The sequence below is a fragment of the Salvelinus alpinus genome, chromosome 26, assembly GCF_045679555.1.
Source record: "Salvelinus alpinus chromosome 26, SLU_Salpinus.1, whole genome shotgun sequence".
In the NCBI taxonomy this organism is placed as follows: Eukaryota; Metazoa; Chordata; class Actinopteri; order Salmoniformes; family Salmonidae; genus Salvelinus; species Salvelinus alpinus.
Genome location: NC_092111.1, coordinates 22,788,718 through 22,847,373, shown reverse-complemented (window position 1 = coordinate 22,847,373; position 58,656 = coordinate 22,788,718). Strand labels below are relative to the sequence as shown.

The 58,656-nt window shown below is 43.5% G+C and overlaps 5 protein-coding genes across 8 annotated transcripts; 3 read left to right on the top strand and 2 right to left on the bottom strand.

The window, feature by feature from the left end:
• Positions 1–3,858: 3,858 nt before the first annotated feature.
• agr2 (anterior gradient 2) lies at positions 3,859–6,617 on the top strand. 2 transcript variants are annotated; one of them, XM_071368277.1, is made up of 8 exons: positions 3,859–3,974; positions 4,406–4,542; positions 4,820–4,883; positions 5,078–5,130; positions 5,501–5,577; positions 5,758–5,821; positions 5,977–6,060; positions 6,303–6,617. In XM_071368277.1, the coding sequence occupies exons 2-8, from the start codon at positions 4,419–4,421 to the stop codon at positions 6,350–6,352; spliced, it is 516 nt and encodes a 171-aa protein (XP_071224378.1). In that variant the 5' UTR covers positions 3,859–3,974; positions 4,406–4,418; the 3' UTR covers positions 6,353–6,617. The 2 variants fall into 2 exon arrangements, with proteins under 2 accessions (XP_071224378.1, XP_071224379.1); XM_071368278.1 differs by having other exon boundaries at positions 3,896–3,974; positions 4,410–4,542.
• Positions 6,618–7,152: 535 nt separating this feature from the next.
• On the bottom strand, positions 7,153–12,929 carry tspan13b (tetraspanin 13b). The gene is made up of 6 exons (XM_071368265.1): positions 12,648–12,929; positions 11,520–11,687; positions 10,648–10,728; positions 10,089–10,202; positions 9,737–9,847; positions 7,153–9,470 (listed from the first exon to the last, which is right to left on the bottom strand). Exons 1-6 carry the CDS (start codon positions 12,708–12,710, stop codon positions 9,396–9,398), a joined length of 612 nt encoding a protein of 203 aa, XP_071224366.1. The 5' UTR covers positions 12,711–12,929; the 3' UTR covers positions 7,153–9,395.
• Positions 12,930–13,932: 1,003 nt separating this feature from the next.
• On the bottom strand, positions 13,933–37,702 carry bzw2 (basic leucine zipper and W2 domains 2). 3 transcript variants are annotated; one of them, XM_071368264.1, is made up of 13 exons: positions 37,614–37,693; positions 35,019–35,043; positions 26,452–26,522; positions 24,652–24,828; positions 22,526–22,629; positions 17,995–18,060; positions 17,694–17,829; positions 17,493–17,602; positions 17,047–17,217; positions 16,705–16,851; positions 16,405–16,543; positions 14,750–14,872; positions 13,933–14,531 (listed from the first exon to the last, which is right to left on the bottom strand). In XM_071368264.1, the coding sequence occupies exons 3-13, from the start codon at positions 26,513–26,515 to the stop codon at positions 14,503–14,505; spliced, it is 1,266 nt and encodes a 421-aa protein (XP_071224365.1). In that variant the 5' UTR covers positions 26,516–26,522; positions 35,019–35,043; positions 37,614–37,693; the 3' UTR covers positions 13,933–14,502. The 3 variants fall into 3 exon arrangements, with proteins under 3 accessions (XP_071224365.1, XP_071224364.1, XP_071224363.1); XM_071368263.1 differs by having other exon boundaries at positions 35,019–35,073; positions 37,614–37,679; XM_071368262.1 differs by lacking the exon at positions 35,019–35,043 and having other exon boundaries at positions 37,614–37,702.
• A 283-nt stretch (positions 37,703–37,985) lies between these two features.
• LOC139554951 (ankyrin repeat and MYND domain-containing protein 2-like) lies at positions 37,986–51,454 on the top strand. Its single transcript, XM_071368261.1, has 10 exons — positions 37,986–38,178; positions 38,947–39,011; positions 39,935–40,073; positions 40,273–40,371; positions 40,598–40,758; positions 42,467–42,681; positions 42,958–43,093; positions 49,671–49,799; positions 49,956–50,061; positions 50,290–51,454. The coding sequence occupies exons 1-10, from the start codon at positions 38,112–38,114 to the stop codon at positions 50,454–50,456; spliced, it is 1,284 nt and encodes a 427-aa protein (XP_071224362.1). The 5' UTR covers positions 37,986–38,111; the 3' UTR covers positions 50,457–51,454.
• A 3,592-nt stretch (positions 51,455–55,046) lies between these two features.
• LOC139554950 (sclerostin domain-containing protein 1-like) lies at positions 55,047–56,979 on the top strand. Its single transcript, XM_071368260.1, has 2 exons — positions 55,047–55,493; positions 55,912–56,979. The coding sequence occupies exons 1-2, from the start codon at positions 55,298–55,300 to the stop codon at positions 56,388–56,390; spliced, it is 675 nt and encodes a 224-aa protein (XP_071224361.1). The 5' UTR covers positions 55,047–55,297; the 3' UTR covers positions 56,391–56,979.
• The last annotated feature ends 1,677 nt before the right edge of the window (positions 56,980–58,656 follow it).

Below are 58,656 nucleotides of genomic sequence, written 5' to 3'. Positions count from 1 at the left end.
GCCTCAGGAGCTAAGGACAGCTCAGCATTCTGAGAGGGAAGTAAGGGAGAGAGGGTTAAGGACAGCTCAGCATTCTGAGAGGGAAGTAAGGGAGAGAGGGTTAAGGACAGCTCAGCATTCTGAGAGGGAAGTAAGGGAGAGAGGGTTAAGGACAGCTCAGCATTCTGAGAGGGAAGTAAGGGAGAGAGGGTTAAGGACACCTCAGCATTCTGAGAGGGAAGTAAGGGAGAGAGGGTTAAGGACACCTCAGCATTCTGAGAGGGAAGTAAGGGAGAGAGGGTTAAGGACACCTCAGCATTCTGAGAGGGAAGTAAGGGAGAGATGGTTAAGGACAGCTCAGCATTCTGAGAGGGAAGTAAGGGAGAGAGGGTTAAGGACAGCTCAGCACTCCGCTGCTCCAACTTCCACACTAGAATTCATGTCGGCCTGAGTTTGTCTGCTGCGATAAACGACATAGACCTATCCTTATGCATTTCACAGATTCTCTTATCCAGATCTATAGCTGCAAGTAAAACCCTCAAATTAGCAACTGTTTGAACAACAGGTAAACTGATTTGTGTCAAGAACTGCAACGCTGCTGGGTTTTTCACGCTCAACAGTTTCCTGTGTCTATCAAGAATGGTCCACCACCCAAAGGGCATCCAGCCAACCTGACACAACTGTGGTAAGAATTGGAGTCAACATGGGCCAGCACCCCTGTGGAACGCTTTTGACTCCTTGTAGAGTCCTTGCACCGATAAATTGAGGCTGTTCTGAGGGCAAAAGGGGGGTGCAACTCAATATTTGGAAAGTATCCTTAATGTTTGTACACTCAGTGTGTAAGTAAACCAATCATATCCATGTTAAAAAGACTGAGTGGATAAATCAATCTGAGGTGTAGTAGTAGTTGAAGAGGCCAGTCTGTCTGGATGGAGACTTGAACAAAGCCACCATTGATCCTGGTGCTTGGTGTTGGTCTGATCACATTACCTTTGGTCTGTGCATGGGGTCGGATGGAGGGGGGTTGTGCCATCAGAACACAAAGTGTGAGAGAGAGGGCTCAGTAAGGGCACCAGTATAACCACTCTCAATTCATAGGCATCATTGTCTAGGCACTTCCTGGTTCCTTAAACGAACCCAACCATTACTTAAGTAACCCTTTCCTGTAGTCAAATGACCTAGTGGCTTCATGAGTGTAATGTTATGTCAAACAGTTTCTATGTTAAACAGTTTTGTTATGTTGCAGTCTTCTGTAACATATATATATATATAGTGTTATATTGGGATGCAAACTCAAAATTGAATACATTTCAACTTTATATCTGACATGGTACAAGTGTCTTCTTTTTCTAAGCTCATAACCATGTGTGTGAGGTGTATACTTTTGTTTCAAAATAGATGTCATACACTCTGTGTGACCTTGATTTAGCCTACTGCAGTAAAAGTTTAATGAGACCAAAAGAGAGAATCAATGTGGCAGTTTGTTTCTTCACCCACTTTAATCTGTGTGTTCAGGGTGTTAGGCAATACAGCTGGAGAGTTATTTAGTAACTTAGCAGGAGAGAGTGAAAGCTGTAAGGGGTAATCAAACTGTAGTTCCTATGGTGTAGAGGCATGAATCCCCCCACCCCAAAAAATAGAAGTAAACAGGCCTCTGTGTAGAGGCAGTACAACGCACATTTCACAGCACAACGCTGATTTCTACATGTGTATGGCACCGTAAAGACAGAATATAGGATATATTTAGTTTGAGAAAGCAAGACTGACTCCAGAATATTATGTTACAAAGCCTTTCTATAATGACTACTGAACAAAACTATAAATGCACCACACAACAATTTCAAATATTTTACTGAGTTACAGTTCAACGTGATCAAGACAAAGGAGATGATTGTGGACTGCAGGAAAAGGAGGACCGAGCACGCCCCCATTCTCATCGACGGGGCTGCAGTGGAGCAGGTTGAGAGCTTCAAGTACCTTGGCATCCACATCACAAACAAACTAACATGGTCCAAGCACACCAAGACAGTCGTGAAGAGGGCACGACAAAACCTATTCCCCCTCAGGAGACTGAAAAGATTTGGCATGGGTCATCAGATCCTCAAAAGTAATCTGCACATCTTATCACTCCGGTGTTAATTGCTAAATTGTCATTATTTTGCCACTGCGGCCTATTTATTGCCTTACCTCTCTAATCTTACTACATTTGCACACACTGTATATATATTCTTCTATTGTGTTATTGACTGTACATTTGTTTATCCCATGTGTAACTCTGTGTTGTTGTTTTTGTCGCACTGCTTTGCTTTATCTTGGCCAGGTCGCAGTTGTAAATGAGAACTTCTAAACTTGCCTACCTGGTTAAATTATGGTGAAATAAAAAATAAAACAACGCCCTGGATTATTGACCTCTGCCTGCCCTGGCCCTGAGACTGCCTGCCGTTCTGTACCTTTTGACTCTGATCTGGATTACTGACCTCTGCCTGCCCTGGCCCTGAGACTGCCTGCCGTTCTGTACCTTTTGACTCTGATCTGGATTACTGACCTCTGCCTGCCCTGGCCCTGAGACTGCCTGCCGTTCTGTACCTTTTGACTCTGATCTGGATTACTGACCTCTGCCTGCCCTTGACCTGTCGTTTTGCATGCCCCTGTTCTAGTAATACACTTTCATTACTTCAACACTGTCTGCATCTGGGTCTTCCCTAAAACGTGATAAAAACATCATGTTGGTGCACAATGACCATAGCATCCCTTTACATCACTACAAACAGTTGATCCAATATTACACTAAAAGTATAAACACCAAAGGGGGAGTTCACACATTCACTCTTTCTGTGCTTGTTTTTTAAACTGTCATCACTTGACATTGACTACAATTAGTTTAGAAAATGTGTCTAAAACATATTCTTAAACACTCCACACCAACTCATATAACAACATAATCCCATTCTGAATGATGTCTCTGCACAATAAGAGGTTCCACTGTGCCCTAAATCCATGTTTGCATGATGGTTTTTACAACAAGATGCAAATATGGATTTATGGGACAGTAGACATTTTTTTCACAATTTGAGCAGAGACATCATTCAAAATGGGATTCGGATGTAATCAGATTCATATTACGTCCAATTCTTTTCCCCACTGTCCCATAAATCCATATTTGCATCATTCAAACATGGATTTATGGCACAGCAGAACATCTTTGAAAAATAAAATTGTGCAGAGACATCATTCAGAATGGGATTGTGATGTAATATGAGTTGGTGTGGAGTGTTTTAGAATGTTTTCTAATATGCTTTAGACACATTTTCATATTTTCCTACTGCATTATAGTTATAACAAAATATGACAGCCAATTTTATCTAACGAAACAAAATGGTTTGGAGGATCAACTACAAGCACAGAATGAGTGAAAATAAGGCCACGTAAAACCTATTAAATGTTTTTGTTTACTTTAGGAAAGTTAATTTATTGAGAATGATGTCAATCTCACGGATCTGACCTGAACCAATCATGAACTGACTAGTAGCCCCGATATCAGATTCCTCGATTTAATGCTGACTTGTCCTTGGATCTGAGCCAACTATTATGATTCAACAGTTCCGTTACACATTCTTTGTGTAAAACTCCAAGAAAACGTACATAACAACACTATCATATCCAACGTAGTGCAAACATTTTAACCAGGCTTAATATGTCTTTAAAAGCCTGTGTCCGATAGCGATGGAAGGGAGAGAAAGTGAAAGTTCTAGAATCCATTACGCTGCCTACCTCCACAGGCCACACACATTCAATCAGAGCTGCTTACCTCCACAGTAGACACACATTCAATCAGAGCTGTGGGAGGAGAGAGGGAGAGGTGAGGGTTGGTGGGAGGGGTCAGCATGAGAGCTTAGGGCCGGTGTATAAGAGCAGGTCCAGGTGAGAGAGAAGGGACACAGCAGAACGAGGAGCTGCAGAACACAGGAGACACACAAAGGTGCCACAGAGAACAGGTAGGAAATGGATCTCTCCCTCCACCACAATGGAAGCCTTATTCTCTAACCACATATCTCTCTTCACCATCCCTCATCCCTCCATCTGATCCTTTGTCTGGTAAATGTGCCTTGAAATGCTGTGAACTTTTTCAGTCTTTCAGTCTTCAACAACTTGAACAAATCTGAATAGATGTGCAATTATTTGTAATTCTGCATGGCACTTCTTCATATTGTTTTCCCTCAGCTATACTGTTGAGTTATAATAGTATGCAAATAGAAGTAGACTATCTGTGCAGTTTTGTGGCAGGCATGTGTTATCTGGGCCCATATTCACAATGATTCAGAATAGGAGTGAATAGGAATGATTAAAATGATATGGGCAGTGGGGACCTAATCCTAGATCACTCCTACCTACTCTGAGATGCTTATTGAACTGTGTTTCCTTCCAGAAAGGTGGTAATCATGATCCGAGGTCTGCTGTCGGTGTTGTTGGTCCTGGTGGCCATAGCCGTGTCTTCATCTCTGGCTAAGCCTGAGAAGAACATCGCCAAGAGGGGGAAGAGGATCCCTCAGACTCTCTCCAGAGGTAACACTCTCCACTTACTATTTCCAAAACCTATTACAGTGTATAGTGTTGTTAATGAATGAATTCATGAGTACACATTCTCCTTTTCCTCATTCTCAAAGCTCTGTAAGATCAGTGTGGTTGGAGATATCTAATGAAAAGAGCTGACATGCGATTCCTTATTCTACATGTCAGTAGAGGCATGTCTGTTCTAAACAATATATCTCTACCTGAATGTTCTTTAATGTTGTACTGAAACTGTTGCACTGACACTGTTCTTCCTGACTGTCTCCTATAGGCTGGGGTGATCAGCTAATCTGGGCTCAGACCTATGAGGAGGCTCTGTATTGGGCCAGGGCACAGTGAGTGCACAAACCTTTATGGCTACATACAAAATGGCACCCTACTTTTTATGAATTTCAAAATAGGGAATAAGGTGTTATTTCACATTGATGTAACAGATCTAGATGGCTGACAAATACACTTCAAAAACAAATACATTTCAAGGATTTATATTCCATTTTATTCTGTAACCAGAACTAATTTGTCTCCATAGGAACAAGCCTCTGATGGTCATCTTCCACCTGGAGGACTGTCCTCACAGTGCATGTAAGACCCTGACCTTTAACCTCTAACCCCTGACCTATAGCAAATAAACTGCCACTCTGTTGCACCTTCCTGAACAGACCACAGGTCAATGTCCCTCCCTTGGCTTTTATGAGTATTATTTGCGTCCTGGTATTCTCCCAAATCGTGATGCATCATTCAGTTGTATTAGATGCCAAGACTTGTTTAAACAACCATTATCAAACTCGTAGTAGAACAAACATGGCTCTGTTTGCCAAGGTGGTAGGTATACACCTCTTACATCCTGCTGCCGTGTATGGGAGAGGACAATAAAACCATTATGGAGATCTCTTAAGTTAAGTCAATGTAACACTTTTCAAAACGTCTTTCATGATGTCTTCCATGAATCCAGCCATGAAGAAGGTCTTCGCTGAAGACAAGGACATCCAGAAGGTGGCTGATGAAGACTTGATCGTCCTCAATCTGGTGGTGAGTTGTAAATGAAGTCTTTGGAAAACATTGTCAGAATCAATACCTAGATGACTTCTCTTTTGATCTATTAGATTTGATGATTATATGGTTTGATTTATATTAGTATTTTAGGGCACTGTTATTTATTTTTTGTTGACCTGACTTTATTGATATGTGTTTCTTTCCCTGTGTTGTCAGTATGAAACCACAGACAAGCATCTTTCCCCTGATGGCCAGTACGTCCCTAGAATCATCTTTGTCGGTGAGTGAAAATGCCACGTTTTCCCAGCAGCATTACATGAGAAGGAATGTCATTATTTTGTTTATGATGGCATCAAACAAAAGCAACAGATTTTAATCAATAGTTATCTCTCCCTCCCCCCCTCTCTCTCTTTCTCTTAATCGCTCTCTCCTCAGATCCCTCTATGACAGTGAGAGCTGACATCACAGGGCGCTACTCCAACCGTATGTACGCCTATGAGCCTTCTGACATCAAACTCTGTGAGTACAACTTGATCTTATCTCCCTTTTGACTGTTTGATTGCATACTAATGGTTTACATACTTTTAATAAATCTGTATTTAATAGATTGTAAATATTTAAGCATTTATACACATGTATACGTTTTTATTAATGTAAGGTATTACTAAGTGTATTCAGATTGTTTTATAATTAATTCAGAGATTAGAAAATGTTGCCTTTGTGAGAAACAACCTGCTCTTCATTTTCCCTTCTCCCTGTAGTACTGAGCAACATGCAGAAGGCCAAGAAGCTGCTGAAGACTGAGTTGTAAGCACTGACTCATGTGACCCCATGGCCTTTGGCCTGTGACTTCAGAGGTTCTCCGAACATTCTCTGAACGTTCTCTGGAGCCTAGGAGTCAGCCAGTGGCATACTGTCACCATGTAAACCTAAGCACTGGAAAGAACTAGTCTTCACTTTCACAAAACGCAATTCCATTTTTTAAATTCAGTTATTTTTCCTGAACTTCTCTGTCTTTGTAATGTATTGCTGTACATCTGAGATGTCTTTTTATTAAATATAGTGCAATTATGAAATGATTTGTGTCTCATTGGAAAATGTAATTCAGTCCTTTCACCCTTCATGACAATGACTCAGGTTAAAAGGGCTATTGAAATAAAAATACAGTGGGTGTGCATGAATCCGTGTGTTTGTGTATGAATCCGTGTGTTTGTGTAGCTAGGGAGTGAGTGCTGACATCCTGGTCACATCCTGAATGGGCGGGGCCAGTGAGGGAATGACACACCCACACATTATTCTTAGTAATGTCATGTAGTACTATAATATTGTAATGTAATAAGTTCATGGGAATCTAATATAACATTTAGCAAATAAAAGCATTATTTTGTCATTCCACTTCTGTAGAGATTTTAGAGTTTCTTGGAAAGGGTTAGGCTACTGCTGAGCTCTACATTTTGCAATGTCATTGAATGCCACTGGTTTCTATGGAAACAGAGCCCAACAAACCCAGTGAACTTTCAGGAAAAAAATTCTAATAGGTCAACTTGACTGGGCATTGGTGGGAATGGAGTTACTCATTGTTGAAATGAAAACCAAAGAACAGAAACAGTGTATGAAATATATATTTTTTTACTTTTCTATTTTATTGAGATTTCTTGTACAAAGGTATGTTGTAGTTCACAGAACCACCAGTGCGGTGCAAGCAGCAGTACACACTAGTAGAGGAGACATGCAAGGCACAAGCCAAGGTAACTGATACAACAGCACACAACAGACATACGAGCACGCTCACCTATGTACATGCACACACAATCGACTGTCAGGCTTTGTAACACTATCAGCAGAACAAAGCGCATCTCTTCTTTCACATGTCAGTCAGTCTTCCCAAGCATTTCATACTGATGATATTCAGACGGCATGAGCAATTGACTCTTAAAGGGATACTTTAGGAGTTTGGCAATGAGGCCTTCTATCTACTTCCCCAGAGTCAGATGAATTCATGGATACCCTTTTTATGTGTCTGCGTGCAGTTTGAAGGAAGTTGCTAACTAGCGCTAGCGCAATGACTGGAAGTCTATGGGTATCTGCTAGCATGCTAGTAGATACCCAAAGACTTCTAGTCGTTGCGCTAATGCTAGTTAGCAATGGCTCACAAAACAACCTCTAACTTCCTTCATAATGGACACAGAGACATAAAATGGTATCCACGTATTCATTTGAGTCTGGGGAAGTAGATAACAGGCATCATTGCCAAAATCCCTTTAAGTATCCCTTGTTTTTTCCCGATTTCAAATAATTAGGAATGTTTACACACAAATAAACATTCAGAACACAAAAAAATGCAAATGCTGTGTAACATAATGACTTAAAGTAAAGGCAACAACAAGCTGCTTAAATATTTGTAGTTATGTAGTTACAGCATACAATTGTCAACAGCACCCTAGTCCTTCAGTAATTGAGTGTATCAAATGTACAAATATTCAATGACATCTTCAGTCGTCATGCGCACAAAATAATGCTAACTGTTCTTCATCATGTCAGCTACCATCTGTAATACAGGTGTCATTCAGTAGTCACAACATCACAGTTTGCATGCTTTAATACAGGTCTGAGCATACTGAACGCTTGCCCATCAAGGGTGTATCAAATATCAAATGTGTTATCTGAAAATGTTAATTTCTTGAGATTTGTCACCAGAAGCAAAGCCTGAGCCTCTGTATATGAGAGGATAGACACGGAGTGTACAAACATTAAGGACACCTGCTCTTTCCATGACAAAGACTGACCAGGTGAATCCAGGTGAAAGCTTTGATCCGTTATTGAGATCACTTGTTAAATACACTTCAATCAGTGTAGATGATGGGTACAGAAGGGTTTTTAAGCCTTGAAACAATTGAGACATTGAGGGTGAATTTGCAAGACAAAAGATTGATGTGCCTTCCTTTGAACAGGTATGGTAGCAGGTGCCATGCGCACTGATTTGTGTCAAGAACTGCAACACTGCTGGGTTTTTCATGTTCAACACTTTCCCTTGTGTATCAAGAATCGTCCACCACCCAAAGGGCATCCAGCTAACTTGACACAACTGTGAGAAGTATTGAAGTCAACATAGGCCAGCATCCCTGTGGAACGCTTTCGACACCTTGTAGAGTCCATGCCCTGACGAATTGAGGCTGTTCTGAGGACAAAGGGGGGATGGGTTGCAACTCAATATTAGGAAGGTGTTCTTAATGTTTTGTACACTCAAGTGTATACAGGATACGGTTCTGATCGGGAGTGGTTTAAGGTGTCCTATTAGGGTAATAGGCTCATGCAGCATCTTTAATATACAGCAGGGTCGTGTTCATTAGGGCACACCACGGAAAACATTTTGCAACGGAAAGTGTAAAGGAGCGTTTCCTATTTGACAAGTGAAGCTAGATCCTCTTGTCTCTGTCAGTTTTCTTCCGTTTGGTGCTTAATGAACATGACCCAGTTATTTTCCAGACACACACCACATTCTGGAAAAACAATCACTTCATGTAACACCACACAAAGGGCTGCCGCTTTGCACAGCTGGTGAAAACACACACAAGTCACTCGCTTATTTACAAACACAGCCCCTAAAACAGGCGGCTAGCCCTCCTCCACCTGGAAATCTACTTGGTGTGCAGGCTTTTACTCCGGCCCTGCTTTAACTAACACAACTGATTCAGCTGAACAGGGTTCTGATGAGCAGCTAATTTGTTTAGAATCAGTTGTTTTAGTGTTACAGTTAGAGTAGGGCTGAAGCAAAAGCCTGCACAACCAGTAGCTCTCCAGGAGGAAAGTTGGCCATTCCAAGAGTGGGGTACAAAGCCAGCAGTTGCCAACGGTTACAGGAAGGCACTGGGATTCGCTCGAGGGTCCTTCTGGTTCCTGTACCGGTACGTTAGCCACACCCCCAGGATCTGAAGAAGGACGAATAAAACATTCATAGGTCAAAATAACAAGCATTACTGGGCCCAGTTTTATGCTACTGACCTACAAATAGATCACATACTGTATATAGCTACATTTTCATTACCTATTAGATTTCATGAACTGCACCTCAAAATAGGCTAGTTTACTGTAAAGAAAAAAGCACTATTTTAAAACACTATATAAGTTAAATTGATTGATTGCTTGATTGATACAGCAGAACATTCCTCTGACTGTATAAACAGGGCAATCTCACCTCAGTGAAGCTGAAGAAGAGGCCTATCCCGCCCACGAAGCGCAGCACCTCTCCTGCATGCTCCTGGATCTGCTCAGCACACGGTGAACAGGAGTGGTTGGGGAAACAGGCCTGTAGAGGGACACAGAAACACCACACAGACGGACCAGTTAGTTAGGAAAACTGCTTCACAACCACAATACTGAATATACAGCAACTAATATCATCAGAAACTGTATGCGTAAAAACTTGTTCTTTCATTGTAATTATACATCTTGGCATGCACAAACAGAGCTTGGGACATGTGAAGGAGAGGTCATAGACAACAGACAGTAGATTCAGTGCAACAGAGGGTTCACTTGGTAATGCTTACAGCATCGCAGGTTCCGTTGTTGTCTACGTAGTAGAAGCCACAGCAGTTGAGACTCTTCTCCACATCTCTCTGGGTGGTGTACGAGTTGTTCCATCCCACCTCCAACAGGTGTTCCTAAAACAGGGGTACAACAGCAGGCACTGACCACCATAGATGCAGTTATATCTGTGTGTATGAGTGTATTACAATGCCTGTTTGCACAGGACCAGACATCTCTATGGTAGTCAGCTGTTCTAGCACCAGATGGAGGTCAGTCTGAATAAAATAGTGATCTACTTCTAAAAATATACTCCATACTGCATGGAACCGGAACACACCACAGTGCAGAACACTAAGAAGCCTGAGAAGAGAGACGGGAGGTCCTCTAGCTCTAAGATTTTGCCACAAAATGCAGCTCACATCCTTATAGACACACTGTATCATGATTCAGGAGTACAGGTTGTCTTGTATCCATCTAGTATTTCATCACAAGGTTTCTGGGTTTTGTCTGAAAAGTGGGTTTTGTTCCTCTAGCACCTAGCAGAAGGTTGTTGTGATTGACAGCAGTTTGTGTTCCTACCTGCTGATCCTTGTTGATGGCCAGACAGGCGCTGGAGACAGAGAACTGGACGATGAACACCATGAAGAGGATGATCATATACTGGGCTCCACTGTCAAGGAATAACACTCCAATACACACATTCTCAACACAGAGCTTTTGTAGTTTTGAAACCAGTTGGTCACACTTCCAAAGGTAGAGGTTAATTATTTTCAACAGTCAATGGGCTCCAACTGTTTTATTTCTCTATCCTTCTATATTAGTAATATGGAATATTCTAGAGTGAAATACACTATTAACGACTGTGTAATATTGTAATAACGTAATGTAATAATATAATAATACTGCAATAACGTAATGTAATAATATAATAATAATACTGTAATAATGACAAAGACAGAAGCAGGGGTCAGGGGTCAGCAGTATCTATGCAGGCTGACTACAATGTGTAATACCATACTGGACCTGGTCTCATAGATATTATTGCGTGTGCATGCCATGCATGAATGGAAAACCTGCAGGAAATACCCCACAACATACAGAAGGGTAAGAGAACAGCACAACCTGGAAAACAGGTCATGGATAAACGACAAGGGGCTATGAGTCCTATTGAAATAAAGCACAATGGGTGAAGCACGGCGTGTAGAGGGTAGTCTCATTCAGACAATCTGCGGAAGCTATTTGAAAAGCTTCATTGAAACTTCAGTTCTCTTGGATTTAACACGGAGCCTACCCAAGGCCTCAATCTACTGGACTTGAAAACCAACCCCAAACCTATACTCAAGCCATAATTCAAATTCTAGACCCCAAATATGCTTGGGTCTAGGGTCAAGTCTGCCGTCAGGTCAAGTCTGCCGTCAGGTCAAGTCTGCCTTGGTGGAAGGTTAGGATACGAAGAAGAGTAGGACCTGGTGGTGCTTCACGGCCCCGATGAGGCCGACCAACGCCACCAAGAACAGGAACACCCCCACTCCGATGACTCCGCCCACCACCTGGAAGCTGGACACCAGGCCGAACCACTTCCCCCATGCAGCAATGCCGATCATCAGCAGACTCACCATCTAGAAATGGAGGGAAGGACGGACAGACAGTGAAAAATAGATAGGCATGCACAGACGCAGACAGACAGCCAAGACCCTAAGCAATAGATCTCTTTGGGTCATTATATGAAGTATGAACTCTCCACAGTCAAACATGGTCTGTGTGTGTGTGAGAGAGAGACAGAGAGAAAGAGGGAGAGAGTGGATGTTGACCACAAATCAGATAGGCTTATATAATAAAACAAAGTGAGTGATGTAATTTCAATGGTACAACCGGTCAGGAGGACATTGAAGCGCACACAGGCTACACCTCAGACTACACGCTTTTAGAGGCAGAAGAAGCGACAGTCAAAAGCGGAACATCATTTTCCACCATGACAGCATTTATTTGCCCGCAAACGTATATTCATCTTAAATCTAGGTCACCACTGTGGTCTGTTTTGATGCCACCATCACTCCTGTATTTCTCAGACTGCAAAACATTGGAGGCCCTATGTTGAGGATTTGGACAGGATGCTATGGAGTCTAAAGACACACTATGGCCTATACGTTGTTTTCAGTAACGATCACTTGATAAGATATATCAGGAATGGTTTGAGCTGAGCAAAGAAAGGATGAACACTTGCATTGGAAAGTGTCAGGACTCAGGAGAGATAGGAAATGAACAGGAAAGAATATAGGCTATTCTAAATATTAAGTAGCCTAAATACTGAATATAAATTATAATATTTTGACTTGTCGAGGTTGCCTTCGGCAAACTGGAGATTCCAGACAGCGGCTCAGTTTGAATAATTAATAACATGGGAGCCTGGTCTGACCCAATGTATTGTTTACAATAGGCTGCACGGCAAAAAAAAATCTTACACACCCGTACAGACCGCATAAAAAGCAGCATAGTCAGTCTACCCGACCCAAAAACCAAAACCTGTTACAGTGGAATAATAATGCTCCATATGGTAAATTCTTGAACCGTATACTCACAACATAGAGGATATTGAGCGCACAGAGGGAGTGCTTGGAGCAGGTGAATCCGGCGCAGCCCATCCTGGCGATTTTTTGGAATAGTCTAAACGAATAATAAGATAAAGTAATTCCTTGTAAAAACAAAATGAAAAAACCCTTAACGGTTACGAATTTCACCACTACAAAGTCTGGTCGCGAGATAACATGCCTAGAATGGATGTTGCTATGGAGCTTCCACTGTAAGCTGATTGGTTAAAGGAGAACGTTTGTCATTGATATGCAAATAATTGCGGAGAGATGTGGTGGCGGCGCGTTTCAGATCGTTCTGACCGCCAGACAGCTCCAGCAGGTGCAGGTTGAGTATGCGTTCCAGATAAATAGCCTACACAAAAATTACAAGATCATTGTATCATATTGATGAGGACACATGATACACTATATCCAAATATCCTTATGAGAACTGGAGCTGGCTAATTAGTTGAGGTTACCATTGAATGTGCATGTAAGACCAGCATCACATTACAGCCATAGGCAGGCCTAGTTCATGAATAATTAAGCATCCTCTGTGGGTCAGTGAAGCCCTGCATGGCTGGGATTTCCTTTGCCCACCTAAACCTAGACAGGAAAACGACAGGTTGGGGTAGGGGGAGACCCAGAGATCCTCAAATGAAAAAACGCACACGCAGGAACAAACACACAATATCTATGTCAGTGAAAGCTGTTCAGGCATTCATTTGACCTAAATGCACCAATTAACTGACAACCCCAAAGAGTGTGGACTCTCAGTCCCTGGATTGAAAAGGAAAAACATTCTGAAATCAGGTTATGGCTCTAGTGAATATTAGAGGCAACATACTGCTCTGAGAAACATAGACCTACAGTAGATGCAGCAGTATGGCACTGATGTAATTCTTTATCTACAGTGGAGGTCCCTGTTGCTCATTAACTCCCTAGATGTTGTCTAAAATGGCAACCTCTTCCCCATGGGCCCTGGTCAAAAGTAGTACACTAACTAGGGAATGGACAGAGGTCACAATAGTGTCAATGGCATTCCTTTACCTGGCCTGTTCAGGTGCAGAAGCAGGTGCATGAAGGTTAAGTTACACAATGACTGAGTGAACTTCACCTCTCATCTCCTCCCAATAATAGAATTCACAGTCATCCACTTTCTCGTTCAGCTCTGAGTACCTAACTAATCAGTTTGTTAAAACCAACTTCCTTGGCCTCTATCAGACACATGAACAGAACCCAGATTTACTAACCTACTGATTTAAGATCACAATACAGAAACAAAACAAGCGAATACATATAAAAACACTTTATTAATAAAAAGATAAAAGCATTGCCAAGTTGCATACAAAGTTGAGTATCCATAAAACAAGTATGACAATCTACTGCAGATTGAGGTCTGGACTTCCTCTCTATGCCTGAACAACGTTAGTGAAGGGAGTCTGCTCTGACTGATGTGTTCAACCTGTATTAAAGGCCCAATCTTTAATTTAAAATATCAGAGATATTGAAGTTGAGTTGGGAGGTCCGGGGGTTTATTGCTGGGGGTTGTGCTTTGATTGCCTGGAGCAGGAGGTTGAGTCTGACCCCTGGTCGGTCAGACATTATGGATAGGCGCGTTCCAGGTCGTCTTTATTGCAGTAATGTTGCACACATTCTCATACTTCTCACAATGCCTTATCTTGAATGTCTCAGGAACCCCACTAATATAATAAAGTCTAGCAAATCTTCTAAAATAGGTAGCATGAATGCTTTAAAGACAACCTGAAACATGTACTACGCAACATGGGGACTGACTGACATACAGGCCACAGGATGCAGCAGACTTCAGAGTTACAGACAAACTCCTTGCTGGGTCAGTCTTCTAGTCCTCCTCTCCCTCAGACTCAGACTCTACAGGGGAAAATAAACAAGGAGATATAACTAAACAGCTCCTCTTACTGGTGAAAACAGGAATTACAGTTTAGAGCACATTACAGCCCAACAGGAAGCCTATTGAATGTTAATAGTCCAGTTTCATTGATTCAACAATAATTCTCTGAAAATGCAATGGTTTTCTATTCAGTTATTGATTAGGTTACCTGTAACCTTTATTTAAATATAAACGTTACCTTCTTCTGCATTTTGCAGCCACTCAACAAACTTCTTCATCTGCTCGACAAAGACACCTTTCCCTTTGGTGGTGTGAGTGTCTTTGTACCACCTCAGAATGGCCTCCTCACTCAAAACGTCAGCTGGGTGGAGACGAGACAGAACAGGAACAATTAGCATAGCACCACAAGGAGAAGTTAGTGCATTAAAAATAAACTGAAATATCACATTTACATAAGTATTCAGACCCTTTACTCAGTATTTTGTTGAAGCAACCTTTGGCAGCGATTACAGCCTCGAGTCTTCTTGGGTATGACGCTACAAGCTTGGCACACCTATATTTGGGGAGTTTCTCCTATTCCTCTCTGCAGATCCTCTCAAGCTCTGTCAGGTTGGATGGGGAGTGTTGCTGCACAGCTATTTTCAGGTCTCTCCAGAGATGTTAGATTGGGTTCAAGTCCGGACTCTGGCTGGGACACAAGGACATTCAGAGACTTGTCCCAAAGCCACTCCTGCGTTGTCTTGGCTGTGTGCTTAGGGTCGTTGTCCTGTTGGAAGGTGAACCTTCGCCCCAGTCTGAGGTCCTGAGCACTCTGAAGTAGGTTTTCATCAAGGATCTCTGTACTTTCCATCCTAACTAGTCTCCCAGTCCCTGTCGTTGAAAAACATCCCCACAGCATGATGCCGCCACCACCATGCTTTACCGTAGGGATGGTTCCAGGTTTCCTCCAGACACTTGGCATTCAGGCCAAAGAGTTAAATGTCGGTTTCATCAGCCCAGAGAATCTTGTTTCAAATTCCAAGCGGGCTGTCATGTGCCTTTTACAGAGGGTTGCTTCCGCCTGTCCACTCAATCATGAAAACCTGATTGGTGGAGTGCCGCAGAGATGGGAGAATCTTCCAGAAGGACAACCATCTCCACAGAGGAACTCTAAAGCTCTGCCAGAGTGACCATTGGGTTCTTGGTCACCTCCCTGACCAAGGCACTTCTCCCCCGATTGCTCAGTTTGGCCGGGCGGCCAGCTCTAGGAAGAGTCTTGGTGGTTCCAAACTTCTTCCATTAAAGAATGATGGAGGCCACTGTTCTTTGGGACCTTCAACGCCGCAGAAATGTTTTGGTTCCCATCCCCAGAATTATGCCGACACTCCTGTCTCGGAGCTCTACGAACAATTCCTTTGACCTCATGGCTTGGTTTTTGCTCTGACATGCATTGTCAACTGTGGGACTTTATATAGACAGGTGTATGCCTTTCCAAATCAAGTCCAATCAATTGAATATATCACAGGTGGACTCTAATCAAGTTGTAGAAACATTTCAAGGATGATTAATGGAAACAGGATGCACCTGAACTCAATTTCGAGTCTCATAGCAAAGGGTCTGAATACATTTTTTTTTAATTTTATTCTACATTTGCAAAAATTTCTAAAAACCTGTTTTCACTGTCATTATGGGGTATTGTGTGTAGATTGATGAACAAAATCCAATTAATCAATTTTAGAATAAGGGTGTAACGTAACAAAATCTGAATGCGCTCTGTGATATTGAAATTTCAGTTTACTTCCTAAATTGAAATGCAATTGACTGCAACCTGACTACTAAGACAAATGAAAGAGACCCTTTATTTTTCTACAGAGACATTGTGTGAAACAGTGTTCTGTATAAGATAACGCTGACCTTTGTAGAAGAGAACCACTATCTTGGAGAATGACTTCATGAAGTGGATATGGTCATAGCAGTACTCCTGGATCCTCAGTAGCAGCACCAGCTCTGACTGGCCCTGGGTGCTGAACGCTGCTAGCAGGGGGGCATAATGCTGGAAGGGAGAGGATACACACCCCATAAACAAAGTCATTCATTCATGGTTGATGTTAGTGTTCGAGGTGTTTGAGAGCCTCCAGTGACCAGCTCTCATGTTGCTATAGAGTGGTTAGGTTAGGAATGATGTTATTAATGGTTGATGTTATGATAACATACTTTAAGGTGTTTGAGGGCTTGCTCGGTGACCAACTCCTCCTTCTTGTTCCACTCCACAGCATTCATGAGAATGTTCCACAGCAGACCAATCACAGCTTGCTCCTGGAGAGCACTCCTTTTCATCTCCTCCTTCACGTACACCACCATCTAGAACCACAGAATAATAACTCTTTACTGTCCATTATCTTGTGGAGAATGGAATGTATTATTTTTGCTTATATAACCCAACCCAGAGATAAACACACTCCAAGGAGGGGTTGGAAACACAGGGTGGGGCGCAATGCAGCTATATTGGTGCTTGTTCAAGAGTACAACGGCAGGACATGGCATCTGGTACTGTACCTCTCGTATGGGGCAGTCCTGAGAGAGGCGCTCCTGTAGTTCTTTCTGCAGCTCCTTGCGTGTTCCCTGAGACTGCTGCACACGCATGAAGTCTGAAAGCTCCTTCAGCCCCGCCTCATTGAAGTACTTGGAGAAATGCTCCACGTTCTGCTTGTTGGCAGGAAACAGCTCCTAGAGAAACAACAAGTCTAGGCTCAAACAACTTCCATTGATCTTCAACCCTAAAAATTGACACAACAGCTCTTTCTTGTGGCTGAAATAGAATAGGAGCACAATAAAAGAGGCTCTCTAACCTCTAGGCCAGTGGTTCCCAACCTTTTCCATTTCGGGGACTACCAAATCACTGTCAAACGCTCTTGTGGACCACCATTCGCAAAGTCCCCGAATTCTTTTAACATCAGGTTGGAAATTACTGCTCTCGGCTAACTGCCTAAAGGGTTTCTTACCAGGAGTTTCTTATCCAGGTTAGCCTTCCTCAGGGCTGAGGTGACTGCATTGGCATCTTTCTCAGATATCCATGCCTTGAACATCTTCACCGCAAAGGATGCAGAGATACCTGCAAGATACCAAGAATAAGAGAACTTGGAAGAAAACCAGAGCTATCAATATATGCCTCAAGAAATCAAACCCCTCCTACACACACTCACCTTCCTTGACAACATTGTCGCTGAAGAGGCTGGTGAGGATGGGCGGGGGCAGAGTGCCATTAGCCAATAGGATACCAGTCAACATAGCCAGTTTGGTTTGCTCTGATTCACTGAATGCCTTCAGGAACAGCAAAAGCTACACACGATAAAATCAATTAATCGAGACAATTATGTAAACTAAAGACAATACAAAATGTCTAAACACCTTAAGATATGACATCACCACAAGTACTTAGGAGAATGAAAAACTGAAGTAGATCAGTTAGGGACTTCACATGAGTATTTCCTATGAATAGTTTACCTTTTTGATTTCCTCCTCAAAGGCATTCTGCAGGTACTTGTACCTCCTGATAAGCTTGTTAAAAACCTAGAGAAACACAAAGACGCACAGAGGGACATGAGATTTAGTCACAGACAGAGGGCTGGGAGGGAGACAGCGAGAGAGCGAGGACAGCAACACAATTAGACCCAACAAATCATGAGAAAACAACAAGATAATTACTTGACAAATTGGAAAGAATTAACAAAAAGACAGAGCAAACTAGAATGCTATTTGGCCCTAAACAGAGAGAACAGTGGCAGAATACCTGACCACTGTGACTGACCCAAACTTAAGAAAAACGTTGACTATGTACCGACTCCATGAGCATAGCCTTGCTATTGAGAAAGGCCACCGTAGGCAGACCTGGCTCTCAAGAGAAGACAAGTTATGTGCACATTGCCCACAAAATGAGGTGGAAACTGAGCTGCACTTCCTAACCTCCTGCCAAATGTATGACTATAGAGACACATATTTCCCTCAGATTACACAGATCCACAAAGAATTCAAAACAAGCCCAATTTTGATAAACTCCCATATCTATTGGGTGAAATACCACAGTGTGCCATCACAGCAGCAAGATTTGTGACCTGTTGCTACAAGAAAAGGACAACCAGTGAAGAACAAACACCACTGTAAATACAACCCATATTTATGTTTATTTATTCACTTTTGTACTTTAACTATTTGCACATTGTTACAACACTGCATATAGTCATAATATGACATTTGAAATGTCTTTATTCTTTTGGAACTTCTGTGAGCGTAATGTTTAATGTACATTTTTATTTATTTCACTTCACTTGCTTTGGCAATGTTAACATATGTTTCCCATGCTAATAAAGCCCTTGAATTGAGAGAGAAAGAAAGACAGCGAGCGAGACGGCGGGCGGTCGAGAGAGAGACGGCGGGGGATGGCGAGCGAGGGGGCGAGCGCCGGCGCGAGAGAGCGAGACGGCGGGGAATGGCGAGCGAGATGGCGGGGGATGGCGAGCGCCGGCACGAGAGCGAGACGGCGGGGGATGGCGAGCGAGGGGGCGAGCGCCGGCGCGAGAGAGAGCGGGCGAGAGAGCGAGAGGAAGGGCGGGCCGTGCGAGAGAGAGGGTGGGCCGGGCGAGAGAGCGGGCGAGAGAGCGGGCGAGAGCGAGAGAGAGGGCGAGCGAGCGAGAAACTCTGAAACAGTATAAACAAACACTGAAACGCAAGAAATTGAATTATACCAACAAGACACTTGATGAAATTGAAAACGCAATTGACCAAAATCAGTTCTGGGACATTTGGAACAATTTAAGCACAACAAAGCCACAAGAATTAGCCATACAAGGTGTAGGAATTTGGAAAACTTATTATGATAATCTATACAAAAACATCCCAAGAAAAGACTTACAACAGAACCAATTAGAAATTAAAGAAAAATTGAACATCCTTGAATCAGTCATTAAAAACACCCAAAATCCATTATATTACCCAATAACCCAACAATAACTAAATGAAAAGCTCAAATCTATTAAATCAAAGAAGGCTTGTGGTCTAGACAACATCAGAAATGAAATGCTGAAAAACAGCACACCTGAGTGGCAAAATGCTGTGCATAAATTGTTCAACGTGGTTTTAACTTCTGGCTGCTTCCCTGATGTCTGGGACCAGGGGCTCATCTCCCCTATCCACAAAAGTGGACAAATCAGACCCCAATAATTACAGGTGAATTTGCGTAAACAGTAACTTGGGAAAGGTTTTCTGTAGCATTTTGAATTCAAGAATTCAAACCTTTCTTCAAGAAAAAAATGTAATAACTAAATGTCAAATTGGCTTTCTCCCTAACCATCGCACTACTGACCATATATACACCTTACACACACTAATTAATAAACACGTCCTCCCAAAAAAAAGAGAGCAAAATCTTTGCTTGCTTTATTGACTTTAAAAAAGCATTTGATTCTATTTGGCACGAAGGGCTATTCTACAAAATTCTCCAAAGTGGGCTTGGTGGTAAGGTGTATGACTTAATAAAATGTATGTACACAGAAAACAAGTGTGCAATAAAAATCAAAAACCAAAGAACAGAATTATTTTCACAATGTCGAGGTGTGAGACAAGGCTGCAGTTTGAGTCCAAATCTTTTCAACATTTATATCAATGAATTAGCAGACATGTTGGACCATTCTCCAGCCCCAGGACTCACACTATTTGACACAAGAGGTGAAATACCTGCTATATGCTGATGACTTGGTACTTCTATCACCAACCAAAGAAGGTCTTCAACAGAACATTAATATTCTAGAGCAATATTTCCAAAATTGGGCCCTTGCAGTAAATTTCCAAAAAACGAAAATCATGATTTCCCCCCCAAAAAACAGATGTCAGAAACACAAATATAAATTCACCCTGAACAACACCATAATTGAACACACTACAAATTACACCTACCTTGGTCTGACCGTATCTGCATCGGGAAACTTTAATATGGCAGTGAATGCACTCAAAGAAAAAGCCCGCAGAGCATTGTTTGCAATAAAAATGAAATTATTCAAAATACACATCCCAATTAGAATTTGGACCAAAATATTTGGCAGTGTAATCCTACCAATAGCTCTTTACGGAAGTGAGGTTTGGGGGCCACTCAATAAACTGGACTTTAAAATGTGGGACAAACATCCAATTGAAGCCTTACATGCAGAATTCTGTCGGAAAATCCTACAAGTCCAGAGAAATACACCAACTAATGCATGTAGGGCAGAATTGGAACGCTTTCCAGTAATAATGAAAATACAGAAAAGATCATAAACATTTTGGCTACATCTAAATTCAAGTCCAAATTCAAGTCTGCAATTTAAAGCACTTCAAACCCAAGAGCTGAGCCCAGAAACGAGCCCTCTCAGTCAGCTAGTGTTGGACCTAACCAACCAAGCTGACACCAGCACTGCTTCAAAAGAAAGAATTCCAATAAATAAAATCATGAACCAATCAAAGGACTCATATATACAACAATGGAAAAACGAAACAAAATCCCAAAGCCGACTAAATTGCTATCTGACCCTAAACAGAGAATATGAATTGGCTGATTATCTCTACTCTGTCAGAGATACGAAGCAGAGACAGATCCTTACCAAGTACAGGCTGAGTGAACACCGATTGGCAATAGAAACCGGCAAACATAAGACATGGCTACCCAAAGAGGAGCGTGTATGTGGTCACTGCACGACAGGGGAGGTAGAAACAGAGATGCACTTTCTCCTTTACTGTGATAAATATTCCTCACCAAGAGATTAATTATTCACAGAAATTATTACATTTATTCCAAATTTTAACTCATTAAACCCAGAGGAAAAACAAAAAATACTCATGGGCGAAGGAGCAATGGCTCCTCTTGCAGCCAAATATGTATTTGCCTGCCATAGCCTGAGGGACACTGAATAATAACATCTGCATAGTAAGCAGTAACTTACTTATTATTACTGTTATTGTTATTACTATTATTATTGTTGTTTATCATTCCAAATAGTAGTGGTATGGGTGGTAATGGTAATGATAGCAGTTTAGTGATGGTGGTGGTGGTAGTAGTGGTAATGATGATGGTAGTTGTAGTAATGATGTAATGGTGAAGATGACCGTTATTTAGTTATAAGTTAGTTAGTTTAATTTTCCATATTTATATATTTTACATTACATTCTACTATTAACTGTTACCATTTTATTGTTATTATTTTTGTATTTAATTTTGTATTATTATTTACTGCCATTTTATATTATTATTTGTTATTGTTTATAATTTTATTACAATGTATATTGTATACATTGTTGCTTTGGCAATATTGACAATGTTTTTCATGCCAATAAAGCAGCTTGAATTTGAGAGAGACGGCGAGAGAGAGAGAGACAGACGGCGAGAGAGAGAGAGACAGACGGCGAGAGAGAGAGAGACAGACGGCGAGAGAGAGAGAGACAGACGGCGAGAGAGAGAGACGGCGAGAGAGACAGACGGCGAGAGAGACAGACGGCGAGAGAGACAGACGGCGAGAGAGACAGACGGCGAGAGAGACAGACGGCGAGAGAGACAGACGGCGAGAGAGACAGACGGCGAGAGAGACAGACGGCGAGAGAGACAGACGGCGAGAGAGAGACGGCGAGAGAGACAGACGGCGAGAGAGAGACGGCGAGAGAGAGACGGCGAGAGAGAGACGGCGAGAGAGAGACGGCGAGAGAGAGACGGCGAGAGAGAAAAAGAAAGACAGACAAGCAGATGGTGCAGGAGTGAGTGAGTTTAATTGAGGAGGATTATATTAAAAGGATGTCGTGGAGTGTTGACAAACTGGATACTCCCAGGGGTTTGGTGGGTATTAGCAGGTCTAATACCACTTTACTACAGGTGTCTCAAGCCCAAAATCCCCTCCACCCCCAGGCCTTGGTAGGAAATGTTGGCTAACGTTTGAGGATGTGACAAAGTCAATGGTGAGACAGAGAGAGAGAGAGTGTGTGTGTGTGTGTGGTGTGGTGTGGTGTGGTGTGTACCAACCTGAGCATAGCGGCGGAGGTTGGCATGGTTCTCCTCGGTGGTAAACACACAATGTTCTGTCACCTTGGCCTTGTCCCCCTCATCAATACGCGTACCACCGGGAGCTGAGACAGACAAAAAGGGAAAGCCACAAGGGTTAAAGGTTAAATCCTGTTTACATGGGCCTTTCCCCATCTCTGGTCTTAACGGCTAGCTTTTACTTGTAATGATTGTGTAAGGTGGTTTTTACCTAGTTTAGTTGAATACACTGATTGTAAGTCGCTCTGTATAAGAGCGTCTGCTAAATCTGACTAAAACATCATGTATGTATAACATGTCTGTCATCTAGTTGTAAAATGGATGGCTCTTGATGCAGAGCCAATGTTCTAATCCGTTCTTGTTTGAGGATACAGTATCTGAGGGCTTAGAGTCCAAACTGCAACCTGTATCTAATGCTTTAACAATCATTGTTGACTTTGAATCCATTTTTAAGGACTGTTGTGGATTAAGAATACAATCAAACTAAACTGTTTTGTGTGCGTCTGAATTCCTGAATGCGTTGCCTTCACGAGTGCATGTGTGTGAAGTGTGAACCAGGAGCTGATCCTCCATGCTAAACTAAAGGCTAATCTGGTTCCCTGAGAGGATGGTTTATTTTGGTGGATTACCAGGTACAGCTGTAGGATCTTAATCTGATCACTCCTTTTTGCTGAGAATTTTTCTACATCGCAGGAAATACAGATGAGCTTTGTGATTAATTTATTGAAAACCCACACTAACAGTTATATTAACAGTGTTCCACTTTTCTTGTAGCCTCTTTTGGCCAGCTAATAGCCTTAGAACCGATCAAGCAACATTACCGATCAAGCAATAAACGGTCAAATCCTGTTGCTGCAGGATTATTTAGCTGTTACGAAATAAGTCAAATTAAGAGCCTACATCTGTATCCCTGGTCTCCCTCTGTGCTGCTCGGTCTCTCCCTGCCAGGGTCTTATTATAGGACTATAGGACCAGGGTAAACCTGTTATCTCTAATGGGGATTGACATGCAGACTGACACAGGCCTGGCAGAGAGTCCTGCGTGTGTTTGCATGCGTGTGCACGTGTGTATGAGCTGGACAGAGACAGACAGCAACTAATTCTACACAGATTAAACATGTCAGGATGTGAATGAGCGTGTGTGAATGTGTGTGTGTAAGAAAGATAGCGTGTATTTGGACATGAATTACATTTCTAAAGCCTAGCATAGAGTACAATTTTCCTTTCCTGCCTTATGTTCTGGGTCTCCCGGGTGGCGCAGTGGTCTAGGGCACTGCATCGCAGTGCTAGCTGCGCCACCAGAGTCTCTGGGTTCGCGCCCAGGCTGGGCTGGGTTCGCGCCCAGGCTCTGTCGCAGCCGGCCGCAACCGGGAGATCCGTGGGGCGACGCACAATTGGCATAGCGTCGTCCGGGTTAGGGAGGGTTTGGCCGGTAGGGATATCCTTGTCTCAGTATGTAAAAAAAATTATTTAAAAAAATGTAATAAAATGTATGCACTCTACTGTAAGTCGCTCTGGATAAGAGCGTCTGCTCTTGGCCGGTAGGGATATCCTTGTCTCAGTATGTAAAAATGTAATAAAATGTATGCACTCTACTGTAAGTCGCTCTGGATAAGAGCGTCTGCTAAATGACTAAAATGTAAATGTAAATGTTCTAACAAACGTTCTCCTTTCTGATCCAGCGATATGGTACCCACTAGGGTTCATGCAGGTGCCTGCCTTCTGCAGTCTACTGAAGAACAGTCTCTCCCGGATGTCTTTGATAATGGGAAATGACCCTGATAATCTGACAAAGCCAGCTGTGATCGGTTTGTAAGTTTGTCCTTGCCTGAATGGACAGCCCGGTTACTGCGATCAGCTGGTTCATGGATGGACACTGGGGGACAGTAACACTGTGCACAGTACTGATACAAAGGACCACGATGTTCCACCACTGAGCTGACACCGTGCAGATAACCATAACACTGTAGCTACCTTAATATAACACCTAGCGACATCATCAAGCGGTGCAGACCTCTTAATGGCTAAGAAGATGGACTGACAGTCCTGGGACCTGGGTTTGAGTCCCGGTTGCGCTGCCTGCTAAATTCACTACACTCCTCCACTCACCGAGCATGCTCCCTGCGATGAGGATGTCGAAGAGGGTGTCGGCATAGCGACGGTAGTCGAGTCGGGAACCGGTAACGTCCAGGAACTTAGCTACAGCATCGAGGTCTCCTCCTGCTTCGTTGAGGCCCAGAACGATTGTGTCTCTGAAAACTGTGGGCTCAAACTTCTCCTTTTCATCTGGGTGGGGAGGGACAAGGCAGAGGAGGACAGTGTTGTACTGTAGGTACACTAATGTCTATCAAACCCTAACACAGATAACATCAGAAAATAAGGCATGGTAAACCATGCATAATATATACCGTATGTCAGGGATCCTCAACTAGATTCAGCTGCGGGCGGATAGTTTAGAGTTTAGAGCTGATGGTCAGGGGACCGGAACATAATTACAGATAATTTGTAGATTGCAAATTGACCGTAAGAAGCCCAAACAGATATAATATTTGACTAAATCATGTCAAACCTTGTTTACATTTGTATACGATCTATTATGCGTGGGAATACTTTGGAACAAATTTCCAAAATTGAAATAACTTGGAGCAGATTTGCTGGTGTTTTTACAGTCTTTTATGTCCAACAATAAAAAAATAAAAATAAAAGTACTTGCTTCATTTATTTTTGCTCAGAAAGCTTGGGGTCCAAATAAAATGGCCCGCGGACCGCCAGTTGGGAAACGCTGCCGTATGCATGTTAGTGAATGATCTCTAGGGCTAAAAGTCAATACATATTGTATAGCTACAGCGGTACATTTGGAAGCATCACAGACAGCTCTTCATTTCCCCAGTCAAGGTGGGATGAAGACAAGGGACACTGCCTTGATGGGACACTAGCTGCTACTTGGCCTGGGGGAGGGTTAGCCTCCCTGATTAATCCTCTGTGTTTTTCACAAAGAACACATTGTCCAAACGATGTCCTCTTCATTAATAGCTCTCTGGGTATCAACACACGGATCAAGAGAATCAACAAGGGGCCTCACAGAGTATGAACAAAATGTTCCTACAACACTACATGTCCTTCTGCTCTGTGAGTAATGTTCATAACGACACCCACTGTACTGGGAGGAAGTTCAGCTATAGCCTGGTCCTAGATCTGTTTGTGATGTCATGTTGCCAAGTTGCCAAGACACCACAAACAGATCTGGGACCAGGCTAGTTCAGCTCTGCCTTGTGTCCTTCCACTGCTGTCAGCGACAGTGACATGCTCCACTTACACCGATGCTGTGACATTCTAGAAACTTCGACATCTTAATGACTGGGAGCCAGTCTGGGGCCAGGCTGGATTACAGTAGGTGTTGTGTAAGAGGGAATGTCAAGCCACAACAGCAATATATTGCTGTAACAGAAATGAAACAGAACCCTAGAAGCGAAGAGTGTTTATAGTCTGTGTTTATGTGTGGAGAAGAAGAGAGAAGACAGGAGAAGAGGAGAGAAGACAGGAGAAGAGGAGAGAAGACAGGAGAAGAAGAGGAACGTAGAGGAGAACCCTGCTATCTCTTTGCTGGTCCCTTACCAAGAAGCAGATCTTAATAGGAGAAATATGAGCTACAATTGTGCATTGACAATTTGGTTGTCGGTGAGACTTTAAAGATAATCAAGACATTTTACACAGTCTCAAAGAGGCAGTTGATTTAAGAAACAGTTTCAATTATCTGGTATTGCAACTTAACACGGTCTGTTGTCTTGCCAACATATTGGTATTGCAATTTATCACCATGCATGTTGTCTTGCCAACATATTGTACGTGGTAAACATTAGGCATTGACATCGCACGTAGACAGCCGTCTGTGGTCGTAACGCAACTCACCCCTTTTCCTGGTCTTGAACCGCTGGCCTGTTAGCACTGGCTTCTGCTGCTTACCGGTATTCATAAAAGTCCTGAGGAAAACAAATACAGAAATCGGAAATGAGCAGACCATATACAACATGGTCAACACACAACACTACCATCCGTTTAATGACAGAATGTCTTGGTTTCTGTCAACATGCCATATTTAACGGTCTGCAAGATCATTTCTAGGCTATATCTTAATAAATATGTTGTACATATGGTAAAATTATTTATACATATGTTAATATGCCCAAAAATGTACTGTGACAGTTTACTAATAGCTAACAAACAAATTAAATAATAGTTAAGTGCTTCATTAAATCTCAAACCAGCAAATCTTCAGGATGTCAGTTGAAAGCTCTATGCTTACCAGCTGTGAGCCCCTCTTAGCAGTGACAGTGAGTTAGAGAAACAATTCACTTAATGCTCTGTGACTGGCTGAAACTTGTCCGGTCTGTCAACCTTGTGCCCTGTACTATACACCTGTCAAAAGTTTGGACACTAAAATGCATTTCAAATTAACAGGGGTGCCTTGTTAAAAGTTAATTTGTGGAATTTATTTTCTTCTTGTGTTTGAGCCAATCAGTTGTGTTGTGACAAGGTAGGGGGGTATACAGAAGATAGCCCTATTTGGTAAAATACCAAGTCTGTCACGATCGTGTGGAAGAGATTCGGACCAAAACGCAGCATGAGGAAAATAAGCCATCTTCTTTTAATTAAATGAACGAAGATGAACATGAAACGAAAACACTATACAAACAAACAAAACAACAAATGATCGTGAAGCTAAATAACGCAAGTGCACAGACAAGCAACAGACGTTAAACAAGACAACTACCCACAAAAGCCTACTGCCTATGGCTACCTTAAATATGGCTCCCAATCAGAGACAAATGAATGACAGCTGTCTCTGATTGAGACCCAATCTAGGCAGCCATAGACATGACTAGACAACCTAACAATACTCTATCCCATACACATACAACACCCATAGACTAACCAAAACACACACAACATACAATGCCCACCCCAACTCACGCCCTGACCAACTAAACATAATCAAAATAACATAAAAATAGGTCAGGAACGTGACATAACCCCCCCCTCAAGGTGATTACTCCGAACGCACCACCAAAAGTCTAGGGGAGGGTCTGGGTGGGCATCTGTCCACGGTGGTGGCTCCGGCTCTGGACGCTGTCCCCACACCATCATAGTCACTCCCCGCTTCCGTATCCCCCCCCCAATGACCACCCTCCAACTAAACCCACCTAACTGAAGGGGCAGCATCGGGATAAGGGGCAACACCGGGATGAGGGACGGCAGCTCCGGGCTGAGGGACGGCAGCTCCGGGCTGAGGGACGGCAGCTCCGGGCTGAGGGACGGCAGCTCCGGGCTGAGGGACGGCAGCTCCGGGCTGGCTGGCGGATCCTGGCTGGCTGGCTGGTCATGGCTGGCTGACGGCTCTGGCTGGTCATGGCTGGCTGACGGCTCTGGCTGGTCATGGCTCGCTGACGGCTCTGGCTGGTCATGGCTCGCTGACGGCTCTGGCTGGTCATGGCTCGCTGACGGCTCTGGCTGGTCATGGCTCGCTGACGGCTCTGGCTGGTCATGGCTCGCTGACGGCTCTGGCTGATCCGGTCTGGCGGAAGGCTCTGGCTGATCCGGTCTGGCGGAAGGCTCTGGCTGATCCGGTCTGGCGGAAGGCTCTGGCTGATCCGGTCTGGCGGAAGGCTCTGGCTGATCCGGTCTGGCGGAAGGCTCTGGCTGATCCGGTCTGGCGGAAGGCTCTGGCTGATCCGGTCTGGCGGAAGGCTCTGGCGGCTCCTGTCTGGCGGACGGCTCTAGCGGCTCCTGTCTGGCGGACGGCTCTAGTAGGCTCATGGCAGGCGGGCGGCTCTGCAGGCTCATGGCAGACGGGCGGCTTTGCAGGCTCATGGCAGACGGACAGTTCAGACGGCGTAGGGCAGACGGGCAGTTCAGACGCCGCTGGGCAGACGGGCAGTTCAGGCGCCGCTGGGCAGACGGGCAGTCCAGGCGCCGCTGGGCAGACGGGCAGTTCAGGCGCCGCTGGGCAGACGGGCAGTTCAGGCGCCGCTGGGCAGACGGGCAGTTCAGGCGCCGCTGGGCAGACGGCAGACTCTGGCCGGCTGAGACGCACTGTAGGCCTGGTGCGTGGTACCGGAACTGGAGGTACCGGGCTAAGGACACGCACCTTCAGGCTAGTGCGGGGAACAACAACAGGGCACACTGGACTCTCGTGGCGCACTCTAGGCCTGGTGCGTGGTACCGGAACTGGAGGTACCGGGCTGAGGGCACGCACCTCAGGGCGAGTGCGGGGAGAAGGAACAGTGCGTACAGGGCTCTGGAGACGCACAGGAGGCTTGGTGCGTGGTGCCAGAACTGGAGGCACTGGGCTGGAGACACGCACCATAGGGAGAGTGCGTGGAGGAGGAACAGGGCTCTGGAGATGCACTGGAAGCCTGGTGCGTGGTGTAGGCACTGGTGGTACTGAGCTGGGGTGGGAAGGTGGCGCCGGATATACCGGACCGTGAAGGAGGACACGTGCTCTTGAGCACCGAGCCTCCCCAACCTTACCAGGTTGAATGGTCCCCGTAGCCCTGCCAGTGCGGCGAGGTGGAATAGCCCGCACTGGGCTATGCAGGCGAACCGGGGACACCACCTGTAAGGCTGGTGCCATGTACGCCGGCCCGAGGAGACGTACTGGAGACCAGATACGTTGGGCCGGCTTCATGGCACTCGGCTCGATGCCCAACCTAGCCCTCCCAGTGCGGCAAGGTGGAATAGCCCGCACTGGGCTAAGCACGCGTACTGGGGACACCGTGCGCTTTACCGCATAACACGGTGTCTGACCAGTACGACGCACTCTCACTCCACGGCAAGCCCGGGGAGTTGGCTCAGGTATCCAACCCGGCTTCGCCACACTCCCCTTTAGCCCCCCCCCCCCCAAGAAATTTTTGGGTGTTACTCACGGGCTTTTCAGGCTTCCGTGCAAGACGCGTCCCCTCATAACTCCAGTTCTTCACTCCGGTAGCCTCTGCTCTCCTCAGTGCCTCCAGCTGTTCCCATGGGAGGCGATCCCTTCCAGCCAGGATCTCCTCCCATGTGTAGCAACCTTTACCGTCCAAAACATCCTCCCATGTCCATGAGTCCTGTTTACTTTGCCGCTGTTGTTGGTTCCGCTCACGCTGCTTGATCCTGTTGTGGTGGGTAGTTCTGTCACGATCGTGTGGAAGAGATTCGGACCAAAACGCAGCATGAGGAAAATAAGCCATCTTCTTTTAATTAAATGAACGAAGATGAACATGAAACGAAAACACTATACAAACAAAACAACAAATGATCGTGAAGCTAAATAACGCAAGTGCACAGACAAGCAACAGACGTTAAACAAGACAACTACCCACAAAAGCCTACTGCCTATGGCTACCTTAAATATGGCTCCCAATCAGAGACAAATGAATGACAGCTGTCTCTGATTGAGACCCAATCTAGGCAGCCATAGACATGACTAGACAACCTAACAATACTCTATCCCATACACATACAACACCCATAGACTAACCAAAACACACACAACATACAATGCCCACCCCAACTCACGCCCTGACCAACTAAACATAATCAAAATAACATAAAAATAGGTCAGGAACGTGACAAAGTCCATATTATGGCAAGAACAGGGCAAATAAGCTAAGAAAAATAACACTCAATCATTACTTTAAGACGTGAAGTTCAGTCAATCCGGTAAATTTCCAGAACTTTTAAAGTTTCTTCAAGTGCAGACGCAAACACCATCAAGCGCTATGAAACTGGCAATCATGAGGACCACCACAGGAAAGAAAGACCCAGAGTTAACTCTGCTGCAGAGGATAAGTTCATTAGAGCTATCAGCTTCAGAAATCGACAAATCTGTCCTTTGGTCTGATGAGTCCAAATGTGAGATTTTTGCTTCCAACCTCCGTGTTTTTGTGAGACGCAGAGTAGGTGAACGGATGATATCCGCATGTGTGGTTCCCACCGTGAAGCATGGAGGAGGTGTGATGGTGCTTTGCTGGTGACACTGTTGGTGATTTATTTAGAATTCATGACCCACTTAACCAGCATGGCTACCACAGCATTCTGCAGCGATACGCCATCCCATCTGGTTTGCGCTTAGTGGGACTATCACTTATTTTCCAACAGGACAATGACCAAAAACACACCTCCAGGCTGTGTAAGGGCTATTTGACCAAGAAGGAGAGTGATGGACTGCTCCATCAGATGACCTGGCCTCCACAATCACCCGACCTCAACCCAATTGACATGGTTTGGGATGAGTTGGACCACAGCGTGAAGGAAAAACAGCCAACAAGTGCTCAGCATATGTGGGAACTCCTTCAAGACCATTGGAAAAGCATTCCTCAAGAATCTGGTTGAGAGAATGCCAAGAGCTGTCATCAAGGCTAATTTTAGTTTAACACCTTTTTGGTTATTACATGATTTCATATAATTTATTTCATAGTTGATGTCTTCACTATTATTCTACAATGTAGAAAATAGTAAAAATAAAGGAAAATCCTTGAATGAGTAGGTGTTCTAAAACTTGACAGGTTGTATGCACACTCACTTGTCCACGTCCACACAGCACAAACTAGTCTCCCTCTCTCTCAATACAAAAAGGACATGTCTGATCACAGGGAGACACATGCACGGTTGGTACAAGCTAACTGCATCTGATCCAATGAGAGAGACTAACAATTGGACGCCGAAGGGTCTTTTGAGTGTCCCTCCTTGGGACAGACAGTGAGACAGGCCAGTACTAGAGGGTCAAAGGGATTAAGGAATCTTATAATCTACTGTACCACACCAAAACATGTTGTCTGGAGGAGATTCCAAAGAGCATACTGTAGTAACCTGGTCCTAGATCCAGATGTTCTTTAGCTAACTTCTGACTATGGTTGACATGCCATTAGGGATGTCCCCTTGGTCAACAGAGTTGTCTGTTCTTTTCGACCAATCGATTAGTCTAAATTTTTAAACTTGTATTTTAACACCATATGTTTGAATAAAATCAACTATATGTAGGCTACTGAGCTTGCCTGATGCTTTAAGCACTGCGATTAAAAATGAAGACAAATTACTAAAGAGGGAGCCAGATATCAATATAGCCTAACCAGAAGAAAAAAACCTGTTCCAACCTCCTCCTCCCGCTGCAGCTGGCCTTCACAGATTCTGCCATTAAGCTCTTGAAGTTGCCGGTATAGGCTACACCAGCGGTCGGCAACCTTTTTCATTTGTAGTGCCAAGTTATCGTACCATTTCTACTGATCTGCGTGCCAGTTATGATACTCATATGCACATTTTCGTGGAACAGTTTCATTGCTTTTGAGACATGAAGACTTATAAATGAAATGTCATGTGGTTAATCAAAATGTCATCTAAATTAAAATGATACAAATCTAGTAACTTCTATTGCCATTACCAATATGTAAAAGTAGCCTACATAAAGCCAACAAATATAAACTCTGCAGGCCACAGGTAGAAAATATCCTGATTCCAAATTCTAAAGGCACTCACATCTGAGCTATCTTTGTTGGAGGTGCATGGTAACAGTTGAATAACATGACTCGCTAGCTGACGTTACGTGTATGATCTTATTATTCGTATCTCAGAGCCATTTACTTTGCTAGTTATAGCCTAATGTTACATAGCTAACCTGGATGGTTAGCTACATGCAGATTCATGCAGGGTAGTAACATCATGAGTTGGGATTATGGTTTAGCTAACGATAACTAACAAACTTTTGTACTTGACAGTGTTCTGTACATGTGACCTTATTTTAACACCACAAAAAAGTAATACTTCCAGGTCAACTGTAATATGAATACCATTGTAAAGTACAATTTCTCCACTTTCCAGCAAAAATCAATGACAGACTTTCATGCTACCTGTCTCTGCATGATTGAAGAGGGCAATGGAGCTCCACCTGGTCTTTTTAAAAATGGCAGAAGGGGAAGCGAAGGCTACTGAGTAATAGTGAAAGGGGAGATATGTTGTGTAGGGAATCCGCTTTTTTCACCCAACTTGTCATCTCAAATTTTAATAAAACACTATAAAGAGTTTATATAATGTGTCTTTACATACTTATTTGAAGGTTTGTGTCAAATTTGACTAGGGTTTTTAGGGCAGCGCTACAGTTATCTTCACAAGTAAACTGCAGCTGTCGCGGATTTTGAGAGTCATGATGGCTGGCAGTGATGACGCAAAACATTTTACAATTGACAAGGGTATTCTCCTTTCCCGTTCTCTTTCTTGTTTTTAATCTGAGAGAGAAGCGCTACCCCTGGCAGACGGATTCTGTACGGCACACATGTGTTACGTTGTGATACATCACAAATTATCGTACAGCGTCAGAGGGGTCCGTTTCTCCCAACTTTTCTCGAATATTATTGTCCATTACCATGTCAATCAACGCTTGAATAGAAACAGTTTACACCCCGGATTTTGATGCCAACACTGTCGCTACAGTCCCATTCGTTTTCGTCACAGCCTTGTTTGAATGCCGCGGTACGCATAATGTGTACCTACCGAACAGTGTTAGCTACCATTAGCTAGCTAGCTACATAGCTTAAAAGACTCCACTATGCAAGTATCCATTTCAATATAATGTCACTGCAACAACTGCTGATAGCCAGATCAAATTTACCAGCTACGTCTATCTACTCCGATTTCAGCTACATTTTCAGATATTACACGTTTCAAATTTTAACAGAAAGTAAATTTCATTTCAAGTTAAAGTGTACTGTTAGCTAGATAACTAACGCTATCTGGCTGGCTTGCTAGCTAACTTTGCATGTATGATATTATTCGTATCTCAGAGCCATTTGCTTTGCTAGTTATAGCCTAATGTTAACTAGCTAACATTGAACTTGGTTGGTTAGCTACCTGCAGATTCATGCAGGGTAGTAGTGTCATGAGTTGGGATTATCGTTCATTGTTTACCTAGCTAGCGACATGTCTTAACAAAATAATCCATTAAACCATTTCAATAGAATGTCACTGCGACAACTGTTGATAGACATGTGGTAAATTCGCTTTGGCTATCTACGCCGATTTCAGAGTACTCTCGTGTGCCAGAGCGCAGAATAACTGACAAAATCTTGACCACTCAACACCCGTTGAATATGGCCGGTGTCAAATGCTGGCAATTTAAAAAAATTGTTGCCAGGAGCACAGTAGCAGTCACCAACGCTCTGGATAACATAAAAACAGCCTAACGAGTTCTGCTAGGGCGAGTAAAATGGTCAGTGAGCCGTTCTCTCATTTGTGTCTGGAAGTAGCTAGCAAGCTAGCCAACCAACATTAGCCGGTTAGCTTGGGTGCTTGACTTTGTTAGGACAGAACGCTCAGATCAACCCTTAAAGAGATGGGTGTGGCTGAAGCTTAAGAGGGTGTGAACGATGCTGAATGGGTGTAGACAAAGGGATCTCCAGTAGGTACCAATACATATAAAGGCCATTTTCTCAAAAGTGAGGTTACAAGTTGATCAACTTTCAAAGCAGAATTTCTTTCCCATTGTTCCTCAAATGCAGTGTATGATATACAATTTGTAGCCCTGAGTCTCTACTTTTATCCAATGTAAAAAAAACAATTTCAAATTTTGCTACATAAGACCGAATCAAGGCGGTCGGTCACATTTGACAAGTCATGCCCCCCTCCGTCCTTGACTTTTTCTACATCTATTTAACACACGTATGTTGTTAGAATTTTGATATGATGAACATAATTTGTATATTAAGCAGTTTAAGAGGACTTTTTTCCCTGGAGTGCAAAAAAAGTGACTTTCAAGTCCTTTTACAAAGTCACTTTTTTATTTTGTTATTTAACTAGGCAAGTCAGTTAAGAACAAAGTCTTATTTACAATGACGGCCTACCGGGGAACTGTGGGTTAACTGCCTTGTTCAGGGGCAAAACGACAGATTTTTACATTGTCAGCTCGGGGATTAAATTTAGCAACCTTTCGGTTACTGGCCCAACGCTCTAACCACTAGGATTTCTATATTGTATCATAAAGAGACAATTATGAGGTTTCCAAAACACTTACTATTTTTCTGACAGCATATAAAATGTATTTATTAGACTTAGAATGTTGCAGTCAAAATGGCTTCTCATTGGCGCAAAAAGGGCGGAAGCAAGGCCCGGCAGCTTAAGTGTTAAGACATTATAAAGGCTCATACATGCTTATTATAATCTATAAAGCATTATTTTAGCTGTAGGTGCAAGTGTTACCAACAAATCATATTTGGTGGTTAGGGTTAGTTAGGTTAGAGTGAGCCTCTTGTCTCCCTATAGCTCTGTGCACACTGTGTACTCTGTACCTCTAAGACCTCTAAAGAGCACCTGACAATACCCACAGTTTTAGTCTTTTTGCCCCCGGAGAGAGCACAGTGAGCTGGGCTAAGCACCAGTAGTCTGCCCTGGGGGATGATGGTAGTGATCCCACAGCAATTATCAGTGTATTAGATGTTGTAAACAGGACTCACCTGATTTTAACCTCCACGTAGACCTCTGCAAGGAGGAGATAGAGTTATGCATCACCTTCGAGGTAAAATTGTGAAAAGGAGAAGAAAATCTGACATTTTCTGTGATGAGACAATCAATCTGAATAATGTTCCTTTTCACAACCAGGTTGTCTGTGAAAAGGCTTATTACACTATTACATTTCTTATTACACAAGAAAATGGGGAAAATCAACCCCCTTTTCACAATATTACTAACTCTTCATTTAGGCACCTAGAGCCAAATCTCAGCATAATGGTTGGTCACGAGAGACTCTTCCTCTGTCAGTGGACTTCTTCTGACTTCCATAGACTCCATGACAGAGAACCAATTTGATGTGGAAGGCTGCACTTGTGTAACATCTCTGACCAGTTTCATAACCACAGCTTTATATGGTCAGTCACAATCAGTATTCTCAACAACAACTCCCCTTATGATTTCACATGTCAAGCCATGTGCATTGTCACATACCAGTGCCATGTTACACAGACCCCTTCCCCCGCCACCAACACACACAAACACACACAAACACAGCAGGCTGCCTGTCACCAACACGCACGGACGCACAAACACAGGCTTTGTAGGTCTGTCCAACTGACATTCAATGCCCAAAATAAATACAATTCCTGGAAGCAGGCAACAGTGGCCAGAGAATGGTGACGGGGAGACTCAACAGCCTCGGTGGAGCTCAGTCTGTCTGATATGAATTACAGAAAGTGTGTGCTCGTACTAGAGGGTGATAACAAAACGCGACTAGTTTCAAGTTTCAAGACTACAGTATAAAAGAACGCACCTCTTTTTGTGTGAGTGAAAGAGACTTCACTTCCATGAATGAATGAATGCCTGCGCCCTATCTGGCCATCGGCTCTCATTATAGTGGACAACAATACAGATGTAGGATCTTAATTTGATCACCTTGTTGCAGGAGAACTTTCCTGCAACGCAGTAAATTTAAAACTTGTAGTGTAAAACGTATAATTTCCACTTTGAAATTTAAAGGCCATGAACAGTCCACATTTCATGAAAAACATGATTTTATGATATTTGGATGAAACCAGATCAAAGTATGATGACCAAAGGATGAAAAATTACTATTGCTTTCACATGGATAAAGTTTGATCATAAAGTTACTGGTCTCCTACCCCATGTCAAACACTTGTATTCAGGAGGCATAATTATTAAGGGGATAGGGTGACATCACCCCAACTCTCATTTTAATACATCAATGGAAACATGATATTATCGTACCTAATTTAAATATGTACAGCCTTGTAACCAATAATGGAGAATGCGTGTTTGCAGAGGGGTGTGATTTATTTAACTAGATCGCTACTCTACTGGTGCAAAAATGTGACTGTAGGGTGTCAGCAATTATAATAGAAAGTTTACACTATTCATCTATGGCAAATATACTGTACTTATGTCTCCACTTTTATCTGTATCAGGTGTTAACAAGTTACTGGCTAGCTAGGACTTCAGGCAGCATGGAACAAAAGGCGCGGAAGGGTCGCTCAAAACTCTGATGCAGTTCTCATGTCAACACATCCGTCAGTGCTGCTTAGAACCGTATCACAAGAGATGTATAAAAAAAAAAAAATTGACATCATTAATGCCTCATTTTCTATGTCCATCACCAAATTTGCTTTAGATGATTTGACTGCAACACTGCATTTACGTTTCTTGACATAAAGCTTTTTGAAAAGCCTTAGTCAAGGCGAGCTCATGAACTGTCTTTTCAAATTTCCTGGTAGTTAGCCTTAAGAAAAAAATGAAATTTTACTACAAAAAAATCGCATTTCTATCCCCAAAAATATTATGGGTGATATTTTAGTCACTCAAAATACTAACGTTCTATATATTTTTAAGACTTGATTTTTCCTTAAGAAACATGTATCAACTACATAAATGTTCATTAATCATAAACCACATAATAATTCACATTTCCCGTTGCTGCAGGATTATTTTGCTGCTGTAGCAAACTGGCTCAAATGAAGATCCTCTCCTATAGCCGCTTTAATGCCCTCCAAAGAGTTCAGCGGCAGCGGGTGCTGAGAGGTCACCTCGATCGTTATTCTTGGATCACTGATAATCTGTGCACGTGCAGACAGAACTGCGTGTTATGACAGACTATCGAATTCCAAATATACCCAAATATGCCAGTCTCGTTCTCCAGTTGGCTATTATGTCTTTGGAGGACTGTGGACACTATCATGTCACAAATAATGTTTATAAAGCGGTTTTAAATGATGCATAGCTAGTGGCTACATTATACAGTAGCCCATGGCGGTTGGCATCTCCAAAACCGGCCAACCCATGCGAGCACCGCGCACCTGTAACACACCGCACCGTGGGCAGAACCAGCTTGGCATTGGCAATTACAGCTATTCACGTCGTTACTTTAGCCAATGTTAATATATATTTGTCAAAAATGTACTTATGTAAATCATTTCTTACGCCAAACAACAAACAATTTAAGAGAACTAGGGCTAAACTTGTCACCAAATCTAGCCAAGCTCATAAAGTTGAACATTTAGGCCTAAATATTACATTTCATAATGTGAAATATTTGAGGGATTTACCTTGCAGTGGATGACTCTACAACAAGTTGAGATGAACAAACGACAAACAAGAACAGTCACTTATCAAAACGCCTTAGAGTGGCCAGACACTTGAAATACAGCCGGATTAAACCAAAGATGTCAGTATAGGGGGAATCCAGACATAATTAAATATACCAAACTATAACATTAATATATAGGATATTTCTCGTCCAAATACATTTATTACAAGCTATTCAAATTGTAAAGAGGAATAAGAACACATTTATGCATTTTAAGTTAGTGAGTGGACAATCTGTCACCTCTTTTCTTCACATAGTGGTGTGGTCCAATGATGGTTTAACTTCCCTTCAATTACATATTATATATTTGGTCAAGTCCATCACCTTTTACTGTCGTCACGCCTGTGCCTGCCAAGTGGTGTAACGATTTAGGGATAAACACACATCCACAGCAAGATATTGTTCGTCAACACTTGTGAATTGAGAAAATATAAATACAATTTTAACAACAGAGAGAATGGCTGCTCCCAAGAAAGGAGATCTTTCAGCAGCTGAGCGAGAAATATTACAGGTTATTGCTGCAGGTAAGTTTCTAATTAATGTTTTTGGCTGACTTTGTAAACACTTTTCTGTTATTTTCCTTTGTTCTGTGCATTTTGTTACAGTACTGTCTTCCGTTGTCACACAAATATTACTTGTTGTATTACTTTTTTATGTTACTTTAAAAAAATACAATTGTTATAGTTTTAATTTCACTCAATGGTCATGCTCCCGTTATGGTCATTCCACTTCACTCCCTCAACATTCTGCCTCCACCCCAATGGACATTTATTTAGTCATCACTGCCACAGTTGTTTTTATGTATATAGTGCTATTTCTATTTACAGTGTTGTTTTTCATGACCATTTTCATTATTTTAGTCCTGCATGTTGGAGCTCGAAGCCTAAGACTTTTACTGTACCCTGCAATCACACCTGCAACCCTGTACATGTGAAAATTAAACACTCTGAATCTTAAAATATGATCAAACAAATTCTCCACAGGCATTAATGCATTATCAGTCGGCTACATTTTTGATGTAATAATGTTATAGTAATAATTCCAATAATTCCAATACTTCCCATACATCACCAACACACATTATGACAAATTAAATCATTTTATATCAAACTGCTGTAGTGCACCTGTTTTTCACATTCACAGTGTCTTGCAGAAACCTCATTGTAGAGTATACCTATGAGGAGATAAAGTGAGATTGCACAGATCATTTATACATATTGTATGATATATTGTTAATAAGAGGTATTGCATGTTTCATTTTATATCTAAAATCTCTATTCTGTGTGAACCAGGCGATGTGCAGGAGGTTGCACGGCTGCTGGGGTCCAAGGACGTCAGAGTCAACTGTCTGGATGAGGTACTGTATGGATGGGGGCTAGGGAGTCTTGTTGTTGAAAACTCTGACAAAGTTACCTGTGTTGTTTGTGTCATTAGTCAATGCTAAGATGAGATTTGTCATTCTCTTCCACAATATATCCGTGTACAAGTTAGCTTACAGCAATTCATACACTAGCCACAATATCCCTGAGATGTTTAGAACAGTAAAACACATAAATGTCACTTAAAAGTCTATTTCACAAAAATCCTCTACGCATGACCACTAATAGTTTTGACATAGTCTGACAAACCTATAGGGCATTAGTGACACAAAGTAAATAGTGATGTTATTGGGATGGTGTAGCCATGGAGACATATATAACATTCTGTGGGTGAAGGCCTGCAGCATATGTTTTCCATTGTTATGTAGACATATGGCTGAGACTCTTGAGTGCAGGACGTAGTACTCCAGCCACTAGATGTAACCCACAGACTACTTCAGACCACGTCTGTGTGTATATTTGTGTATGTGTATATATGTGTGTGTATGTGTGTGTGTGTGGGAGCAGGATGTAAAAAAAAAAGAAAGAAAAGGTGGCACAAGTGTGTCCAGTCTGTCAAAATCAGATGGAGCAGCAGATCTTGACAGTATATGCGCACTCAGTCTCAGCCTGGCCTTATAACTCTATACAGTATAGCTCTGACATAATTGTCACGTTTGAGTATTGTGTGGATAAACATGTAACAGTAAGTTTCTCTTCCTGCCTTACTTCCATAGCACTTTATTTTACAGTGCAAAAAGTACCAGGTATTTACTATGGTAATTAAACAGTCATAACCAATGATTTACTTGTTTGTTTCTTTAGTATTCATTAAAAGAAGCTGTTACAAGTAGGCTACCAGGTGAATACCAGTAGAATCAGTACCCTAAAGGATAGTATGATCCTTTCTGTCTCTCCTCAGTATGGAATGACTCCCCTAATGCACGCAGCATACAAGGGCCAGGCAGACATGTGCAGTCTGCTGCTACAGCACGGGGCAGACGTCAACTGTAATGAACATGATTATGGATACACAGCCCTCATGTTTGCTGGACTCTCAGGTTAGTCCAGGGCAGGCATCCTTTTTCATACAGCATATACTGTAATTTAGCCAATATTTTGATATTGGTAATATTTTATTTGAAGGGTACCTACAAAAGGACTTCACAACACATTCATAATCCATAAATAACTAATTCATAAGCACCATATAATAATTTAATAAACAATTACACTTTGCCATAACTTGCCCTATCCCAGGAAAGACAGACATAACCTCCATGATGCTGGATGCGGGTGCAGAGACAGACCTGGTCAATTCAGTAGGTCGCACGGCTGCTCAGATGGCTGCTTTCGTGGGTAAAGAAGTGATCGCCTTAAACTTCTTTCACACAGGTCTTTTCCTGCAAATACCCAGCTTTTTTGTGACTTTTTCTGAATAGGCTGAATTGAAAACCAAATTAACCACAGCCCTGATATAAGTCCCCTTGTCCCAAACTTTTGGGTTTATTATGATGATTATGCAAATTAAGATGATGATGATGGTGATGATCATTTTGATGATGATGATTGTCCCACCTCTCAGGCCAGCATGACTGTGTGACAGTGATCAACAACTTCTTCTCTCGAGCGCGGCTGGAGTACTACACTAGACCCCAGGGGCTGGAGCGAGAAGCCAAACTGCCTCCCAAACTGGCTGGACCTCTTCACAAGATCATCATGACCTCCAACCTCAACCCTGTCAAGGTGAAGATGTTATATTCTACATTGAATTCTAAATGGTTCCTATCTAACTTTTTAAAAACAATCCTTTCCTTAAACCTCTGTGCACTGCACACTCTACGAGATTGCTTTTAGTGCAAGTGTTTATGTAAAATAGAGAATAAAATGCATTAAAGAGACCAGAGTCATATGAACTCATGGATAATATTTGTATGTCTCTGCGTGCAGTTGGAAGGAAGTTGAAGATAGTTTCTGAAGCCATTTCTAACTAGCGTTAGCGCAATGACTTGAAGTCTACAGGAGCAGCTAGTAGAAACTACCATCAACTTCCTTCAAACTACCCCAGAGACATACAAATGGTATGTATATGTTAGATCATCTGACTCTGGGGAAGTGGAGTGGCTTGATCGTTTTGTTAAGGCACTTTAGATGGCCAGTATAGTTTCCAGGAACCCAATAGGCTTTGGTTTACTCAGTTTCCAATAGGCTTTGGTTTACTCAGTTTCTCCAGTAGTCTAAGGCTGCTTCCCTGAAATGGCACCATATCCCCTATTTAGTGCACATTGATATCTTTGGCAATTATAAAAGTGGGGATGGGGGCACACTTGATATTAGCATTTTGTTGGGGGTAGGATGGAAGGCTGATTTGTTATGGGCTACCCAGCTGCCACCACCTTCCCCCCCCAAGTCCCCCTATTATTTTGTAATTCAACTATGGCTTGGATAGCCTAGTGTCCTTTTGAATTCCATTCTCTGCATGATCAACCCTCACCCGCTGCAGGCTGCAGTCACACGCCCGTGGTGCCGCTGCCCGCTTTAGATCTGTCTAAATATATCTATCTGTCTGGACGTGAACGCAGGACACCGAGAGAGGTGCCACTGTAACACTCTCAGACCTCTGCTATATTAGCCTGTTGACTAAAGTCATGGTTAATGTTTGAAGTTTTATTAGTCGTATGTACAGGATATACATGGCATACACCGTCCAACGAAATGCTTACTTAAAGTCATGTTACGGTCGGGGCAGTGCACCAATGTACAAGAAAAGTCCGAACTGTTTTGGCTGTCTAACCAACTGCACACACCTTGTGGCTGTCATACGTCGGTTAGATGAGATTGCAACTTAGTTATTACCAAGTGTTTTTCCGAGACAGTTATGAAGTCATAGGAGCTTGTGTTTATTCAGTAGCATTGCAAAGTGACCAGTCAGTACTTAATCTATGGTTTCTGCCACTGTGTCTCTGTGATGGATACTGATTCTTTACATCATAAGACTTCAGTTTGTTGAAACATGGCATTGGAAAGTGTCCTTTTGTTTGATGTGTGGAATCTCTTCTCTAGAACATGAGCTGTGACATTCATATCCCCTATCCCTCATGGCCCCGGTCTCACAGAGTAGCCTTCGCTATGGGAGTTCAGCAGGATACATAGTGTTATAGTGTTACAGTATATAATGAACAGCAAACTAGGAATACTGGGATATGATGGAATGGCGCGTGTGGTGAGGAGCAACCAGGCCCCTCTCTTTCTTCCTTATTTTCAAATTGTGGGGTCATTAGATATTAGCGTTGTACTCTTCTTCTTCCTCTCTCTCTCTTTCTCTCTCTCCCTCTCTATTTCTAACTCTATCTCTCTCTCTTTCTAAATCTCTCTTTCTTTCTAACTCTTTCTCCGTCTCTCTCTTTCTAATATTCTCTCTAACACTTTCCTCCACACCTCCCCCCTTTCTTAGCTGGTGATGCTGGTCAGGGAGAACCCTCTGCTGGTGGACGTGGGAGCATTAGAGAAGTGTTACCATGTCATGGACCTGCTGTGTGAGCAGTGTGTGAAGCAGCAGGATATGAATGAAGTCCTGGCCATGAAGATGCACTACATTAGCTATGTGCTGCAGAAATGCATGGCCTTCCTTCTGGACCGTGATGACAAGCTAGATGTGCTCATCAAGAGGTGTGTGTGTGTGTTGTGTGTGTGTCACTCCCAGTGCATCATCTTGTTTCTCTTGACAGTGGTTGGTGTGATTGATTGATTGCATTGCTGGTATTCTAACCTGTAACTATCCAATACATTTTTATGTTATTGCACAAAATTCCAAGACTAACCATTGGGTACTAATTGTTATGTGTTTCATAGTTTATTTTTAGTGCTGTATATTGCATGAATATTGTATGTAAACTGTATAGACAGTTCTTTACATTGTTTTAATGTGTATATCTCTTCTCTCAGCCTGTTGAAGGGGAGGGATGGAGATGGTTTTCCTCAGTACCAGGAGAAGTTCATTAGAGACTGCATCAGGAAGTTTCCCTACTGTGAAGCCGCACTTCTACAGCAGCTGGTCAGGAGCATCGCACCAGTGGAGATTGTGAGTGAGCTTCCTGTCATTCATTGATTCGAACTTTCCTTTGACTTAGGTCTTATCCAATGTAAAGCTCCTCCTATGGACTCAGTTATGGACTCACTTAATTAGTCCTCTCGGGAAATTAACAAATTGAAGATTGATTGGATTGCGCAAATTTTTTCAAATGTTACATTTACATATTAAAGGGGCAGTGCAGTCCAAAAGGTGATTTACCTGTGTTTTATATACTGTACATTTCCACACTATGAGGTTGGAATAATACTGTGAATTTTTGAAAATTACGATAATACCCTTTTAGTGTAAGAGCTGTTTGAAAAGACCGCCTGAAAGTTCAGCACGTTTTGCATGGGTGGAGTTTTGGCCTGCATGGTGACATCACCAGGTGGCATAAGTTAAAGTTAGCCTTGCAAAGTCACCTGATCCCACAAGCTTCCATTAAAACGCTAAGGTAAAGTAACTGTCCAGTGAAAATCTCACTTTTAAAAGTTCAGATTCTGTTAACTCATACACAAATAATGTTGTTGACTAATCCTGTACTCGTATTTGTGGCCAAAGCATGAATAGGATTTTAAAAAACACTTCAAAAAAATCCACCTCAAACTTGTATCTCAAACAGACCGTCTCAAAATTGATTGAGAATATATCAATGAGCTGGCCAATCAGTGGTCTACTCGCATTAATATTTTTAATGACCGGTATACGCCCACACCATTCCAACACAGAAAAGCTGATTTTTAACATACTTAATTATCATTTTTTGTATGGAAAACTATTTCACTTATATTAAAATTAATTATAGGTCATATTTCATAGAAATCTGGAAACACTGGACAGTTACTTCAATAGACCAACAACAAATAAAGTTTCAAACCTCTCTGCCAATAACAGCTAGTTTGAAGGTTACATACAGTGCCTTCGTAAAGTATTCAGACCCCTTGACTTTTTCCACATTTTGTTAGGTTACAGCCTTATTCTAAAATTGATTAAATAGTTTTTCCCCCTCATCAATCCACACACAATTTTTGCTAATTTATTAAAAATAATAAACTGCAATATCACATTTACATAAGTATTCAGACCCTTTACTCAGTATTTTGTTGAAGCACCTTTGGCAGCGATTACAGCCTCGAGTCTTCTTGGGTATGACGCTACAAGCTTGGCACACCTGTATTTGGGGAGTTTCTCCCAGTCTTCTCTGCAGATCCTCTCAAGCTCTGTCAGGTTGGATGGGGAGTGTTGCTGCACACATATTTTCAGGTCTCTCCAGAGATGTTCGATCAGGTTTAAGTCCGGGCTCTGGTTGTACCACTCAAGGACCTTAAAGAGACGTGTCCCGAAGCCACTCCTGCGTTGTCTTGGCTGTGTGCTTAGGATTGTTGTCCTGTTGGAAGGTCAACCTTTGTCACAGTCTGAGGTCCTGGGAGCTCTGGAGCAGGTTTTCATCAAGGATCTCTCTGTACTTTGCTCCATTCATCTTTGCCTCGATCCTGACTAGTCTCCCAGTCCCTGAGCTGAAAAACATCCCCACAGCATGATGCTGCCACCACTATGCTTCACCGTAGGGATGGTGCCAGGTTTCCTCCAGACGTGACACTTGGCATTCAGGCCAAGGAGTTCAATCTTGGTTTCATCAGACTAGAGAATCTTGTTTCTCGTGGTCTGAGTGCGTTTCCAAATCATGTCCAATCAATTGAATTTACCACAGGGGGACTCCAATCAAGTTGTAGAAACATCTCAAGGATGATCAATGGAAACAGGATGCACCTGAGCTCAATTTCGAGTCTCATAGCAAAGGGTCTGAATACTTATGTATATATGGTATTTCTGTTTTGAAAAATATATACATTTGCAAAAATGTATATATTCGACCGCCGAACGCTGCCCGAACAAGGAGAGGGATCGACTTCGGCGGAAGTCGTGACAGTACCCCCCCTTGACGCAGGGCTCCAGCAGCGCGTCGACACCAACCTCGGGAACGACCCGGAGGACGAAGCGAAGGGCGATCCGGATGGAGACGGTGGAACTCCCGCAGCAACGAAGGGTCCAAAACGTCCTCCATCGGCACCCAGCATCTCTCCTCCGGACCGTACCCCTCCCACTCCACGAGGTACTGAAGGCCCCTCGCCCGACGCCTCGAGTCCAGTATGGCTCGAACAGCATACGCCGGGGCCCCCTCGATGTCCAGAGGGGGCGGAGAAACCTCCCGCATCTCAGACTCCTGGAGTGGACCAGCCACCACCGGCCTGAGGAGAGACACATGGAACTAGGGGTTAATACGGCAATCGGGGGGAAGCTGTAACCTGTAGCAAACCTCGTTCAGTCTCCTCAGGACTTTGAATGGCCCCACAAACCGCAGGCCCAGCATCCGGCAGGGCAGGCGGAGGGGCAGGTTTCGGGTCGAGAGCCAGACCCGGTCCCCCGGTGACTGTGGTGGCGGTCGGTGCTCACCTTCTGACGCCTCACGGCCCATTGCAGGTGCACATTTGCGGCGTCCCAGGTCTCCTCCGAGCGCTTAAACCATTCGTCCACCGCAGGAGCCTCGATCTGGCTCTGATGCCAAGGTGCCAGAACCGGCTGATACCCCAGTACGCACTGGAAGGGAAAGAGGTTAGTGGAGTTAGTGGAGGCCTATATCGAATCTTCCATTCCTCTCAAAAATTTTAGAAAAAGCTGTTGCACAGCAACTCACTGCCTTCCTGAAGACAAACAATGTATACGAGATGCTTCAGTCTAATTTTAGACCCCATCATAGCACTGAGACTGCACTTGTGAAGGTGGTAAATTACCTTTTAATGGCGTCAGACCGAGGCTCTGCATCTGTCCTCGTGCTACTAGACCTTAGTGCTGCCTTTGATACCATCGATCACCACATTCTTTTGGAGAGATTGGAAACCCAAATTGGTCTACACGGACAAGTTCTGGCCTGGTTTAGATCTTATCTGTCGGAAAGATATCAGTTTGTCTCTGTGAATGGTTTGTCCTCTGACAAATCAACTGTACATTTCAGTGTTCCTCAAGGTTCCGTTTTAGGACCACTACTGTTTTCACTATATATTTTACCTCTTGGGGATGTCATTCGAAAACATAATGTTAACTTTCACTGCTATGCGGATGACACACAGCTGTACATTTCAATGAAACATGGTGAAGCCCCAAAATTGCCCTCGCTAGAAGCCTGTGTTTCAGCCATAAGGAAGTGGATGGCTGAAAACATTCTACTTTTAAACTCGGAAAAACAGAGATGCTTGTTCTAGGTCCCAAGAAACAAAGAGATCTTCTGTTAAATCTGACAATTAATCTTGATGGTTGTAAAGTCGTCTCAAATAAAACTGTGAAGGACCTCGGCGTTACTCTGGACCCTGATCTCTCTTTTGACGAACATATCAAGACTCGTTTCAAGGACAGCTTTTTTCCATCTCCGTAACATTGCAAAAATCAGAAATCTTCTGTCCAAAAATGATGCAGAAAAATGAATCCATGCTTTTGTTACTTTTAGGTTAGACTACTGCAATGCTCTACTTTCCGGCTACCCGGATAAAGCACAAAATAAACTTCAGTTAGTGCTAAATACGGCTGCTAGAATCCTGACTAGACCCCCAAAATTTTATCATATTACTCCAGTGCTAGCCTCCCTACACTGGCTTCCTGTTAAGGCAAGGGCTGATTTCAAGGTTTTACTGTTAACCTACAAAGCGTTACATGGGCTTGCTCCTACCTATCTTTCCGAGTTGGTCCTGCCGTACATACCTACACGTACGCTACGGTCACAAGACGCAGGCCTCCTAATTGTCCCTAGAATTTCTAAGCAAACAGCTGGAGGCAGGGCTTTCTCCTATAGATCTCCATTTTTATGGAATGGTCTGCCTACCCATGTGAGAGACGCAGACTCAGTCTCAACCTTTAAGTCTTTATTGAAGACTCATCTCTTCAGTAGGTCCTATGATTGAGTGTAGTCTGGCCCAGGAGTGTGAAGGTGAACGGAAAGGCTCTGGAGCAACGAACCGCCCTTGCTGTCTCTGCCTGGCCGGTTCCCCTCTCTCCACTGGGATTCTCTGCCTCTAACCCTATTACAGGGGCTGAGTCACTGGCTCACTGGTGCTCTTTCATGCCGTCCCTAGGAGGGGTGCGTCACTTGAGTGGGTGGAGTCACTGACGTGATCTTCCTGTCTGGGTTGGCGCCCCCCCTTGGGTTGTGCCGTGGCGGAGATCTTTGTGGGCTATACTCGGCCTTGTCTCAGGATGGTAAGACGGTGGTTGAAGATATCCCTCTAGTGGTGTGGGGGCTGTGCCTTGGCAAAGTGGGTGGGGTTATATCCTTCCTGTTTGGCCCTGTCCGGGGGTATCATCGGATGGGGCCACAGTGTCTCCAGACCCCTCCTGTCTCAGCCTCCAGTATTTATGCTGCATTAGTTTATGTGTCGGGGGGCTAGGGTCAGTTTGTTATATCTGGAGTACTTCTGTCTTATCCGGTGTCCTGTGTGAATTTAAGTATGCTCTCTCTAATTCTCTCTTTCTTTCTCTATCTTGGAGGACCTGAGCCCTAGGACCATGCCTCAGGACGACCTGACATGATGACTCCTTGCTGTCCCCAGTCCACCTGGCCGTGCTGCTGCTCCAGTTTCAATTGTTCTGCCTGCGGCTATGGAACCTGTTCACCGGACGTGCTACCTGTCCCAGACCTGCTGTTTTCAACTCTCTAGAGACCGCAGGAGCGGTAGAGATACTCTTAACGATCGGCTATGAAAAGCCAACTGACATTTACTCCTGAGGTGCTGCACCCTCGACAACTACTGTGATTATTATTATTTGACCATGCTGGTCATTTATGAACATTTGAACATCTTGGCCATGTTCTGTTATAATCTCCACCCGGCACAGCCAGAAGAGGACTGGCCACCCCTCATAGCCTGGTTCCTCTCTAGGTTTCTTCCTAGGTTTTGGCCTTTCTAGGGAGTTTTTCCTAGCCACCGTGCTTCTACACCTGCATTGCTTGCTGTTTGGGGTTTTAGGCTGGGTTTCTGTACAGCACTTTGAGATATCAGCTGATGTACGAAGGGCTATATAAATACATTTGATTTGATTTTGATTTGGAGGAGTGGCGGAGCGAGTTTTGGGCCATCTCTGCCCAGGATATGAACGCCGTCCATTCCCCCGGCCGGTCCTGGCAATAAGCGCAGAAACCTACCCACATCCTGGTTTACTCTCTCCACCTGCCCGTTACTCTCGGGGTGAAAACCTGAGGTAAGGCTGACCGAGACCCCCAGACGTTCCATGAACGCCCTCCAGACCCTTGACGTGAACTGGGGACCTCGATCAGACACTATATCCTCAGGCACCCCGTAGTGCCGGAAGACGTGTGTAAACAGGGCCTCCGCAGTCTGTAGGGCCGTAGGGAGACCGGGCAAAGGAAGGAGACGGCAGAACTTAGAGAACCGATCCACAACGACCAGGATCGTGGTGTTACCCTGTGAGGGAGGAAGATCCGTGAGGAAGACCACCGATAGGTGCGACCATGGCCGTTGTGGAACGGGTAAAGGCTGTAACTTCCCTCTGGGCAGGTGCCTAGGGGCCTTGCACTGGGCGCACACCGAGTAGGAGGAAACTTAAACCCTCATGTCCTTGGCCAAGGTGGACCACCAGTACTTCCCACTAAAACAGCGCACTGTTCGACCGATGCAAGGATGACCAGAGGAGGGTGACGTGTGGGCCCAATAGATCAAACAGTCACGGACAGCAGACGGAACGTACAGATGCCCAGCTGGACACTGGAGGGGAGTGGGCTCTGTACGTAACGCCCGCTCGATGTCCGCGTCCAGCTCCCACACCACCGGTGCCACCAGGCAAGAGGCCGGAAGTATGGGAGTGTGATCTATGGACCGCTCCTCTGTGTCATACATCCAGGACAGTGCGTCTGCCTTAGCGTTCTGGGAACCTGGTCTGTAGGATAGGGTGAAAACAAAACAGGTAAAGACTTCGGCGGAAGTCGTGACAGCTGTAACGTACATTTTTTGGGGAAAAAGTCAAGAGGTCTGAATATTTTCCAAAGGCACTGTATCCCTCCCGTTAGGCTCCTGCAATTAAAAAAAAAATGTTTTATTTATAATTTGTTTAACTAGGCAAGTCAGTTAAGAACAAATTCTTATTTAAAATGACAGCCTAGGAACAGTGGATTATCTGCTTTGTTCAGGGGAAGAACGACAGATTTTTACCTTGTCAGCTCGGGATTCGATCTAGCAACCTTTCGGTTACTGGCCCAACACTCTAACCACTAAGCTACCTGCCGCCCCCAATTAGGTCTCTCACTCAGACCACTCCTAAACAATACTAGCAAAATTATTGCTGAGAAATAGATTTTTGCTAAGAAACTATCATTTTAATTGAAAACAATCACAGTAAGGTACTTAATTGTTACCCAGAAATTATTTGATATTGAGAAAAAAATTGCTGCATTGGACATTTTTAAGGAGTTCATGATCATGCTCAATGAATTCTGATTTGATTGACAATTGATGTTAGTAAAAATTCCTTTCTGTATGGGAATGTTTACTATTCAATGTTCCACTGCTTCTCTTGTCTCCAGGGTAACGACCCGACAGCGTTCTCGGTGCTAACCCAGGCTCTCACGGGTAAGATGGCCTTCATAGACGCTGAGTTCTGTGCTACGTGTGGAGAGAGGGGGGCCGAGAAGCGATGCTCCCTCTGCAAAATGGTACGAAAACCACCTCCGACCACAAGCACAGGGTTTCTCTCAATCATTTCCCTCTTTATTACTTTGGTTACACTTAATGATAACGTCCATGAATACACCATTATTAATGCCTATAAAATGATTAATAAATGCTTCCTATTACTACTACTACTACAGGTGACGTACTGTGGCCTGATGTGTCAGCGTCTCCACTGGTTCACCCATAAGAAGATCTGTAAAGGACTGCAGGAGAAGGATGCCCCGAGGCTGAGGGAGCTCAATGGTAAACTACACATTCCTATCTGTTGAAAACACATACAATATACCTACTACAGTGTACTATAGTGCTCCAGACATGCTTTTTAACCAAGGAATTGTCTTAATCTGGATTCGGGTTAGCCTCTATAGACTACTTTATTACTGTAGCTTGGTACATACTTGTTGGCTTTGTGACGCCCTCTAAGGTCAACTTTAGACGGTTTTACCCCTCTACTCTTTATCCTGGGTCCAGATGAGGAGTGTGACATGGTGAAGGAGACAGCCAGCTTCCTGGCAGAGCTGTGTTTGAAGGCAGAGGAGCGCATGGTGTCATCAGGGTGTCCCGGTCCCTCAGCGCCAGACCAGCTGAACAGCCCCTCCACATCCTCAGAGGGACCACCATCCTGCCACCAGGAATGAGAAGGACTGCTGGTGTTCTTTTCTACCGGGTAGTTAATTGATTCATTGATGAATGTTACTGATTGGCCAGAGTTCAGTGATATTAATAATAACGTTTTATTGAATATTAAACTGAATTGATTCCATTCACCTGATGTCTGAGGTCTGAATCAGTCCTTGGTTAAAGGAGAAGGATAAAAAAAATCAGCAGTACTACTGATTGGCCATGATGTCCAGATTAGAAAGGAGCTAGTGGGGATGAATGCTTTACCCAACAGGCGCTGGACTGGAGTCTAAGGAAGGATTGTTACTATGGAGCCAATGAGGTCTATTTGGCTAGGGGAGGCTGAAGTATACAGCGTGTGCATATGATGTACAGCCTATTGGCTGCATTTATACAGGCAGACCAATTCTGATATTTTGCCAATAACTGGTCTTTTAACAAGTCAGATCAGATCTTTGGCCAATAATTGGGCAAATGATCACAATTGGGCTGCCTGTGTAAATGCAGCCATTGACTTGTATTTGTATTAGCTTTGGTGTTCTTTTCTTGTTTGTATGTTTGAGCAAATTCCTTCTCTTATTTAAAATGTAAGCCTTGAATATTCTTTAATTAATGTCTTGAAATAACAATTTCATGCCTCACTGTAGTAATTTAAAAAATGCACTCTCATGTTGAAATGGGACCACCTTATTGAACAATACATGCCATATTACTATTATTTAGGTATGGCCATGAGTAGAAAACACAATATTAAGGGCTTCTTCATGCTTTATTGTTAAGTTGTGTATTCCTGTTATAATTTGAACATTATATTATCATTATTTTTATGTTCCCTTTGTTGACACGGATGTCTTACCAGTGATGTATCAATACCATTCCATGTCACAGAGTAGAATGATGATCCAATAATGATCTGACTTTAATGCTGGCAAACCCTTTACACCTATGTGGCTTTTGTGTTGGTTGACAGTTTTACATTTTAATTACGTCAATAAAGAGTGCCTTAATAATTCTCCTTCATTGTCCATTGTTGTTATGGGGATATGGCCATATTTTTTTGGACACTAGATGGCAGCTTTTCCCTTTAATACCATCCATGCATTGATGATGATGACTGGTAATATAGCTACTGCACTCTGTTGGCAGTGTTCAAAGGGTACTGAAGCGAGATGGTCTTTTTGCTACAGCGATAGTTCTTTACAATATGCAGTCAGACTTTTTCTCTACAGAGAGTGAGCATGAAACAGAGCTCATTCTAATGACAAATTCTCACAGTGCAGACAGTGACCTTCAATTCTTATTCATGTATCAGCCAGTCATAAAGACAAAAGTCCTTGATAAACAAATACGGCTACATCTTCCAATTACTCCATTGTTTACCTTTTTCGTTGGCGGCCTCCTCTTGGTTGCTATGCACATCTTCCAGACTTTGTCTTTAACACCACCTATGTAATAACACTGTTTCCACATCCCCCCACGCCCTGTTTCTGCATCCACCCCATCCCCACTGTTTTCCCATCCACCACATCCTCCCAGATACCCTAGACCCAACAGATCCACAGATGATGCAATCTCAATTGCACATCACACTGCCCTTTCTCACCTGGACAAAAGGAACACTTATGTGAGAATGCTGTTCATTGACTACAGCTCAGTGTTCAACACCATAGTGCCCACAAAGCTCATCACTAAGCTAAGGACCATGGGACTAAACACCTCCCTCTGCAACTGGATCCTGGACTTTCTGACGGGCCGCCCCCAGGTGGTAAGGGTAAGCAACAACACGTCTGCCACGCTGATCCTCAACACCTTGGGGCCCCTCAGGGGTGTGTACTTAGTCCCCTCATGTACTCCCTGTTCACCCACGACTGCATGGCCAAACAACTCCAACATCATCATTAAGTTTGCTGACGACACAACGGTGGTAGGCCTGATCTCCAACAATGAAGAGACAGCCTATAGGGAGGAGGTCAGAGGCCTGGCAGTGTGGTGCCAGGACACCAACCTCTCCCTCAATGTGAGCAAGACAAAGAAGCTGATTGTGGACTACAGGAAAAGGCGGGCCGAATAGGCCTCCATTAATCGACGGGGCTGTAGTGGAGCGGGTCGAGAGTTTCAAGTTCCTTGGTGTCCACATCAACAGCAAACTATCATGGTCCAAACACACCAAGACAGTCGTGAAGAGGGCACGACAACACCTTTTCTCCCTCAGTAGACTGAAAAGATTTGGCATTGGTCCCCAGATCCTCAAAAGGTTCTACAGCTGCACCATCGAGAGAATCCTGACTGGTTGCATCCCCGCCTGGTATGGCACCTGCTCAGCATCTGACCGTAAGGCGCTACAGGGTAGTGCGTACGGCCCAGTACATCACTGGGGCCGAGCTCCCTGACATCCAGGACCTCTATACCAGGCGGTGTCAGAGGAAGGCCCAAAAAATTGTCACAGGCTCCAGTCACCCAAGTCATAGATTGTTCCCTTTGCTACCACACGGCAAGCGGTACCGAAGGGCCAAGTCTAGGACCAAAAGGCTCCTTAACAGCTTCTACCCCCAAGCCATAAAACTGCTGAACAATTAATCAAATGGGCACCGGACTATTTACATTGACCCACCCATTTGTTTTGTACACTGCTGCTACTCGCTGTTTATTATCTATGCATAGTCACTTCACCCCTATCTATATGTACAAATGACCTCGACTAACCTGTACCCCCGCACATTGACTTGGTACCGGTACCCCCTGTATATAGTCTCGTTATTGTTATTTTATTGTGTTATTTTTTATTCTTTTTTACTTTAGTTTATTTGGTAAATATTTTCTTAACTCTTTCTTGAACTGCACTGTTGGTTAAGGGCTTGTAAGTAAGCAATTCACGGTAAGGTCTACACTTGATGTATTCGGTGCATGTGACAAACAAAATTTGATATGATCCCCGTTGTTTCCCCATCCACCCCACCCCCCCTGTTTCTCCATCCACCCCACCCCCCCTGTTTCTCCATCCACCCCATCCCCCCTGTTTCTCCATCCACCCCAATCATCTTGTTTCACCATCCACCCCATCCACCCTGGTTCTCCATCCACCCCAATCATCCTGTTTCCCCATCCACCCCAATCTTCCTGTTTCTCCATCCACCCCATCCCCCCTGTTTCTCCATCCACCCCAATCATCTTGTTTCACCATCCACCCCATCCACCCTGGTTCTCCATCCACCCCATCCACCCTGGTTCTCCATCCACCCCAATCATCCTGTTTCCCCATCCACCCCAATCTTCCTGTTTCTCCATCCACCCCATCCACCCTGTTTCTCCATCCACCCCATCCCCCAAAGAAAATCTACTTGCTTAACAATATTGAATGAGCATGGACAGTTTTACAGTGGATTCATTTTCACTGCTTTCAAAGGAGGGAACATAGCTGAGGAGACGTTGGGGGAATTCATTGTCAAGGATCCCTGGGAAAGAAGTGAAAGAGAACCCTGGTTCTTAGGGGCACAGAGTTGGCAGGATGAAGGGATATATGGAGGGATGAAGGGATAGATGGAGGGATGAAGGGATAGATGGAGGGATGAAGGGATAGATGGAGGGATGAAGGGATATATGGAGGGATGAAGGGATAGATGGAGGGATGAAGGGATAGATGGAGGGATGAAGGGATATATGGAGGGATGACGGGATAGATGGAGGGATGAAGGGATAGATGGAGGGATGAAGGGATATATGGAGGGATGAAGGGATAGATGGAGGGATGAAGGGATATATGGAGGCATGAAGGGGTAGATGGAGGGATGAAGGGATTGATGGAGGGATGAAGGGATAGATGGAGGGATGAAGGGATAGATGGAGGGATGAAGGAGGAGATCGGAAACCTTTCTATTGTTCTCTAATTTGGGTAATGCATCATACATTGTGTTGGTGAGCTCACCTGAAGCACCTGTCCTGCAAAGTTGGAGACATCACTGGATCCGAGAACACAACATGAGATCTACAGTGTTCACTAGCTCTGGTCCAGGGCATTAGCGAGTTCACTCTAGGATCACTCACTATCGCCCTGGACCAGAGCTAAGTACTCACCTGGTCTGACTGCAGAGTCTCCAGCTGACCTCCTTGCTAAACCAAATCAATCCGTTCACAAATTGAATAAAATATGAACTTGAACTTACAAATCATCATGAAATAGACTATCAAAGGATATGCCTCTGGCATGTGGCACACACAACCTTTTTGGCAAAGTCTTTTATTGTCTACTTATAATTTACATGAATGTATTCATGAATCAATTATTTACACAGTTAACTGGTCAACAAACCAAAATGAAATGTCTATGACAAGCCATTATAAAGGTCGTGTTTTATCCAGTGATAGTGTCCTATCCATAAGGGAAGGCAACATTCATCAAACTATATTGGCAGAAATATATATTACTTGTCTGTGTTGACTGACTGGTAGGTAGGCTCTACATGGGAGGAGTACACACACAAAAAACGCATTACCCTTTGCTTCAGTGGGCGTAGCTATGCGTGAAAACGCCTAGTTGATTCATAAAATGTACGCAATACATGCGCGCTGTGTCGTGCCAAGACAAGGGGCGGGTATATAAGCGACTGAACGACAAGTAACATCATATTCCTCCGTTAGACCGGGGCACATACATTCCATCACTCTCTACCTACCTATCTACCTACCGGTGTCTATCTGCCTACCTATCTACCTACCTACCTACCTACCGGTGTCTATCTACCTACCTACCTACCTACCTACCTACCGGTGTCTCTCTGCCTACCTACCTACCTACCTACCGGTGTCTATCTGCCTACCTACCTACCTACCGGTGTCTATCTGCCTACGGAGAGTTACAGGGATGCTTCTTACCACGAGTGTGTTCCAGCTCGCGCTCTTCTGCCTTCTTATAAGTAACTGTCAAGCTGCCAAGAACAGTGCCACGGAAAGGTTAAACGCTCAGTTGATCAGTACGGTCCAGGATACACCGAGTAGTAATGTATCAATGAATCAAGCACGCAACGGAGGAAGGCGTTTGACCTGCGCTGCGCGGAAAGGTGAATTGCATTTTTATGCGCATATCAAATGTATTGATTCGACGATTCATATAGATTCATTGTACGCACCGATCCTGACAGTTGGAATTATTTAATTCCTTATGTAGGCACATTTTCCATGGACATGAATGGGACTAAATGAAAATGAAATATGAATCATAGACTTGTGTTTGAATGGGAGGATGTTCAAGAATTTGGAATTGTGTTGGACCTCTTGTCAACTCGTGCTGTCATTCAGATGCCCCTGATCATGCCGCAGTTCCTGTCAAAACGAATCTTTATGAGCAGCAAATGGAATAATCCAAAAGTGCAAACTCCAAACTAAATCAAATGCAAGTATTTGTAATGTCATATAGATAATGCCATGCAATATGTATCTGACAGAATGTAACACTCTCTCCGCCCCTCTCAATCACAGAGCAGGGTCAGGCACAGAGCCAGGTGGGCTGCAGAGAGCTGCGTTCCACCAAGTACATCTCAGATGGTCAGTGCACCAGCCTGAACCCGATCAAGGAGCTGGTTTGTGCTGGGGAGTGTCTTCCCTCCCACCTGCTGCCCAACTGGATCGGCTCCGGTCCCGGGTACACCGGGAAGTTCTGGAGCCGCAGGGAGGCCCAGGAGTGGCGCTGCGTCATCGACCGGACCCGGACCCAGCGCATCAACCTGCAGTGTCAGGACGGAAGCTCCAGGACCTATAAGATCACTGTGGTTACCTCCTGCAAGTGTAAACGCTACTCCAGGCAGAACAATGACTCTGGGAATGGGAAGTCAGAGCTGGAGGTCAGGCAGGCCCAGGGCCCCACACTCCAGGGGCCCAAGAGGAGGAAGGGAAAGGAAGGGAAGAATGGACGTTCTGGGCAAGAGGATTGGGCAGAAGAACAGCCTAAAAAATACTGAACTGAGCCCTCTGGTCAGGGGGGCTCTGTACACCTCTGAGGGGTTGGAAGGTCTCTCTGTGCCCCCACTTCAGAAACAACACCAACAGACACTAGTTTTGTTTAGAAGGCACCAATGTGTTTGCTGTTTTTAATGCAGCTATATTGAGAAGGCTATGGAATGATTCATCAGACAGTGCAACTGGTTTGCCAAATATTGACCACTGTGGATGTGTTTGTGAATGTATGCATTTTTGTATGATAGAATGAGACTAGTTCAAATCGCACAAGAACCGCATTTGAGTTCTCTCAACAGATGAATATGTTGTCCAAATCATAATGTTTAGATTAACAGAAAAAGCCAGAGTATGTATATAAATAGTGATTCTATACTCTGGGTTACTTTTTAATGTATGTAAAGGATAGCTATGACAATGTAATATATTTTTGTATGTGGATAGCTGAACTAAATATAAATAAGTTCATGTTTTTATATATTTGCTAGATTCCATGTAATCACTTTCAGGACAAATTGTATCTCAACTTATTTGCCTTGGATAATGAAATAAATAGTGTCTACTATGATTAGATCACTGGTTGAATATAAAAAATGACTTTTCTTTAATAATTAGTATAATATGTTTTTGACTTGTCAATAAATTGTGGTTTAATCATTAGTAATTAAATGCTTTGAGCACAGGAAACAGGAAGTCAGTAACAACAGAAGCATTAGCCAGTAATAAAATGTTATATTGAGTCTAATACAAGCTCTACTCTCTGCAGGAATCCCCTCTCCTCCAAGCTATTGGGCATGTTCCAGTCAGCGGCTACATGTTAACATAAATGGTTGTATCAGATATCCCTTCATTGTATCATCGTGAAAGCTATGTATTTGGTACTTGCGGTGCAAGTACCAAATACAAGCCTTGTATTATTGTGTCAATGACGCAAGCTCCGTTCTGAGATTCACAGACATGATTTCCCAATGCTCTTTCCTCAAAGAGCATTGGGAACGCTTGATATTTGTAGTTTGGGGATGACAGCTCATTTTGGTATTAGGACAGAGTGGTTCTAAACCTGACAGTACCAGAGTAGTACAGAGGGGTGCGTTCCATGAGGGAGAAGCATAGGGAAATCATGTCTGTGAATCTCAGAACGGAGCTTGCGTCATTGACACAATAATACAAGGCTTGTAAAACTTCCTCTCTGTAATTATCCCTGATTACATATTCTCCTCCTGAGTAGCAGTGATGCTGTAAGACCACCTAGCTTTATTTATTACCGTAACTACCACAAACACGCTGTAAGAAACGCCCTTACAAGAAACAGAAAGTGATCCACAGGTCATGGGCCACGTTTCAACTCGTCTTGCAAAGTCAATCGTCAATCTGCAATCATCTCTCTCTCTCTCTCTCTCTCTCTCTCTCTCTCTCTCTCTCTCTCTCTCTCTCTCTCTCTCTCTCTCTCTCTCTCTCTCTCTCTCTCTCTCTCTCTCTCTCTCTCTCTCATATACTTTCTTGACATGGAAAGTAAAACACGTTTATTGTCAAAGTAAACATATAACAACCATGGTCAAAGACAGGAATATACTAGACTGTTAGTAATAATAGGCAATTATGAATAATCACACTGTATTTTTCTCTAGCTGTCCCTCAGGTTTTGTCAGGAGGCCGCAAATGTGGCTGCCAAAACACAGCATTTTGTTTCTTCACCAAGTATGTATTTAAGATTATCTTTATAATTTAGCTTTTCAAATTCTTTGTATTGTTTTATAATTTAGGGAAGAATGTATTTCTTATGTCAGAATATCTGTCACAACTTGACAGAAAATGCAGCTCTGTCTATAACTCCTCCTGAGGGCAGAATGAGTCTGTACATACAGTAGTTAGTATCAGTCAAAGTAGTCAGATAGCCTGTCACCATGTACTGTCTGTCACCATGTACTGTCTGTTAAGAGCCAAATAGCATTGAAGTTTACTTCGATTTTTTGTTGTGTCTTTCCAATAGGTGATATATTTAAATTTTTGCTTTGTGAAAATTTGGTTGGGCCATATTTTCTGAGTGCTGTCCTGAGGCTTTGTTGGGTTTGTAGTGGTTAGTGAATTGAGCCCCAGGACCAGCTGTCTGAGGGGCTTTGTAATGGTAGGAGTGTTTTTAAATTATTATAAAACTTGGTGGCTCTTTTTTGGATATTAATCATGTATGTCTAATTTGATAGATCTTTTAATGGCATAGAAAGCCCTCCTTGCTTTGTCTTTCAGTTCATTCACGGCCAGGTTGGAGTTCCC

What these genes read in the sequence shown, in the direction of transcription:
- agr2 (XM_071368277.1), top strand. Translation starts at nt 4,419, where the DNA reads ATGATCCGAGGTCTGCTGTCGGTGTTGTTGGTCCTGGTGGCCATAGCC. An exon ending in GGACTGTCCTCACAGTGCAT is followed by an intron (nt 5,131 to 5,500) that starts GTAAGACCCTGA and finishes CCATGAATCCAG; the next exon opens with CCATGAAGAAGGTCTTCGCT. An exon ending in TGATCGTCCTCAATCTGGTG is followed by an intron (nt 5,578 to 5,757) that starts GTGAGTTGTAAA and finishes CTGTGTTGTCAG; the next exon opens with TATGAAACCACAGACAAGCA.
- tspan13b (XM_071368265.1), bottom strand. Translation starts at nt 12,710, where the DNA reads ATGGGCTGCGCCGGATTCACCTGCTCCAAGCACTCCCTCTGTGCGCTC. An exon ending in ACCAGGTCCTACTCTTCTTC is followed by an intron (nt 10,729 to 11,519) that starts GTATCCTAACCT and finishes AGTGGAGCCCAG; the next exon opens with TATATGATCATCCTCTTCAT. An exon ending in ACAACGGAACCTGCGATGCT is followed by an intron (nt 9,848 to 10,088) that starts GTAAGCATTACC and finishes GTCCCTCTACAG; the next exon opens with GCCTGTTTCCCCAACCACTC.
- bzw2 (XM_071368262.1), bottom strand. Translation starts at nt 26,515, where the DNA reads ATGAATACCGGTAAGCAGCAGAAGCCAGTGCTAACAGGCCAGCGGTTC. An exon ending in GTTCAAGACCAGGAAAAGGG is followed by an intron (nt 24,829 to 26,451) that starts GTGAGTTGCGTT and finishes CTCCCCACCCAG; the next exon opens with ATGAAAAGGAGAAGTTTGAG. An exon ending in GCTGCAAAATGCAGAAGAAG is followed by an intron (nt 14,532 to 14,749) that starts GTAACGTTTATA and finishes TTTCCCCTGTAG; the next exon opens with AGTCTGAGTCTGAGGGAGAG.
- LOC139554951 (XM_071368261.1), top strand. Translation starts at nt 38,112, where the DNA reads ATGGCTGCTCCCAAGAAAGGAGATCTTTCAGCAGCTGAGCGAGAAATA. An exon ending in CCAACCTCAACCCTGTCAAG is followed by an intron (nt 40,759 to 42,466) that starts GTGAAGATGTTA and finishes CCCCTTTCTTAG; the next exon opens with CTGGTGATGCTGGTCAGGGA. An exon ending in GAGGCTGAGGGAGCTCAATG is followed by an intron (nt 50,062 to 50,289) that starts GTAAACTACACA and finishes TCCTGGGTCCAG; the next exon opens with ATGAGGAGTGTGACATGGTG.
- LOC139554950 (XM_071368260.1), top strand. Translation starts at nt 55,298, where the DNA reads ATGCTTCTTACCACGAGTGTGTTCCAGCTCGCGCTCTTCTGCCTTCTT. An exon ending in GACCTGCGCTGCGCGGAAAG is followed by an intron (nt 55,494 to 55,911) that starts GTGAATTGCATT and finishes TCTCAATCACAG; the next exon opens with AGCAGGGTCAGGCACAGAGC.